The sequence below is a fragment of the Arachis hypogaea genome, chromosome 16 (genome assembly GCF_003086295.3).
Source record: "Arachis hypogaea cultivar Tifrunner chromosome 16, arahy.Tifrunner.gnm2.J5K5, whole genome shotgun sequence".
Taxonomy (NCBI): domain Eukaryota; kingdom Viridiplantae; phylum Streptophyta; class Magnoliopsida; order Fabales; family Fabaceae; genus Arachis; species Arachis hypogaea.
The window spans coordinates 120592617-120664705 of NC_092051.1; the positions used below are offsets into that span (position 1 = coordinate 120592617).

General features: G+C 35.3%; 1 protein-coding gene, 1 non-coding gene and 1 pseudogene across 2 annotated transcripts; all 3 read left to right on the top strand.

Moving 5' to 3' along the window:
* Window positions 1-17343: 17343 nt before the first annotated feature.
* LOC112757431 (uncharacterized) lies at window positions 17344-18048 on the top strand. Its single transcript, XM_025806022.1, has one exon. It carries the CDS (start codon window positions 17344-17346, stop codon window positions 18046-18048), a length of 705 nt encoding a protein of 234 aa, XP_025661807.1.
* A 16512-nt stretch (window positions 18049-34560) lies between these two features.
* Window positions 34561-34668, top strand: LOC112760677 (small nucleolar RNA R71). Its single transcript, XR_003181107.1, has one exon. It is a non-coding gene; the product is annotated as a small nucleolar RNA R71 (small nucleolar RNA).
* A 33878-nt stretch (window positions 34669-68546) lies between these two features.
* LOC112757433 (uncharacterized) lies at window positions 68547-70360 on the top strand (annotated as a pseudogene).
* Window positions 70361-72089: the final 1729 nt, after the last annotated feature.

Consider the following 72089-nt stretch of genomic DNA (forward strand, 5'->3'; position numbering starts at 1 on the left):
GAATCCATTCATTCATGATCATACATTCACTTTTCATATTCTAGATGTAGTTTTTAGAGGGAGAGGTTCTCTCATCTCTCTTAGGTTTTAGGATTAGGATTCCTCTTAAAGGATTTAGGATTTCAACTCTTTCTCAGGTTCAATATTCCTTTTACTTTATATTTCTCTTTTACTTTCAGATACTTTAATGCTTTTATTTAATTACTTATGTTGCCAAATCGGCTTATGAACCATTCATGTTAGGATTTTCTTTATTTAATATAAATTGAGGTATTTCAAATTTATGATTCTTATTTAGCTTTTTATATTCTTGGCTTTAATTGATTAACTGGATACTCTTGAGTTATCAAACTTATCATGATTGTTAATTGTTATTTTTGCTAATTGAATTGAATTCCCCTAACTCTAGTCCTTTCTTAGGAGTTGGCTAGGACTTGAGGATCTAACTAATTAGTCCACTTGATTTTCCCTTGCTTTAGTAAAGGTTACTAAGTGGGATTAAAACTCAATTCTCATCACCATCGATAAGGATAACTAGGATAGGACTTCCGAATTTTCATACCTTGCCAAGAGTTTATTTTATAGTTATTTATTTATTTTACTTGTCATTTAAATTACTTGTTCCTTACTTTCAAAACCCCCCAATTTACAAAACTCATAACCAATAATAAGAACATACCTCCCTGCAGTTTCTTGAGAAGACGACCCGAGGTTTGAATACTTCAGTTATCAATTTTAAAGGGGTTTGTTACTTGTGACACCCAAACGTTTGTACGAAAGGATTTTTTGTTGGTTTAGAAGCTATACTTGCAACGCGATTATATTTGTGAATTTCTTTACCGACATTAAATCACGATTGTCACTCTTCTCACTAAAACAGAATTTTCTTTTGCTTATTTGATGGTAAGATACATGTTTGATTCTGTTAGAAGTGAGAAAGATAAAGCTCTTCCTTATGGCATGTTCTTAACTTGCATTTTTGAACATTTTGGTGTTGATTTGTCTGATGAGTCATATGAGAATAGACACTCTTATCTAAAGGGAGGTGGTTTAGTGAAACAGCATAAGGGACCAACTCGCTTTGAAAGGGTAGTTCTAGATGATGAAGATGATGAGTTCATTCTTGAGGATTCTCCTCCTCTTTCCACCGAGGACACCTCCATCTCTACTGGACAAAAATGTGCTCTGTTTAATATTGTCAAAGATGTGGTCCAAGAGTTTTGTCTCCCAATCAAATCATATGATTGCCATGAGTAAGGAACAAAGGAAGCTGGCAAGCAAGCATGAGAACTTCCTCCAAAAATCCAGAGACAGAGTGGCTGTCTTCATGAAGTTCATTGACAATCTCCAATAGGATGAAGATGTTGCCACTGATGCTGAAGAAGAAGCTAATACTGAGGAGGATGGTTCAGATGCCTAGATTTGTCTCATGTTACTGCTGCTGTCTGCTCACTTTTGTCTCATGAAAACTGTTGTCCTTTACTTTTGAACTACTCTATGTCTTTTTTGGATGACTGTAATACTTTTAACTACTGTTGCACTTAGTTAATTACATACTGGTTTTGGACTTTGAACTAACACTTTTGTGCAGGTTTTAAGGTGCAGTTTTATCTTGGTATTGAGTGTTTTTCCTCCCTTGATGACAAAAGGGGAGTAGTAGTACTCTGATTCTGGTTATTTTGCTACTACTGTGGTCATTATGTGTGAATTAAATCTGATACTTATTGCTTTGAAAGCTTGATAATGCTGTGATCAGGCTAATTTGATTTTATCTTACAAGTTTTGTTGTTTTGTCATCTCTTGGTTAATCTTGATGCTCTGTTTTTGTTCGAATTCTTTGAGCAGCTTCTGAAATGGATACTTGTTAAAAGTGCTGACATGATATGTTTAGAATTGGGCTGGATTTATGTTGCTGGTTGTGTAAAAGCCCTTGGTCAAGTTGAATTGTGTGTAGCTCTTTATTATATTTTTTATAAGAATAATAAACAGGGAGTAAGAAAAGAGCATAAATCTAGGGAGAGCTACTCTTGAAAAGGAAAGGGGAGCAACACAAAAGCAAATGACATAAATCAAAGGGAAGTTTCTTAATTTTATCCAATGTCAATTCCTTTTGATTAAATGCTACAATTATGTTTGTATCAAGGGGGAGATTGTTGAGTTAAGAAATTAACTAAATTAATTTGATGATGACAAACATTATTTTTATTGGGCTAATTAACCAATTAATATTGATTAATTCTGATTAAGTGTTGCAGACTAAAATTCATTGTTGCAGCAGCCCAATATGGAACAAGCTAAATCTATCTTAGTGGGCAACAATTTCAAACAAAGCCCAATTGCAAATAACAAAGAAATCACATGGGCTGAATGGTAAGTGAATATGATCCAAGTCCAAGGCATTCCTCTCAAGCTGTTCTCTCCAAAGTGTTGCCTCCAAAGCAACGTTCACTTTTTCTCTTCGATCAGAACTCAGAGAAGAAAGAGAGAGAGCTTCGTTCCTAAGTATTCACCAAAGAAGAAAGAAAGAGAAGGGTTAAGCAAAAAGATTGAGGTCTAATCACCCACATCAAACCATATCAAGCTAAGTCAGAAGCCAAAGGTGATTAATTTTCTCTTGCATGCATATTGCTTTCTTCTCCTCTTCCCCAACTATCTGCCACTCCAAATTGGAATAAATGAAGAAAGTGATCTCTGTTGTAAATCTATGATCAAATTTGTGTCTTAGGGACCAAGTAGTATTTCAAGGATTCAGATCTGGGTTTTCCATTGAAAATATTTTTCTTTGCTGTCCTGAGGCTTTCGGTCAAGAAAGAAGGTTAGAACCAAAGTTCCTAATTTGAGGATTATTGGAAGAAAGTGAAAATATAATTTGGTGAAGCTCACGGCTTGAGGAGTTGACCTAGGTGAGAGCAATTCAACATCATGCAAGGAGATACAAAAAAAGATTTTCATCCTTCAGAAAAAAAAAGGAGAGATAACCAGTGTTTTTGAGGTTTATGTTCTGAGAAGAGTTCTCTGAAGAAGTTCATCAACTTGGACAGTGCTTCCTAGTCAAAGGAGCATTCTGCCAGAATGAGGAACTAAATCAGAGGCAAGCAAATCTAGTTTATCACATAGCAAAGAGGCTGTTGAAGCATTAATCTCCTTCATGTTTTATAGATTGTAATTTTCTTTTTAATGTTTATGTTTCTGTATTTTCTTTAGGTAAAAGGTAGAATGAGAGAGCTCAAGTAAAAGCCTAAGAGTAGAAAGAGGCAGAGTGATACACTTGAGTGAAAAGCCTAGAGTGATTTCAGATTTATTTAGGTTGGTGTTGTGTCTTATATCTTGTACCAGTGAGGTACCCCTTTCTTAGTTGGGTGAGAACTAAGAGTGAAGAGTTAGGTATTAGCATAGCCAAGTCAAGTTAGGTTAGAACTTGATAAGAAAAAGGATTGTGTCAATCTTGTGGAATCGGTGTATGTAATACTTTAACTATAGTAGAAATTCTACCACTGTTGTGGTGGAGACTGGATGTAGGTTGCATTGCACAAGGCAACTAAACCAAGATACATGATGGTGTCAACTTCTCTCTTCCCTTCTCTGTTCTGTTTTCTGATATTCATGAGATAAAAAGAAATTGTCTCATAAATTTTCCGCTACTGAGTTCAAACAGATTCAGACTGAAAGTGTGTTTCAAAAGGGTTATTTCATTAACATAAAAGAAGGTCATAGATTCAATCCCCCCATCTCTAAGCCTTCTACAACCTTCAGTTTCTATACCGTAGCGAGATCCGTGAATAAGAGTTAGTATTAAAAGTTTAAAACGGAAAGCGTATTAATGTATTAAAACATGGCCATAGTATAACAGATTTGTTACACATACATCTAAGTTTTTTTGACAAATAAGTTCAAACAAATTGGTTCAAATTCAACCAAAACAACTTTCAGATTAGAGTACATGTAAACACGCGCTTTTAAGACTATCGAATAGCACGAACGTCATTATAAAAAATGATTCTTCTCCCTCGATCAAAGCCGCAACACTCAAAATTCAAACAACGAACAAAACCTCTCAAAAATCTCTCAAAATCGTCACAAAAAATCAAAAAAGTTTCAAAGCTGAAGTCAAAATCTTCACCATCAAACACAGAAAAAAAAGACGAAAGATTATTGATGGTAATATTCACTAATCTTACAGTTTTCTCATTTTTCTCTTTCTCATTCTGATCACAAAACACTACGTAGTAATATTGCAGTTTATTTTATGTTATTGCATTACTGTTCTCCTTATACGCTTCATTTGGTGATAACTATATTAGGTCGGTGTAAAAATGTTACGTAGTGTTTGCTGTATAGTTTAACCTATATTTGCATGTGTTTGAAGGATTTGAATGTGTTTTTGTGCATGTTTCGAAATGAGTGTCTGTAGTGCTTCTAGTATCATTGTATCCATGTTTGTGCTTCGGCCTATTTAGTTTGTCTTTCGGTGTATTTAGTCTGCCTTTTTGTGTATTTTATCAGAATTTAGGTGCAACTGGTGGTGGTGTATTCCTTATGCTATAACTAGAAAATAGAATATTCTTGTGCTTCTGATGTTATTGTATACATATTTGAGTGATTTGCAATTGTTTTTTGTCTGTTTATCAGAAGTTTTGTTTATCAATTTCTTGTAACAAACCATCGAATTTTATTCTAATGCTTTTGGTATTATTTTATGCATGTTTGGTTCAGTTGTATGTCTTTTTAATCTCACATTATATGATGTAATCGAAAAACAATAGTGGTGTGTTTAGTTTGTATTTCGGTGTATTTGGTTTCTTTCAATATATTAACCTTTTTTTTATTCTTTACAGAAAAAATAGCACCAAAGGTAGAACCAAAATATAATGTAAGTATATATATGTTTGAACAACTCAATTTATTTTGTATAAATATAGTTTATTTACATGATTCTCGTTTATTTACAGAAAATTCATGATTTGAGATGTTCTATAAGATCAATTCATGATAAATTTTAGAACATGAGCGAGGACAAAAAAGTAATTGTTCGAGAATTGGGATTTGGTGGTTTGATGTATATCCCTCCAATAAATGTGCCACATAAGTTATTGAAACAATTGGCATATTCATTTGATCTGCCCCGTAACAGATTGGACACACGGTATAGTATAATCAATATCACCTAAGAAAATATAGCAGCTGCCCTTAGCTTAAGTATAACTGGTAAAAATTCATTTCCTAATATATTCTGTGAATCAAATTTTAGTGTATTATCAAATTAAATTTGTGTTATTGAAATATTTCTTTCCGCTTTTGCAGGGCCACGCTATCCAGCAAAAATTAACTTTCAAAAACTTAGTGAGGAGAATAAGAAAGTTGTTAGAAGCTTCCAAGGCAAGACCTTGTCACAATTATCAACCTCTATGATGGAGATGAATGTCGATGGGGAGAAAAATCGGATGAAATTCAAGAGGACATTCATCTTATACATTCAGATGTCCTTCTTGTTGTCGACAATGATAAACAAAACTTCTCTAGTTCACATGCCGCTCATTCTTCACGTGGACGCAATATTTCAATAGAATTGGACTAATCATGTGCTCAACTTCCTAATAAAGGGCATTAAAAAGCACATATTGGAAAAGAAATATGTTGTTAATGACTGCCTCTATACTCTAATGATTGTATATTTTCACAAATCGACATAAAAATATAGCCCGATAAATGAAATTCCTGGACCACCATGGGTCCAACATTGGACCAAGGAGTGCTGGTACAAAGAATAAATGCTGAGATCAAGAATAAGATGGTAACTCAACAGAATTTTTTCTTTATTTTTGGTGTATTTCTTATAAATATATTATGTAAATAAATATTTTTTCTATTTTAGGGAATTGTGAAAATGACACAGCTGAAAAAACAACTAAAAGAAGGGAAAAAGAAAGAAAAAAGAAGGAAAGAAAGAAGGAAAAGAAGAAGAAGAGTATTTCTTCAGAAAGTGAAAGTCTTGCTGAATCCGAGTCCAATTCTACAGATGACTCGGAGGAGATATCGAAAAGAAGAAAGCAATCTAAAAGGGTGGCAAAGAAGTAAGTATTCTTTTTCGGTTTATTTTTTGCCATTTTATTATGTTTTCTTGCCTGATGATTGTTTCCTTTTTCAGGATGAAGTCCAAAAAAAGAAAGCATGTTACCGAGGATTCTTCTTTCGAAAAAGAACGTGAATCTGATAATGTGTAAGGTTCAGCAATTATAATTGAAAATACTATGTTTTACTTTTTCGTCAAAAGTTTATTTATTAACAAAATTTTTGAATGTATTGTCAGAAGTGAAGAAAGTGAGGAATTAAGAAAACAAAGATTTAAGAAAAAATTCACAAGCCTGCAAAAATATAAGTATTATTTTTCGATTATTTTATCAATTTTATTATGTTTTCCTGATGATTGTTTGCTTTTCCAGGATGCAATCCAAAAAGAAAACAAATTATTGAAGATTCATCTTCTGAAAAAGAAACCAAATCTGAGAATGAGTAAGATTCTAAAACTATCATTGTAATGCTATCTTTATTGTGTTCATTTACCTGAGAATTGTTCGCTTTTGCATAACTGAACCCAAAAAAGAAACTGAATCTGATAATGAGTAAGATTCAGAAACTATCATTGTAAGATATTATACTTGTCAATTTTCAGTGTATTTTGACAATTTTACTATTTTTTTCCTGATGATTGTTTGCTTTTCCAGAATGCAACAAAAAGTCACTGATATTCCAGAAACTGGGCTTCACTCTACGGAAGCTCACTATAATCCTTCACCAACGTAAGATTCATTGTCTAAAGTTCTTTCTTTGCTAAATTTTCCTTAAATCTGATATAATTATTCTAGTTTTACTAATAATATTTATTTTGTCCTTAGAATATCACATGTAAAATTTGGCAAGTAAAAATGATACTGTGTTTCTAACACAGACAAGCAATCAGAGTAGTGTAAATCAACCAATTGACAAAATGTATTTTTTTTCTTACTATTTCTTTCATTCTTGTGCTACCATATTCTGCTTCTGATTTCATATTTATTTTAGAAAAAAATTCCTTTAAGATTTTATACAAAAAATGCAACTATGTAAGTTCTCATGTAACAGAAGTTATGCTTTTATTGAATGCTTATGGTGTAGTTTTGATGTGATTTCGGTGTATTTCAGGTACATGGAACAAGAGGAATCATTGAATGAACCAGCTCCTATTCAGAAATGAATAATAAATGATAATCCTAAAGGACAAATCATTGTTCTTTCGAAACAAACTCATTCTCAATCAGAATCGTTGGACATGTGAGTTTTCCAACTCACTTTCGATGTTCTATTTCATTGAGTTAACCATTTGTACCTGAATATTTACGCCATATTAACTTTTTCATTTTTTCTTTTTTTTAGAGTCCCACTTCAAGTATTTGCTCCTACTTTAAGCCTTTCCCAAACTCAGCAAACTGCTGCAACGTCACCCGGAGAGGAAGATATAGAAAAAAATATTAATAAGTATTATTTAAATTCCTTTTCTAATAGTTTTAGTTTATTTGGTTTGTATTTCAGTGTATTTCTTGTTATTTGAGGTGTGCTTGGTGTTGTAGTCCTCTTTTTATTATAACTAAGCAAAAGAATATTGATTTTGTCCATTTTTATGGACTTAGTTGATGCATTTGTTGTAACTAGCCCATAGAAATTTATTGTAGTGCTTCTACTGTCATTTTGTGCTTGTTTTATTAAGTTGCATATCTTTTTAAATTTTGATGTATTTGATTTATATTTCTGTGTATTTCATGTGAATTAAGGTGCACTTGGTTTGATTGTATTAATTAAATTCCTTTTCTGTAATCCTGAAGTCTCTCCCAACCTCAACATTCTGTTGCAAAATCTTCAACAAAGAAATGTACTGAAGAAGAACCTTAACAACCACAACAAGAATCTCATAAAAAAGTAGCTCCTACTAATATGTAAGTTCTACTTCTTAAAATTCTTTTTCAATATTTTCTTAGTAATCTTAAGATATTTTATGTGTCACCATATAGTCATTCACTCCCTCAAACAATACTGATGCAATAATGATGGTTGCCAATGTTGCATTGAAGAATGACTTTCCTGCACCATCATTTAGTCTTGGATTCACTCAATCAAGTGAGGAGGCTATACTTTCTCAAGAGGATAAACCACAAGCTGTCAAGAGAAAATCTCAGGACAGTCCAATATCGGAGGAAGATTTTAAAAAGTTAGTGGAAGCTATCATAGATACTGGGGTTGCAACAGCATTAAATTTTGGTAGAGAGAAAAGTCCCTCTCTGGAAAAGGTGCAGCCTATATAATGAACTTCCTCGACAAATTCAAAACTCCCATGAGGCAGAAGCAAATAATAGATAAACTTAAGGAGAAATGCTTTTATTGGGTGATAAATATCAAGACTTATGAAGATGAAAGCACTAATGAGTGGGAGACAATTTTTATACTGAAGCATGAAAAACTATTGAAAATAAGAAGAATACACTTTGAATCCTTAAAAGCTGAATCAGATGTCGAAAATCTGATAATCCTAGAATAACGTTAATGATTTTCTTATCAGTCATTGTGCCATATATGTATTAAGTTTGGGGTTTTGGTTTTCGTAGGTTGTCTCGGTAATGTGCCAAATTCTGAACACCAAAAACATTAAAAGATTTAAGAAACTCATATACTATTTTCTCCCTGATATTATTATAAGTTGTAATAGATTAAAATTTTGGTGTATTTTTAAAATACATTGTTTGCTGTATCTATTTCTTTCGATGTTATATAAATTTTGTAGGATTACGCAATGTCGAGTCATGAGGGCAACTTCCTTCATCCAAAAACTAAAGAGTCCTTTCAGGTTGAAGACTATCAAGACTACCTCCCATTTTTGGACAAGAAAAAACTTGTATCCTATCCATTTGTAAGCTTTCATTTATAAAGTTTCTTAAATAATTCTTACATTAGGTGGCAATTAAGCTAAAAAATTGTTCTCTCTAGTCAAGTTTCAGATATTTGTCTCGATTTTCTATGTGCAACATTGGTGGTTATGGATAGTGGATGTTGAAAAGAAAAAATTTCATGTCCTTGACCCAATAAACAAAAAAGTTCCTACAAAAGAGAGAACAACAATTAATAAATTTGTTGTAAGTTGTTTATTTGATACAAATTTCTGCTCCCTCTATAAATTCTATTGTTTCTATCTGTTTGAAATAAGGTGCACTTGTAATTCTATGGAAAAAGAGGAATAAATATTATTATACACCAAATTGCTTCCCGAATACACAGAAAAATATTCAAATAAACATCGAATCTGAAGGTTGAAATTATACTTGCCTTGTTTTGATTTTTAGGGATTCAACATTTCAAAAATGAGGGTGTTTGCTGGAGGAGAATCTTTTATAAACAAGGATGAGGGTGTTGAAGCACCGTACATCAACATCAGTGGGCAACGGATAAGGTATCAAATCTTTCTATTTAATAAATTTTATTGTGTTTTCTCTTACTCTATTATTTTATTGTGTTAATTTATTCTTTTTTAGCAACGATTGTGCAATATATGTTATGAAATGGCTGGTGTTAATTAATCCAAAATAGATCAAAAAGAGAAAATATTTGTGGTAGAATTAAAACTAGGTAACTATCTTTAAAAATAAATAACTCTCTATTACTAAATTAACAGACTTTAATAATAATAGGAAATTTCTTTAAACTGTAGGATTAAGTTGATAATTTCAGAGTGAAATATGCCTCAACTATTCTATTTGACGAAATGAATTAACTCAGAGATAAAACCATTGAAAAATGTGAAGCAATCAGACTATCCAAGCCATCGGCTACACTACTGAGTTCTTACTATACATTGAAATCATCAAATATTGATAGTAGATAGTTTAATACTGTAAATTGTATCTTTGTATTGATAGTACATAATTTTCTTTCCAAAATTAAATTCTGATGAACCTATCTGTACTGTATTGAAATGCTGTTAATCTGAATAAATCTAGGTTAAAAAAAATGTAGGAAAAGAAGAATAAATTCTATACTACGCCGAATTACTTTTCGAATACACCGAAAATTATTCAAATAAACACCGAATTCTCTAGGTTAAATTTCTACACTACTTAAGTATTGAATTGTCTGTGTATTGTATATTTTAAAGAAACAAATCCCATCAAATAATTGGAAAAAATAATTTCAAAACATTGTAAAAAAGAACAAAATAAGAAAACTTAAACATTAAACCTCATTTCCATAAAAAAAAAAATAACAATACGTAGATTACACCAAAATTGTATCACATAACAACAAAATAGATTCATAAAAACATCAAAAATCTATCTTATTCTCTTGAACCTCTGAAATTATAATTCGTAATATGTCCATGATAATATCTAAAATTTGATTGCACTACTGAACCACCACAAAAAAGGTTCAACTGCAAAAGGTAAATCATATATTAGCAAAATTTTTCGGACGTCCTCTTGTTCTCACCCGTAGAGGTCTTTGAATCTCGTTAATATCTTCCAATGAAACATCTTCGTGAAATAACGAACATTTCCTTTTGCTTTTGGCTTTGTATTCTTGCATCTCAACCATAGCATTGTCATATGCACTGTGCAGAATCGTAGTCAACTCAAATTTTGATGCAAATTCATAAATATTTTGTGACTGAAATATCAAATCGACAAATCTCCTACTTCTTGGCTCCAAAAGAGGCCGTCATGGCTGCTCTTGAGATGTGTGTGCTTCCTCTTTACGTTCTTACTCCACTGTTCTAATATATATCTTGGTGACACTTTATCTACTCACTCAAAACTTAACGCCCTCAGAGAATGACGGCACAATATCCCTCTTGACTCGAATAATAAGTACTGACATTTAACTTGAGATGATATCGTGTCGTACGTAACTACAAACTTGTTGAATGTTGAGTTAGAAATATGTTCTACAACTTCATATACCGTATAACTTATAGTGGATTGCATTAATCTTGTAATGAAATTCACATTTTCTCTAAATTGTGCTTGGACTTTCCTGAACATCTCGTGAGTATACACATGCTGAAGTTGAGCTTCTATTGAGAATTTGTTGCACAAGGTATGATGGTATGAAAATCTGCAATATCTGATTCTCTCTCTCTGCTCTCTACTACTTAGGCAATTATCGTACTGTTTGACGAATTGGAAAGTGAGTTGTTGCACCTAATAAACTTGTTGAAAAAAGCATGCATGCTCTCACTCTTTTGTGTGTTTCTCATCCCATTCCAAAAGTGGGGATCGAGATAAACCGAAATCTATAAATGACGAATCTTTAAAAAGCTCTGAAAAATTAGAAAAATACCAATCAGAATCAAAATACACCGAAAGACGTACAGTTTGACACCTCTACTAGAGAAGAAAAACACATAAATATCCACATATTAAAAGTAACAACATCACTTAATCCTAATAAAGACATCATTATCTGAAAGCCACTTGTTGTCTCCAACACCATACTTTATTAGAAAATCATTCCATGTTCTATCAAATGATTCTTTTGTAAAAGAGTTCCAAAAAACATGACTCTTCTCGTGTTTAATTTTTTTGTGTCGCTTGTAGCCATTTAATTTACTTAGAATCTTCTTCATGATATACCAAATACACCACCGGTGAATTGTTGTGGGTATACCAACCTCAATAGCCCTTTTCATCGATGCGCATTAATTAGTAAGAATTCCTTTCGAAGAATTTCCTCCCATGCAACGAAGCCAACATTGAAATAGCCATTTGAATGATTGAATTTCCTCGTTTTTCATCAAAGCACACCCTACAAGTGTTGACTGATCATGGTAATTCACCCCAATAAAATAACCAAAAACCATATTATACCTGAATACAACGACACATAAACAAAATCATATATACACCAAAAAACTGTCTAAGTACACCGAAAGTAATATCAAAATACACATAAACCAGAACAGCATACTACATGTTTGTATTGTAAGTGGTATCAGATGAAATAACATCTCCAAAATACTCACAGGCAGCCCTGCTTCTTGTGTCGGCTCAAAAAGCAATCTTAATTGACTGATCAACCTCAAGTTTAAGCTTGAAAAAGAAAATTATGATTCTTCTCTTTCATTCTTTATAAGTATTTCCCAAATTCTTTTGCATCTTCTAGTTCCGAAACATTCTGTACTTCTTTCATGATGTAATTTCTCACATCTTTTTCAATAAAACTTAATTCACGATGACCCGCTTGTTGCTGCGGCAAATGATTGGTAAGTTTTTTTTGGTTTGATTCTGGCTTCCTCATTATTCTCTGTTGTATGTTGTACAGACATGCTTAATTGCCTATGTTATTTGAGCATCTCTGCTTGATTTGGATAGCACGGATGTGAATGATGCAACACAACCTTCGAAATGATTCAAACAGTAATATCCTTCAATATATGTATATAAATTCCTGCAGGACAATTAAATCCAGCTAAGGGATTTATCTTCTCAGTTGGAGATATGTTCGATTTCCATTTTCCCTCTCTAATATATGTAATCAATTAGTTATTAATTTCATTTTCCTTCTTATTTGTGCTCTGAATTTTCGAAAAAAATCTGCAAGTTTAGAATAATCTTTGTAGAATTTTCTAACTTTTTCAAGCTTGTTAAAAGTCATTCCAACCTTTGGAATAAGCTTCTCGTCAACATCACACAGAAACTGAAAATAAACTGAAATTGGTGCAAAATAAACCATATTAGAAACTAAAATATATTGAAATGGGGAGGAAGCAGATTCATCAAAATAATAGAATCAAATTCAGAACTGGTACGTTACAATCAAATACAAACCATCAACCATACACAACAAATCTGACAAACAAAAATAAAATGATTCAACTTCAGAATCATAAACTACTAACAAACTACATTAACTAGATTCAAACTACACATCACTACTTGATTCGATTCAAAAGAATAATACAATTTGCTCTGGTTCAATTGAAAGTCTGAACATACAAATACAATGAAAGGTTTTCAAAATACACCAAAAGAGTTCCAAAATACACCGAAACGGGGGGGGGGGGAGGAAACATATTTATCAAAATAACAGAATTAGATTAGAAATGGTACGTTACATTCAATTCAAACTATCAACCATGAACAACAATTTTCACAAAGAAAAACATCATTATTCACCTACAGAATCATAAACTACTAACGAATAACATTAAACTAGAATTGAACCACACCTCAATCGCTTCATTCGATTCAAAACAATAATCCACTTTGCTCTGATTTAATTGACAGTCTAAACTTGAATCATTCATTATCTTCCACAATGAAATAACTATTCAAATATGATTTCACAGCTTGATTTCAAAAACTTGAATGAAGAGCATTGAACTTTAACAAAGAGAATGCAGAGAATGAAGAGCACATAGTTAAGGAGGAGAAACGCAGAGAACGCAGAGATGGAACGGAACGTAGAGACACAAATAACATTGAGAAAAGTTGAAAAAGAAAACAAAATCCCCATAAAATGGAAGTTATATATTGGCGCGTTGGGTGAAAATTTTGTTAGAGAAACTAGCACGGGAGTTGAATTAGGTCAAATCAACTTGTTTGGACTTATTTATTTAAATCACTTATATGTAGAGATTAATTGATAGTATAAATCTTACAGTGTGAACCATAAAAGATGAGACGTAGAGATGACAATTTAAATTACTCAAATTTTTATGATATAAATCTTATTGTGTGAACCATAAAGAATAAAACATGAAAATGACAATTTAAATCATTTAAATTTTTATGTAGTCAACTAGGAGTGACAATATACATTCTATCTGTAGATATTTAATCTGACCCAATTCAATCGGATAGACAGGAACCAAATCTTTACATAGACAGGAGACGTGCCTCTCCCAAATATTTTTATAAAATTATTAGTACTAATTGTTCATTTAATGTGATTAATTTATTAATTGGCTAAAATTTTTCATACAAACTCAAGTACCTGTGTTTAACTCTCACCTTTTTCATTTCTATACACTAGTAACTATTACCTATGCATATTCTTCCAATCTCATATACTTCTTGTCTATGTTACATCATTGTTTTTTTCATACACTCAATATATTTATGAGTGTACGAATCTTCTTTTTTTTTCTTTCCATTCAAAGTACACATTTATAATATATAATAATTTTTTTTCTTTCCATTCAAACTACACACTACATATTTAACTATCATTTTGACTAACCTTTCTTTAGAATGGCAATGGATGCGACGAGTAGGTATTTGCTTATCTATATCCGCCTTGAATTCTCATGTCTCATCATAGAGTCCTACTCGTTGTCTCATTATTTATATGTATCTTAATTTTATATCATATATACTAAACTTGTCTTGCTCCATTCAGGGTGGGACCGTAATGTATAGTTTTCTTTTTCAAAAATATCTATAGGGATAAAGTATACTTTTTATCTTTGAAATTCGATAAAAATTTTAAAAATACATTTAAGTTTTATTTTGTTTTAATTTTGTCTTAGAAGTTTTCGATTTGCATCAAATATACCATCGACGGCTAAATTTTCAAAAAATTTAAGACCAATCTAACAATAATATATGAAAATTATGCTTGATTTGCTTGTGTTAAGGGTTGTTCTTGTGAAATTATTGTTGAATCGTGTTGGGAATAAGTAGTATGACCACAATCCAATCAATCATGTGTCAAATAATTTGTTATTATTATTATATTAAAATGTTAATATAATAAGGTCCTTGATTAAATTTAGAGATTTATCATTGTGATAGTGATCATAATATTGAGAAATAAATCTTTTATAATTTAATCTAAATTGTTCTTGGTCATAGAATTATTAGAACCTTGTTTTTTTCTCGGGGCCAAGGAAGAAAATTCAGTCAAAAGGCGAGTCAGAAATGAGTGCGAGAGAGAGCGCAAGAGAGGGGGGTGGGGAAACACTGAGTGGGGTAGAACTAGGAATTTTCAGACAAGAGATCCAAGGATTTGGAATCGAGAAGAGTACCAACGCCTGGAAAACGTGTCTTTTTCAATTTTTGTCAATAATCTGCCGAATGATATTTCAAAGAAGGAATTATTTTAATTATTCCATTGGACAGGATGAATCAATGACATTTATTTGGCTCGAAAGGTGAAAAATGGAGTTGTGTATGTGTTTGCATTTATACGATATACAACAAAAGGAGGAGCGATGAAGGCTATAACCGAAATGCATCATACAAGAATAAGGGGGAAGCTCATCTACGTAGGTGAAGCCAAGTATAGAAGGGCTATGGGAGAGGGGAACACGGAGGCACGTAAGGGAGACCGTGTAAGAACGGCGATGGAGAGTAAGGTACTTCAGAAGGGTGAAAGTTCTTCAAGAATGGAAGAAGCTAAGAGGATAGAACCTGCCAAGGGCAGTCAAGGTAAGGGCTGGACGAAGAAGGTTGAAGTGCCGATAGCAAAAGAGAATTTCGAGTAGCTATTGAGGAGTCTAGTAGGCGGAACCACAAGCCCTTTTGACTTCAAATCGTTACGGAGAGCTATTGTTAAGAACTTTCCTCAGGTTGTTGAAGTCAGGGAGCTTGGAGCATACAAAGCCCTCCTAGTGTTTGATTCTGTGAAGAATGCAGAGGAAGCATTTACCTTCAAAATGAATAGTTTCTTACAATTCTTCTACAGTGTATGGAGATGGGAGGAATCCGAACATAGTGAGACTAGGACAGTTTGGTTAGAAAGTCACGGAGTGCCTTTACATGTTTGTTCAGTAGAGACGTTCAATACGATAGGCGGTTTATGGGGAGAAGTACTCCAATGCGATGATATGACGAAATCTGCCTTATCCTTCAGTGTTGGCCGCATGTTAATCGATACCTGTGTCTTTGATGTGATCAATGAATGGATACATATCACAGTTGGGACCAGTGGTTTTGATGTATTTGTGAAGGAAATAGGACGTGAAATATATGGAGACGAATGCTTTTTGGAAGACGCAAGCGGGAAGTCAATAAGTGTAAATAATAGCGCACTTGCCGACGAAATGGTGTCGACGGCAGCGGCTTGGGATCCGGCGGCAGACCTAATCAGGACACGAGCTAACGATGGTGGTGAAAATAAGGGTATAATGGTCATAATGGACATTTTTTTGAATGAATGCAATCAAGATAATTTAATGGCTTTGAAGACGCAACGGATGACGGATCCAATCAAAATTAATGAGTGTAATGAAAAGGCTGATTTTGAGGAATCTGATGATTGCTTAGAAGGTGAATCAGAGAGAACTGTTACTCAGATATGCTTGGAAAAAAAAAGTAGGGCCAAACAAGAGGGGACAAGTTGTCACGGTGGAAATATGTTGCTTGTGTGTTCACAAATGAGGGAGGCCCACAAGGTTTCAAACAAACCAAGTCACCAAGTGGGGCAACTAATAACTGGGCTGGTAGAACGGATTGGGCTTGGGAGGCAGCTAGGTGGAGTCCAGAAGAAACACATCTGCGGGCTTCAGGGCAAGTTGGGCCGGGGGGGGGGGAGGGACCTGCAACGCGGAAGAGAATGCGGGCCGGGTCGGCTGCTTGGACGTGGGTCTGGGTCTGGGAAGGAGATCTGTGGTCCATTGTTGGAGGCGGACCGCGAGGAGTGCTGCGCGACATCTCCTTCAGCGAATGGCGTGGGCAATTGTGAAGCGCAGGAGGAAGGACACCTGCATCCCTGTGCGTGGAGGGAAGGCACCATTGGTGGGACTGGCGGGGAAGCGAAGGAACGGAGCCACGGGCCGGTGCAGTGCAACCGCGAAGGATTGAGCAAGGTGGAACGGAAAAAAAGGGGTGACTATGAGGATGAACCGGAAGTGGTGGGGCTTGGTGACGAACCAGGCGGCCAAGCTGAAGTTGGAGTTCCAAGCATGCTGGTTTTAGGAACTGATGGGAAGGTGAGCGGTCTGGAAGCGATAGAAGGGGAAGATGGAGGTGTGGGTCCACACAATGTGAATGGCTAAGTTACAGAGGATGCTGGATCTGAAGCAGAAATTGGAGGCGCAATAACAGATTCTGATCATAGGGATAAGCAGGCAGAACAGTTATTAGAAAATAAGGAAACATCGAAGCTAGCAGTGGAGTCAGGAGCGATCTATGACGATGAAGAAGATATTATGGCGATTCTACAGAGTCAAAATGAAGCCATTGCAGCAAAAAGGAAGATGGAAAAATAAAAGGAGAAAGCTAGGAGGAGCAGGCCTAAACATCACAACAAGGTGTGCAGCAATTCTTTTAAATGATTTACAGTTGTTGGAATATTAGAGGCTTAGGAGGGTATGGAAAGTTGAGTATGGTAAAAGAGTTGAAGAAAAAATGTAGGTTGAATATGCTAGGTCTAATTGAAACTAAGAGGGAGGTGGTGACCAAGTTTGATGTAGCACGCTTGTGGGGGAGTGATACGGTGGGTTGGGACTATGTGGAATCAGTTGGTGCCTCTGGCGGCTTGTTGTTAATATGGGACACTTTTTTATTTAAGCGGTTGAACTGCTACAAAGGGGATGGCTGGCTGTGTGTTGAAGGTGTGCTGACAAAAAATAATTTTAATTGTGCTTTCTGCTTGGTATATGGTGCACATGTTCGGAGTGAGAAACTGGTGATGTGGGAGGAGTTAAGCTACATTGTGGGTCTATGTCAGGTTCTGTTTTGCTTCATGGGAGACTTTAACGAGATACTACGGTTGGAAGAAAGAAAAAGCGTTGTTAGTTTACCTGCATCTGCGGAGGATTTCAAGGAATGGGTACAGGACTTACAGTTAGTAGATTTACCGCTGCCTGATCGGAAGTTCACATGGTTCCGAGGTCAATATTGTAGCCGCATTGATAGGGTCCTTGTTAGTGTGGAGTGGCTTGAGGACTTCCCAGATACTTGTTTGAAAGGAGGGCCGAGAGGCCTCTCAGATCATTGCCCATTGATTTTAGAAGATTCTAGACTTTGTGCGGGACCGAGACCTTTTCGCAGCTTGGATTCTTGGTTTACGCATGAAGGGTTCTTGTAGTTGGTAAAGGACGAGTGGAGGAACTTGGGAAATGATATATTCACCAACAAGCTTAAGGCGTTAACAGTACCGCTGAGAAGATGGCATAAGGAAAAGTTTGGGGACATGGACAACAGAATAAAGAAGTTTGAGGAAGAGATTAAGAAAATTGATGATATGGTTAGTGCTGGTAGTTATGACGGAATAATGGAGGCTAGACGGAAGGCTTTGGTGTCTTGCTGTGCGAAGTGGTATGTCAGAAAGGAGATTCATTGGAAGCAAATGTCCCAATCCCAACATGCTCGAGATATGGACAAGAACATTAGGTACTTCCATAACCTGGCATCGGCAAGAAGGAGGCACAACAGAATTGAATCTCTAGTGATTAATGGAAGACTAGTACGGAATCAGGCTAGAATAAAGACTGCGATCTTGGGGTTTTATAAAGAGTTGTATAGGCAGGAGTATGCTCCTCTAATTGGGATCCGTGATGGGCTAGTCAAGAAGATTACTGATAAGGAGGGAGAAGCACTAGAGGTGATGCCATCAACTGAGGAAGTACGAGAGGCAGTTTGGGATTGTGAGTCCAGTAAAGCACCAGGTAGTGACGGTTATAACATGAAATTCATAAAGAATTGTTGGGAGGAGCTGGGTCAGGAGTTTACTGCAGCTGTGTTGGGCTTTTTCCAGAATGCGAAGCTACCAACAGATGCTAATATTACTTGGGTGGCGTTAGCTCCAAAATTTGTGGGAGCTAAGGAAATTAAGGACTTAAGACTGATTAGTATGGTTGGCTGTGTGTACAAGGTGATATCCAAAGTGCTGGTACGAAGAATGCGATTAGTGATGCCAAATTTAGTAGGGGAGACTCAGTCTGCGTTTGTAAAGGGCCGGAAAATACATGATGGTGCCCTCATTGCTTGTGAGACGGTCCAATGGCTAAAGCTGCGGAAGAAGCAGGCAGCAGTTGTCAAGCTAGACTTTCAGAAAGCCTACGACAGAGTGAGATGGAGCTTTGTGGATATAGTACTGCAGAAGATGGGCTTTGGACTTAGATGGAGGACTTGGGTGAAGGAATGTGTGACTATAGCGTCTATGTCGGTGTTGATTAATGGGTCACCGTCTAAGCCGTTCAAGATGGAGAGAGGTCTCAGACAAGGAGACCCTCTCTCTCCTTTTCTGTTTGTGCTTATTGTTGACGTGCTGCACAGGATGGTAGGGGAGGTGATAAGAAATGGCCGAATTTCTCCACTGCTGGTGGGAAGGGACATATAGAATTGTCGCATCTACAATTTGCAGATGACACAATTTTATTTTGTCCACAGGAAACAGAGACACTGGCGAATTATAAGAGGCTCCTGCGCTACTTTGAGTTGATGTCTGGCCTGAGCATCAACTTTGAGAAGTTGAGCCTAATCCCAATTAACTGTGAGAAGGAATGGGTGATGAATATGTGTGGTTTGTTGGGGTGTGCTGAAGCGGCGTTGCCTGTCAGGTACTTAGGCATTTCTCTTGGCGCTAACCCTCGGTTGGTGAAGACATGGAAACCAATCATAGACATGGTGGAAGACAAGCTGAGCCTATGGAAAGCTAGAACTCTCAACAAAGTAGGTAAATTAAATTGGTCCTCATAAAATCTGTTCTCAATAGCTTGCCGATTTATTACTTAAGCTTGTATAAGATGCCAAAGGCAGTTGTAGAAAAGATAATCGGACTGTAGAGACGGTTCTTATGGAGTAAAGAAGATGGGAATAGTAGGATGCCAATGGTGAGATGGAAGGTAGTTCAAGCCCTGAAAAAGCTAGGTGGTTTAGGGGTGGGAGATGCTTTAATTAGAAATGCATCGCTCCTATTCAAGTGGTGGTAGCGCTTCTCAAAGGAGGACTGCCCGCTTTGGAAGAAGGTGGTATGCTCCTGTAATCAGCTGGACCCAACTACAATGCTGTCAACCCAACCGTTGCCATTAGGAAGGGGCCCGTGGAGAGATATCTGCCAGCTCAATATTAAGAAGCAGCATATAAGAAATATGATGATCAGTGGCTTGTCCATGGAGGTGGGAAACGGCCAAAGCATCCATTTTTGGGAGGATGCTTGGTTACAAGGTGGATCTTTGAAAGATTATTTTCTGAGGCTCTTCTCTGTTTCAAATAAACAAGGATCAGTAATAGGGGACTGTGGGTTTTGGGATGGGCTAGAGTGGGTGTGGAACTTCCAGTGGAGGAGAGAACTCTTCCAATGGGAGCTAGAGTTGCTCAATCAACTCCACGACCGGTTACGAGTTGTAAGTTTGTCGGTTGATAGAGAGGATTCAGTGGTCTGGAAATTCGACAAAAAATGTGTTTTTTCTACTAAATTGTTTGTGCAGGTGTTGCAGAAGGAGACCCTCTTAGAGGACATCACGAGTTACAGCTTCACTAGTTCCATCTGGAGAGGCTTGGTTCCTCCAAGGGTTGAACTATTTGCATGGTTTGTTTTAGTAGGTAGGGTTAACACGAAGGAGAGACTGACTAGACTCGGCATTATTAATCATAATGACAATGTGTGTGTGTTGTGCAAAAAGGACATAGAATCAGTACATCATTTGTTTTTTGCTTGTGAGTTAACATGGAAGGTATGGTGTGCTTGGTCAACGGTTGCTAATAGAGCTTGGGCCATCCTAGGAACCGGAAAAGAGTTCTTTGAGAGTTGGACTAGAGTACCAGGAGGCAAGTCTGAGCAAAGGAAATGGCTGACAGGATTTTGTGCGGTTGTTTGGAACATTTGGTTGGAGCGCAATAGCAGAGTGTTCCAGAGCATACAGACAAGTATTGAAGGAGTAAAGCATAGATCATTCTTGAGCTACAGGGAATGGTGTGGAGTTGATCCGTTTGGTTGTTGATGGCATTACCGGAGATGACAACGGATGCGACTATTTTATTTTTGATTATGTATTGTGCTTTGTTGTACTATTTTTCTTTTTGCTCCACTTTATTGTATTGAGCTCCTTTGTTAAAAAAAAAGAATTATTAGAAAGGACATTAATAATCCGAAAAGATCAATATATATAATGGTCTTCATTGGATGAAGATTAATAGATCTCATTTATTAAATTATATATATATATAGATGGTGCATATAGAGATATAACCATTGAATTGACTCACTTTGAGAATTCCTAATGGTTATAATTACCGTATATTTGTCAATAGGATATTCTCAAGATGAACATAGTAATAAAGTTTTCTTTGACCTGCGACTGTCATAATAATTAACAATGTATTTATTATACTTTGATTCCGGACACCTAATATCCTAGGGTGCTAGTTGAATGGATATTAGGTATAATTTAAATACTTATAGAATTAATGATTAGTCAATAAGGAATCCGTCAACTCTCGGTAAAGTGTTTGAGCTCTATGATTATATGACTGAGATGAATAAAACCTTGGCCAAGGAGATTGAATGAATGAAGAAATGAGTTTCTTAAGTCATTCACAGTTCATTATAATAATGGTAACAAGTTAGAGTTTGACAATTAAACCATACTCTAAGGGTTAACCAAGAGTTGGAAAGATGGAAGGAATTATACTTTGTTCTTCTAAGGTTCTTAGTAAAAATATATTACTTTATACTATCGGGTCATTGAGGAGTGTTGCTAGACGCCAACCTTGATTAGTAAATTTAGTATGACTAATTTACTACCTGCTTAGTATTAAACATATGGGGTCATACACTAACGAGTGTTCTAATCTTTGCTATAGAATTATTTAATTATTAATTTGATTTGATCAAATAAATAATTATATTAATTCAAATGGAATATTATTATATTTTTTGCTAGCACCAATATAATAATAATATGATAATTGAGAATATTAAATGAGATTTGAGAATAATTAGTTATTCTATTTCTGAATTTGAATTATAAATTTGGATGAGATCCAAATCGATTATGTTTTAAATTGTTATGATATGATTCAGATTTAGAATTTTAAGATATGATTTAAATTTGAATTGAGAATCAAATTTAAAATCAGGAACAAATCTCATACTATATATATGTATGCTAAGAGTAGAGGAAAGGTGAGAGAATAACAAGGGTTTTTATTCCTTTACCTCTACACACATAAATGTATGTGAGCCTAATTCTTGGAGAAGAATTTTATAGTGTGCAAAAAGTTGCAAAGAGGTTTTCAATTTAGATCAGATATCCATTGGTCAAAAAGTTGACAGCAAAGGTTGGTCTCGGTGTGGATACGCATAGCGCCTTCATACAATCAAAGAATAAAATTTTTACTAAAGTGTCCAAAGGTATTTAGATCTTATCTACATAATATTATTGGAATAAAGTTTAAGCACAAAATAGATCTTTAAGGATTGCTTTCTTTTCTTCTGCTGTGTGTTATGAACACATGGTAATCCTTCAGTGGTATCAGAGCTTTGATTTTTTGTGTTTAAATTTCATTCTTATTTTCTAAAAGTTTGTGAATTAATAAGATTAATTCAAATATTTTTTTATGCATATGATGTAGTTATTTTCATTGAGATGGATTTTTAATAAATTAACAGTTAATTTATTTTAGTTTTGATTATTTATTGTGATTAAATTATCATCCTTTTGAAAAATAATAGTTATGATTTTAATCAAATATCTGATTTGATTTTATTTCATCGTGACTTTGGTCACATAAAAGGAATAAGATACAAAAATAAATTTTTATTTGTTTCTTATATATATAAGTGTATATATATTGAGAATGTCAAATTTGATTTGGTAGTTTTATAAGGCTAAATTGTTAGTCTATTAAAATCAAAATTTGATTTGATTAATGTGTTTTGAACACTATAATTTTAGAAATTAGTTTTTTTTTTTAATTTTCTTGATTATAAAGAGCGACTTGACAACCAAGAGTTTTATTTTCAAGATAATAATCAGTATATACATTTGATGTATTAGGGATTTAATTTTATATTTTACCTAGATAACCTGGGAGTATAAAATTTAATCCATGAATACTGATAGAAATTCTCTAACAATAGAGATAAATCCTAAAAATTAGGAGATTGCCTAAAAAAATAAATTTATCTCTTGTTTACAAGGAGCAACCTGACAACTAGGAGACTTGTACTCAAAGATAAAATTTATTTATGCATATGATGATGTATAAGGAGAATTAATTTAATACTTGAACCTAGACAACCTAGGGGTAAAAAATATAATTCAGTTAAATAATTATCTGACAACCAGATAATTATTTGGGATTATAACTGTATGTGATACAATTTAATCATATTTATTTAGAATAGGTATGAGTAACAACTTGACAACCAAGATACCCATTCGCGATTCTAAATAATTTTTCCTGAAATATAGATTTCTTAATTTACTTTCAGATTTTAAATTTTTAAATATGTCCACCTTTTGTGTGGCATACTTGAAAGTAATGTATTGGCTACAATTTAGAATTATTTTTTCAAAGGGTACGGTTATTATTGAGATGATAATCCTACTCAAATGATATCCTCTAATAAGATTGGTGACGGAATAGTTAGTACTTGTGAAGTATTTGGATTATTGTTTTATTACAATATAGGTTGTTTTGACAACGATGGGTTCCAATTTCAAAGACATCTACCCACTATTTATTACTAAACATCTTAAGAAGATGTTGGTGTCCAAAACAAGATAGTACAACTATAAAAAAATTTTGTTTAAACTAATGGGAGTATTGGAAAATATTTTTTGAATTAAACAACTTTAGAAGTTGGAATGCCATTAGGCAAATGACTTTTGCAAGAATTGTTATTGCAAGCATTTTTGGAGATTTATTATGTCACAAACAATTTATAATTGGTCTTAATATGATTAAGGTTTGTGATCTTGGTGCGTGGCAAAAGTTAACCAATTAAGAGATTTCAAATAAGAGAATAGCGTTGCACGTATAGCTCTTAACCAGCTAAGATCCGCCTCACCAATTTAAAAAAAGGGGTTGTCACAAATTTTAGAAATAAAAATACTAGGAGTATGAGTCCCAGGTCGTCTCCCAACGAGTTGCAGGAAAGAATGCTAATTTATTAATCAGAAAATTTCCAGAAAGTTTGAGTTTTGATAATGAGTAATTAAAATAATTGTGAATTAAAGTAATAAAAATAAACTAAGAATAATTATTGATATTCCAAATAAAAGTCCTTGACTGGGGGAATAATTAAGTGGAAATTCTATCCTTGTTGGAATCTTCTCAAGTGTAGTGTAAAGAGGTTGTTGTTCTCACTTGGTTAACCCTTACCGAATAAAGAAAAGTATAGTGATTAAACTAACTCTTACCCGCAAATCCTAGTCCTCTCCCTTGGGAAGGTCCAGCGTTAGCAGATACAGAATTAGCTAACAACATCCAATTTAACTAGGTACTTGAGCATTCCAACTCAAGTGTCTCCTCTCAATCAACCCCCATGTCAAGTAGAGGATCTACTCCATTGACATGAAATTAATAATCATAAAAATATAAGAAGACATAATTAAAATTAAATAGAGAATTAAAATTAATTAAAAATAAAAATAACTCTATATATTAATAAACTCAAAATGTAACATACTTATTTGAATAGAGTCAATAATCAACTGAAAAGAGTAAAGAATAACGAAACAAACTAAAGTAGTATCTTCACAGAGGTAAGGGCTCTTCAACATCCACATTCCAAAGCAAAAGCATAAACTATCAATGTAACACTAATCTAGATTTAGATCTAAAACTAAAGTAATCCTAATGTGATGAATCTTAATGTGTGTGGATGCGTGTGGGTTCGTTCCTTGAGTTTCTGTATGATCCCTAGCTTTAGTCTGTGTTTCTGGGCCGAAAACTAGGTCAAAATGCGGCCTAAAATCACCCCAACGTATTCTGTTATTTTTTCAGATCGCGTAGGTCACGCGTACGCGTCATCCACGCGTTCGCATCATTCAGCGATTTTCGTTGTCACGCGTTCGCGTCATCAACGCGGCCGTGTCATTCGTGCAGACTTCAATCCACGCGTTTGCGTCAGGCACGCGTTCGCGTCGCTGCGATTTCTTCATTTCACGCATTCGCGTGGGCCATGCGCTTGCGTCGTTGTTCGCTGATCATCTCCTTGGTTTCTTGTGTTTCTTCCATTTTTGTAAGCTTCCTTTCCATTCTCTAAGCCATTCCTGCCCTATGAAGCCTGAAACACTTAACGCACAGATCACGGCATCGAATGGTATAAAGGAGAATTAAAATACATAATTAAAAGGTCTCTAGGAAGCAAGTTTTCAACCATGGAACAATTTTTGGGAAGGAATTGTAAATACATGCTAATTATATGAATAAGTGGGTGAAGACTTGATAAAACCACACAATTAAACACAATATAAATCATAAAATAATGGTTTATCAACATCCCCACACTTAAACATTAGCATGTCCTCATGCTTAGTTGAAGGAGATAAAATAAATGAGTAGGAAAATGCAAAACTCATGAAATACAATGCAACCTATATATATGTGAATGCAACTATATGGTTCTTGTCTACTTGGTTAAAATAAATAAGCTCTTCAAGACAAACACAAATTGGATTTCACTAATTCAAATTATATAGTAAAAACAGATAACATTGTAAGAAGACAGCTCATGAAAGCAGGGAACATAGAATTAAGCACTGAACCCTCACTGATGGTGTATATGCACTCTAGTCTCCCAAGTGTATAGGGTAATCACTCTACCATTCTCTAATCATGCTTTCGAAATTTTGTTCTTCACCTAACCAATCAACAATATTCAATCTATTAATGCAAACATCATGAAGTCTTTTAAAGGTTGTACTGGGGCCAAGGTAAGGGTAAGGGTATACATATGGCTAAGTGAGCTATAAATTGAATCTTTGACTAACCTAAGCTCCTATCTAGCATACATACACTCTATATAACTCTAGAATCATGCATAGCTACCCATAAATTTCCACTTTCACATTACATACTCATGCATTAATTTTCCTTTAATTTTCATCACATGTGCATTGGAGCTTTACTTAACTTAGAATTGGGGTAATTTTGTCCCCTTATTTAATTAAATATTTATTGAATATTTTTTTTGGATTTTTATTATTTTTTTTATTTATTTTTTTCAGCATAAACATAAATATCATCAATGCACATAGATTTTTAATTTCTCTAGTTTTACATGAGTAGGTACCCAAATTCCCATTATTTTATCCTGACATATTCCCTTATTAACCCATGTTCCCACGATTTTCCCATACTTAATTAACACACAATTTCTATCTTAAGCTAACCAAAGATTCAATTGGGATATTTAATTATTTTTCTGCTGCTAGTAATGTGGTAAAATATAGAACAGATGGGATAAAAAGGCTCAAAATAGCTAACAAAGGTAATTTAAAGGGTAGGCTTATTTGGGATAAGTGAGCTAAAATCAAATAATGGCCTCAATCATATGCATGCATATAACACATTAAACATTGGACATATAGGATGGAACAAAATAAAGATTACAATCATAAAGAAGTAAACACACAAGAATAAAATATTTATGGTTAAATAATGTAACCATGTAAATAAGCTCGAATCTCATAGGTTGTGTGTTCTTAGCTTTTTAAACTATGTTCCAAATACAACTTCTAACAATTTTAACACAAAAGATTTATTTTAGATTAGTGAAATTTTTCAAAAATAGGGTCTTAAAAAGAAACTTATTATTTTTCAATCAAGTAGAACATGCATGCGATTAATCTATTACTATGCAATTTATCCTATTCTACAAAAGAAAAATTAACTAAATATCCTATTTTATTGGTGTTTAAGGAAAAGAAATTACCTTCGGAAGTCAGGTACTGACCGACCTCCCCACACTTAAGGCTTTGCACCGTCCTCGGTGCCATCTGTCAGGAACAGAGGGGGGCTGGTAGCAGCATCTCCATAATCGGGACCGTCATGGCTCCCTGTGCTGGTAAATGAAGTGGAGTCCAGGGTGTCTGGGTCTTTGTCAGGTCTGTAGTTTCCCATAAATAGCTCCTTAAGGTATGTGAATCGGCGCTGGTTACGGCGCTCTCTTAGCTTTGCTTTGTGTTCCTACCGATCCAACCTTTCAAGTATTTGATGGAGTAGTTGGTTTGTTGTAGGTGCTTGTGGTGTGGAAGAAGAAGGAATATCTCCTGCTGGTTCTGTGCTCCGGTTGATAGTTGCTGCTGGAGGTCTGATATACTTCCCGTTAGGGACGTATTGATTATCTCGTGGAATCATGGCTTTGGTATCCCCAGCTCTGTAGGAGACTCCGGCTGCTGAGATGAGATCTGAAACCAAGGCGGGGAAAGGTAAGTTGCCCGCAATTTGTACGTGTCCCATAGCACTCTGAATGTATCTTGGTAAGTTTAGAGGCTGGTCTGTAAGGATACACCAGAGTAAAATAGCCATGTCCGCAGTGAAGGAGGACTCATGAGTGCTCGAAAAGACGTAGTGGGACATAATCTATGCCCATACTCAAGTCTCCAAGGTAAGTGCTGAAGCCGATATCCCTTTAGGTCGGGATCGATGGTACCCGTAGATCCATCTGCTGCCAGGTTGTGCGATAATTTTGAGAACGGCGTCCCAGTCAAATTGGTATGTCTGGCGCTTGAGTTAGGCTTCTTAGAATGTGTCCAATCCTTCTGGAACAGGGGGAATATCTAAAGCTTGTTGAATGGCCTCTTCAGTTATGGGGACTTGCTTCTGACGGATATAGACATACTGCATGGTTGGCATGTGAAAGTTGGAGTAGAATTCTACTACCCACGATAGATTAACCTGCTGTGGCTGTCTCTGTAGGAACTTCCATTGTCGTCGCTCAATGTGGGGCTCAACAAAGTCAGCAATGTAGGTTGGGAGGATAAGAAGGTGCTCATTGTTATAGTTCCTTGCTGCCAGGATGGGGAACATCTGCTCACAGTAGCGGTTAGGAAACCGCGCAGTGTCCTTTGCTGGAAAAGCTTTTTCTTTTTCATCGACCTTGATGATCCTCTTGATTCGTTTTGTTGAGGGTTTCACCGCTGTTGAAGATGGCTCTGTCACTAATGCTCTTTTTGTTCCTCTCCTTGCTGGTGGTTTGGGAGTAGCTTTCTCTTTACCTTTCTTGGTGGCCATCCTGAAAAAGGAAAAAGAAAGTGATATGTAAAGCTAAGGGTTCGAGCAAGGGAGCGAACATTATGGTTAATAATCAATGCACGGTAAAAAGGGATGTCATTAACACATGGTCTAGACTACATGTGAAAAGTTCATCAAAGGAGATAAAGCAAGTGCATCTGATGGCAATTAAATGCAAGATGTTTATTGGCATGCCGGCAAAGGCATGAGTAGCATAGATCAAGCATTAATTACTTAAATGTATTATCACTCGTAACAAACTAGCCATCACGTTTGTATTGACAATTATATTCAATTAATAAAATATAAAAGGGGTTTTGTGAAAAACATGCATTAAAGTAGTAGAATAGAATAATTCAAAATAATGCACAATGCCATACGGGCTTTTTCACAAATACTTGGCATGCATGGTGAATATCGTATTGGAAGTAGTAAATTGAGTCATGCAAGCAACCCTTATGAAAAGTAATATATAATTGTCAAACAATTTATAATAACTCACAATCAAAATTTAAAAGAAGATAGTGACCCAAATAAATTGCTAACACCAATTAAAGGAATAAAAAGAAAAGAAAAGAAAATATAGACAATGAAGGTGAAAAGAAAAATAAAACATAAATAAAAAAAATAAAGGAAAAGTAAAAAGTAAAGAAAGAAATAAAAGAACCTTGATAATGGATGTGAAAAGTAAGGAAGAAGAAAGTAAAAAGTGAGAAGGAGTAGAGAGGAAAGAAGGGGGAAGAAAGAAATAAGAAGGGAGAAGAAAAAATTAGGATTAGGGAAGAAAAGATATGATATTTTAGCTGATATGGATATTCTGTGCATCGCATGCGACGCGGACGCGTGGTTCACGCGGTCGCGTGGTGTGTGAATTTTGTCAGGTGACGCGGACGCGTGGGTCATGCGGTCGCGTGACTTGATTTGTGCGAATGGCGCGAGGGCAGCTGCACGTTCGCGCAACTCGCTGTCTCAAACTCATTTTGCCAAAATTTGTGGGTGACGCGATCGCGTGATTGACGTGATCGCGTGGATGGCGATATTTTAAAAACGACGCGGCCGCATGGTAGGGCTTGTGCTTTCAACATCATTCTAGCCGCACTCCATTATAACTCTTTGCCATATACCTCTTTTACGTCGATTTTTAGGGGCACGCGTTCGCGTGGGTGACGCGGACGCGTGGGAGGCTATTTCGCAAACGACGTGGCCGCGTCATTGACGTGGTCGCGTGGGCATGGTTATGCCTAAGGCGCGCCTCCAGCCACGCTTTTGCGTGACTTTCTGTTCAACTTTCTTTTCTTCATAACGCACATGTGACGTAGACGCGTCAACGACGCTTACGCGTCGCGTGCGTTTTTTTTATGTAGAATGCTAATGCAAACTATATGCAGGGATGATGAGAAGAGTCATTAAAATCATAAAAATAAAATAAAGTAAAAATAAAGCTAAGACTGAAACGGAACGATCATACCATGGTGGGTTGTCTTCCACCTAGCACTTTGCTTTTACGTCCTTAAGTTGGACACTCTTCAGGCTCATTCTGCTACTATTGGTGGGTCTTTCAAGAGGAAAACCTCTAGTTCTTTGTGATCCTTCATCTTCTCACCATGATAAAGCTTCAGGCAATGTCCATTGACCTTCAGAAATTTGGAGCTAGTAGGATGACGCAGGTGAAAAACTCCGTATGGCTCTGCCTTTTCTACTTTGTAGGGACCTTCCCATCTTGATCTCAGTTTACCTGGCATAAGCCTCAGTCTGAAGTTATAAAGAAGAACTAACTCCCCTTATATGAATTCTCTTCTTTTTATATGCTTGTCATGGACAGCCTTCATTTTTTCTTTGTATCTCCTGGAGTTGTCATAAACTTCTAGGCGAAGATTCTCCAGTTCTGCTAGTTGTAGTTTTCTTTCAGCACCAGCTTTTTCAAGATTCATGTTGCACTCCTTCACAGCCCAGAAAGCCTTGTGTTCCACCTCTACTGGAAGGTGGCAAGCCTTTCCGTATACTAAGCGGAAGGGGCTCATCCCAATGGGTGTCTTGTACGCTGTTCTATATGCCCAGAGTGCTTCTTGTAGCCTGGAACTCCAGTTCTTCCTAGGAGGTTTTATTATCTTTTCCAGAATACGCTTAATTTCTTTTTTAGAGACTTCTGCTTGCCCATTGGTCTGGGGATGATAAGCTGTTTCTACTTTGTGAATTATCCCATGCTTCTTCAATAATCCTGTTAGTCTCCTATTACAAAAATGGGTGCCTTGATCGCTCACGATTGCTCGCGGTGATCCAAAGTGACAGATAATATGGTTTCTAACAAAGGAAACAACAGTGTTAGCATCATCATTGCCGGTAGGAATTGCTTCCACCCATTTAGAAACATAATCTACAGCTAACAGTATATAAAGGTAACCATTAGAATTTGGAAATGGACCCATGAAGTCAATGCCCTAAACATAAAAAATTTCACCGAAAAGCATAATCTATTGAGGCATCTCATCCCTCTTGGATATATTACCAAACCTTTGGCATGGGGAACAAGATTTACAAAATTCAGCAGCGTCTTTAAAAAGAGTAGGCCACCAGAATCCACAGTCTAGAATTTTTTTAGCTGTTCTCTGAGGGTCAAAATGTCCTCCACTCTCAGATGAGTGGCAAGCCTCTAAAATGGACTGGAATTCTGATTAAGGCACACACCGTCTAATTACCTGGTCAGCACCATACCTCCATAAATATGGATCATCCCATATAAAATATTTTGACTCGCTTTTTAGCTTGTCTCTTTGATGCTTAGTAAAATTTGGAGGAAAAGTGTGGCTAACTAGATAATTAGCTACAGGTGCATACCAAGGAACTACTGCAGATACTGCATGTAAGCTATCAAATGGGAAATTATCATTTATAGGAATGGAGTTATCCTTAATGTGCTCAAGGCGACTCAGGTGGTCTGCCACTAAATTCTGGTTACCACTCCTATCTTTAATTTCTAAATCAAATTCTTGCACCAGCAGTATCCAATGTATTAGCCTTGGTTTGGATTCCTTTTTAGCTAATAAATATTTTAGAGCTACATGGTCTGAGTACACAACTACCTTAGTACCAAGTAAATAGGCTCGGAATTTATCCAGAGCAAAAATAATAGCTAGAAGCTCTTTTTCAGTAGTAGTGTAATTTGATTGAGCAGCATCTAAAGTTTTAGATGCATAAGCGATTACAAAAGGATCCTTACCTTCGCGCTGAGCTAGCACCGCTCCTACTGAATGGTTGGAAGCATCACACATAATTTCGAATGGCTGGCTCTAGTCTGGTCCTCTCACAATTGGAGCTTGAGTTAGAGCAATCTTCAGCTTATCGAATGCCTGCATACAATCCTTACTGAACTCGAACTCAATATCTTTCTGTAGCAATCTGGATAAAGGCAATGCTACCTTACTGAAATCCTTAATGAATCTCCTGTAAAAACCTGTGTGGCCAAAGAATGAACGGACTTCCCTCACGGAGGAGGGGTAAGGTAAACTAGAAATGACATCCACCTTTACTGGGTCTACAGAAATACCAGAATTAGACACAACATGTCCTAGTACAATTCCTTGTTTTACCATAAAGTGACATTTTTCAAAATTTAATACAAGGTTTGTACTAACACATCTGTGTAACACTCTAGATAAACTATCCAAGCAAAGGCTAAAAGAATCACCATATACGCTAAAATCGTCTATAAAAACCTCCATACAGTTCTCAATAAGATCTGAAAAGATACTCATCATGCATCTTTGGAAAGTAGCAGGTGCATTACACAAGCCAAAAGGCATTCTTTTATAAGCATACGTTCCAAAGGGACATGTAAAAGTGGTCTTCTCCTGATCTTCAGGAGCTATATGAATTTGAAAGTATCCTGTATAACCATCTAAAAAATAATAATGAGATTTACCTGACAGGCGATCAAGTATTTGGTCAATGAATGGCAAGGGGTAATGATCCTTGCAAGTGGCTTGGTTGAGACGCCTATAGTCAATGCAAACTCTTCATGAATTCTGCACTCTAGTTGTCAGGAGCTCTCCATGCTCATTTCTTACTGTTGTGACTCCAGATTTCTTTGGCACTACTTGTACTGGGCTGACCCATTCATTGTCTGAGATGGGGTAAATGATATCTGCTTCAAGTAGTCTGGTCATTTCCTTCTTGACAACTTCTAAGATGGTTGGATTCAATCTTCTTTGAGGCTGACAAACAGGCTTTACTCCCTCTTCTAAGAATATTCTATGCTCACAAATTTGGAGACTGATGCCTACTATATCCGCCAAGCTCTATCCAATTGCTTTCTTATGTTTTCTTAGCACACTGAGTAGATGCTCTTCTTGTTGAGAAGTGAGTTCTTTCTCTGTGCAATGATAACTGGAAACTTCTACTTGTCCTCAAGGTAAGCATACTTGAGGTGTGGAGGGAGGGGCTTTAACTCTAATTTCTGCTCATGGCTAGGCTCTGGATCATCCGGGGCTGGTGATAATGGTAAAGTGCTCTCATTGTTTTCAGAAAGTGTCCCCACACTTGGACCTTGCTCCATGTACTTTTCTTCTAATTCTTCCTGGTGAACTTTAGCTACAGTTTCATCAATAATATCGCACTGGAAGATAGAATGATCTTCCGGAGGATGCTTCATAGCTTCATTTAAACTGAAACTCATTGTTCTGCCATCTATCTCAAAGGAGTAAGTTCCTGAGAATGCATCCAGCTTGAACTTTGAAGTCTTCAGGAATGGTCTTCCAAGCAGGATTGATGATGGTCTTCCTGAGTCATTAGGGGGCATTTCCAGGATATAGAAATCAATGGGAAATATGAGCCCTTTAATGCTCACTAAAATATCTTCAGCAATTCCAACTACTGTAATAATGCTTTTATCTGCTAACACAAAACGAGCTGCCGACCTTTTTAAGGGAGGGAGCCTCAAAGTATCATATATAGACAATGGCATTATACTAACACATGCTCCTAAATCACACATACAGTAAGAAAATATCACACCTCCAATGGTACAGTTAACCATACATGGACCTGGATCACTACATTTTTCAGGTATACCTCCCATTAAAGCAGATATAGAACTACCTAAAGGAATAGTCTCTAATTCATTAATCTTATCTTTATGTATGCACAAATCCTTTAGAAACTTTGCGTATTTAGGTACCTGTTGAATAACATCAAAAAGGGGAACAGTTACCTCGACCTTTTTTAATATTTCTACCATTTTGGGATCAAGTTCCATCTGCTTTCTGAGCTTCCTTGCAAGTTGTGGAAAGGGGATAGGATGGGCGCGATTCATAACTTTTTCATCCCTTGGTGCTTCATTCTGTAGTTGAGCTTCCTCTTCTTCAAATTTGTCTTGTACGTCCTCTTCCTCTTCAGCATCTTCCACTTCCACCACATCCTCTGCTGGCACATATTCTGGTGGGCTTGGCTCCTCATGGTTCCTCTCCTGTAATGTGGTTCCGGACCTCAAAGTGATAACATTAATGCCACCCTTGGGATTAGGTAATGGTTGAGAAGGAATTCCACTGGAGCTTGAAGGTTGATGTGTGGAATTAAGTGATGAATCCATTCAGGAGATGAGAGCTTGTAAAGTGGCAGTCAAGCCATTCAGACTAGAGTTCAGCTGCGCCTGCATGTCCTATTATCCTTGCGCAAGAGAACGGAGCATCTCGTCATTTGATGAGGAATTAGAATAAGTAATCTGAGGATCTTGTTGTTAGTTGTGCTGGGTTCCTTGTGATTGTCTTAGGTGAAGTGCTCTATAAGGTTGGTTCTGATTCTGCTGTCTGTTGTTGTTATTGTTATTCCACCTTTGGTTTCCATTATTGTCTCTGCCTCCTCTGTTATAGTTGTCCTTCCAGCCATGGTTAGAATTATCTCTCCAACCTTGGTTGGAGTTATCTTGCCATCCATGGTTGTAGTTGCCACCTTGTTGATTGTATCCTTGATTCGAGCGGTCATAGAAGTTATGAGTGGCTGCCACAGTGTTGTCTTCCTGTTGGAGCTGCGGACATTCATTAGTATAATGACTATAATCAGCACAGATTCTGCATACTCTTTGTGGAATTAACTGTTGGCTTTGCTGTGGTGGGGAAGGCTGAGCTTTATGTGTTTGTTGTTGGTTTAACTGCATTTGCTTCAGTAGGTTGGTCATTTCACATATACTCTGTGTGAGAGCAGTAGTTTCAATGCTAGAAGAAACTTCGGCAACAGCTTTTGAGTTGCTACGCCTCGGCCTGTGATTCCTAGTGGACTCAGCTAAGTCGCTGATCAATTGCCATGCTTCATCTGTGGTTCTGTACTTTTTCATGGAAACATTACTAGCACCATCTAGTGTGGTCTTATCCTGGGGGTTCATGCCTTAAGTGAAGTAGCAAATCAATACTAGTCTATCAATCATGTGATGGGGGCATGCGTCTAGAAGGTTCTTAAAACGCTCCCAGTATTCATAGAGAGTCTCTGAGTCACCTTGAACAATGCAGGAGATCTCTTTTCTCAGTCTATCTGTGACTTCAGCTGGAAAGTATTTTTCCAAAAATTCTCTCCTGAGTGTATCCCAGTTGGTAACAGTCACTTCAGGTTGGGAGTAGTACCACTCCCTTACCTTTCCCTCAAGAGAAAATGGGAAGGCAGTTAACAGAATAGAAGTTTTATCTGCACCATTACGCCTAACAGTAGAACAGGCTGTCTGGAAATCCCGAAGGTGCTTAATAGGCTCTTGAGCAGGTAAGCCATGAAACTTGGGCATCAAGTTGATTAGTGCAGTCTTCAATTCAAAATCTGCAGCCAGATTTGGATGATGCACTTGATAAGGTTGCAATGTAAAATATGGGACTCCTGCTTCCTGGAGAGTAATCCTCCTAGGTGCTGCCATGTTACCTGCACGTGAATCAGCTAAATCAGTAGTAAATGAGCTTGTCTCGCTCTCAGATGGCGGTTTAGATTCGCCCTCAGATGAGACTGGTGAATCGATAACAATCACTTCACCACCCTCAGAGGCTAACCGACGTTGAGCTCGCCTAATACGTGAAAGAGTTCTTTCAATTTCAGGATCAAAAGTGGCTAAGCTCAGATCAGGCAATGAACGCGTCATTCAATGAGAAAGACATATAGCTCATGGTAACAAAATAAAAATAAAATATGCGAATAAAATAAAATATGTACACTAATTAATAATCTAGCACACTATTGCAACTCCCCGGCAATGGCGCCAAAAATTGGTGCGTGGCAAAAGTTAACCAATTAAGAGATTTCAAATAAGAGAATAGCGTTGCACGTATAGCTCTTAACCAGCTAAGATCTGCCTCACCAATTAAAAAAAAGGGGTTGTCACAAATTTTAGAAATAAAAATACTAGGAGTATGAATCCCAGGTCGTCTCCCAACGAGTTGCAAGAAAGAGTGCTAATTTATTAATCAGAAAATTCCCAGAAAGTTTGAGTTTTGATAATGAGTAATTAAAATAATTGTGAATTAAAGTAATAAAAATAAACTAAGAATAATTATTGATATTCCAAATAAAAGGCCTTGACTGGGGGAATAATTAAGTGGAAGTTCTATCCTTGTTGGAATCTTCTCAAGTGTAGTGTAAAGAGGTTGTTGTTCTCACTTGGTTAACCCTTATCGAATAAAGGAAAGTATAGTGATTAAACTAACTCTTACCCGCAAATCCTAGTCCTCTCCCTTGGGAAGGTCCAGCGTTAGCAGATACAGAATTAGCCAACAACGTCCAATTTAACTAGGCACTTGAGCATTCCAACTCAAGTGTCTCCTCTCAATCAACCCCCATGTCAAGTAGAGGATCTGCTCTAATGACATGAAATTAATAATCATAAAAATATAAGAAGACATAATTAAATAAAATTAAATAGAGAATTAAAATTAATTAAAAATAAAAATAACTCTATATATTAATAAACTCAAAATGTAACATACTTATTTGAATAGAGTCAATAATCAACTGAAAAGAGTAAAGAATAAGGAAACAAACTAAAATAGTATCTTCATAGAGGTAATGGCTCTTCAACATCCACATTCCAAAGCAAAAGCATAAACTATCAATGTAACACTAATCTAGATTCAGATCTAAAACTAAAGTAATCCTAATGTGATGAATCTTAATGTGTGTGGATGCATGTGGGTTCGTCTCTTGAGTTTCTGTATGTTCCCTAGCTTTAGTCTGTGTTTCTGGGCCGAAAACTAGGTCAAAATGCGGCCCGAAATCGCCCCCATCGTATTCTATTATTTTTGCAGATCCCGCAGGTCACGCGTACACGTCATCCACGCGTTCGCGTCATTCAATGATTTTCCTTGTCACGCGTTCGCGTCATCAACGCGGCCGCGTCATTCGTGCAGACTTCAATCCACGCGTTTGCGTTAGGCACGCGTTCGCGTTGTTGCGATTTCTTCATTTCGCACATTCGCGTGGGCCATGCGCTCGCGTCATTGTTCGCTGCTCATCTCATTGGTTTCTTATGTTCCTTCCATTTTTGTAAGCTTCCTTTCCATTCTCTAAGTCATTCTTGCCCTATGAAGCCTGAAACACTTAACGCACAGATCACGGCATTGAATGGTATAAAGGAGAATTAAAATACATAATTAAAAGGTCTCTAGGAAGCAAGTTTTCAACCATGGAACAATTTTTGGGAAGGAATTGTAAATACATGCTAATCATATGAATAAGTGGGTGAAGACTTGATAAAACCACACAATTAAACACAATATAAATCATAAAATAATGGTTTATCAGATCTTTTTGAAAAAAGTTCAATATGAGTATTGAGGGCACTTAAGAGTTGGTTTGACCAATAATAAAAGGGCAATGCTAGGTAGACAAAAAAAACCGCCAGAACTTGCCTTATTTAGCATTAATTAATTGTCACAACAATTAATGAATGCTAAATAAAGCAAGTTATGGCTGTTTTTGGCTGATTTTCTTTGGTTACAAGACATTTCCGTAATGAAAATATTGAGTATTTTTATTATAAGACATTTAAAATCTCCAAAAAATATCTAATTCATATTCTTATTGAGTAGAGAATGAGATTCTCATAATAGACAAATACTAGTACTTTATGTACTCTATCGTGTTTAAGAAAGAAGAAATCAAATTTTATTAGATATGATTTGATTCAAGATGACTAATTTTTCTTTAAACTTTTAGTCTACGTTTTAGAAACGTTGCTAAATTAACAAAGTTTTCACTAAGTCAATTTTGAACTCATGAGATGTGGGAAAGGACATAAACCAAATCTAAAGAATATTAGAGTTTGGAGATGTCTTACATGTGTTAAAAGATTACACAATAATAAATTAATGTTAGATCCAATAAATGAGATTTATTGGTTGCCCTAGAGAAATAATGAGTATTATTTCTATCACCCTTCTTATGACAAAGTGTTTGTGATAAGAGGTTGAACTCTTTTTTAGAAAAGGGATTCCCTCCCAAAGAAAGATAAGATGAACAAATAGAACTCCATGAAGTTCAAGACAATCTAAAGTTTGATTTGTGCAATGTCAAGGAAAACTTTGTATCTACAAAGAAAAAGTGAGAGTACACTTACTTTTATAATAATTGTTTACTACTCAATAGAGGATATACTTTCTCCTGAAAGTATAAAAGGTTTGATCGTCAAACAAATTTTTTGAAAAGTAACCTATTTGATACAATTCTATAAAGATAGATCTAATGGTTACTTAAATTTTTTATAATCATGTTCAATAAGGATTGTCCTTAAAATAAAATTACGCCCTATTGTAGTGGGAGGTTTTATGTTTTGAGAAAATGTGATATTTATTATACATTAGGCATATTTTGGAAAAAAAAAGTCAAGCACATATGCTCAAGAGCTAAGGTGTTTAAGGTGTTTAAGGTCAAGAGAGTTTTGATAAACACAAATGTGCATTGAAAGTTATACACATGATTGATTGGCTCTAGTGCAAGTGGGAGATTATTGAGATAATAGTATGCCCAAGATCCAATCTATTATGATTAGCTCTCGTGCAAGTGAGAGATTGTTGGGAATAAGTAGTATGACCACAATCCAATCAATCATGTGTCAAATAATTTGTTATTGTTATTATATTAAAATGTTAATATAATAAGGTCCTTGATTAAATTTAGAGATTTATCATTGTGATAGTGATCATAATATTTAGAGATAAATCTTTTATAATTTAATCTAAATTATTCTTGGTCATAGAGGTATTAAAAAGGACGTTAATAATTCGGAAAGATCAATATATATATATATATAATGATCTTTATTGGATGAAGATTAATAGATCTCATTTATTAAATTATATATATATATGGTACATATAGAGATATAACCATTGAACTGACTCACTTTGAGAATTCTTAATGATTATAATTACCGTATATTTGTCAATAGGATATTCTCAAGATGAACATAGTAATAGAGTTTCCTTTGACCTGCAACTGTCATAATAATTAACAATGTATTTATTATACTTTGATTTCGGACACCTAATACCCTAGGGTGCTAGTTGAATGGATATTGGGTATAATTTAAATACTTGTAGAATTAATGATTAGTCAATAAGGAATCCGTCAACTCTCGGTAAAGAGTTTGAGCTCTATGATTATAATGACTGAGATAAATAAAACCTTGGCCAAGGAGATTGAATGAATGAATAAATGAGTTTCTTAAGTCATTCACAGTTCATTATAATAATGGTAACAAGTTAGAGTTTGATAATTAAACCATACTCTAAGGGTTAACCAAGAGCTGGAAAGATGGAAGGAATTACACTTTGTTCTTCTAAGGTTCTTAGTAAAAATATATTACTTCATACTATCGGATCGTTGAGGAGTGTTGCTAGACGCCAACCTTGATTAGTAAATTTAGTATGACTAATTTACTACCTGCTTAGTATTAAACCTATGGGGTCACACACTAAAGAGTGTTCTATTTCTGAATTTGAATTATAAATTTGGATGAGATCTAAATCGATTATGTTTTAAATTGTTATGATATGATTCAGATTTGGAATTTTAAGATATGATTTAAATTTGAATTAAGAATCAAATTTAAAATCAGTAACAAATCTCATACTATATATATGTATGCCAAGAGTAGAGGAAAGGTGAGAGAATAACAAGGATTTTTATTCCTTTATCTCTACACACATAAATGTATGTGAGCCTAATTCTTGGAAAAGAATTTTATGGTGTGCAAAAGTTGCAAAAAGGTTCTCAATTTAGATCAGATATCCATTGGCCAAAGAGTTGACAGCAAAGGTTGGTCTCGGTGTGGATACACATAGCTCCTTCGTACAATCGAAGAATAAAATTTTTACTAAAGCGTCGAAAGGTTTTTAGATTTGATCCATATAATACTATTGGAATAAATTTTAAGCACAAAATAGATCTCTAAGCATTACTTTCTTTTCTTTTGAGGGTTGTTCTTGTGAAATTGTTATTGAATCGGTCTTAAATTTTTTTAAAAAAATGGCCGTCAGGAGTATATTTGATGCAAATCGAAAGCTTTTAGAACACAATTGAAACAAAATAAAACTTAAAGGTGTTTTTGAAATTTTTGTCAAACTTTAGGGACAAAAAAGTATATTTTACCCTATCTATAATAAAGTAAATAAATTGAATTGAATTAACCAACAAGCTTTCTAACATAATTAAGCACAAAATAATATCAAATTGTTCACCACAAAATACAGCATAAAAATAGTTTACAGCACATTAAAGTAGCTTTAAAACATTAAAATAATCTTAAAATTAAAAGAAATTTAAATTTTGACATAATATAAAAGGGAGAGGGAGTAAAAGTGCAGGGAGAAGAGCCACCGCTGATAGGATAGGCGGCTGAGGTGTAGAGAAGAGGCTCAGGGAGAGGGAGTAAGATCATTTTGAGTAGAAAATTCATCTTAATTTTTGTATTATAATTATTAAATAGAAATTCAAAACATCTTTCTCTTTTCTTTTAGGAGAAACTAAGTTTAGTCTCTCTATTATAGTCTTATTTAATTAATTAATTAAAATAATTAAAATTAATGTAATTATTTTTTTTACAATAATATTTGTTCTTGTGGAGTTTACCGATGTATAACTCGTCCACTGATGAATGCTTGTAACTTCCTCGTCAGGGTGAGGTATACGTCGATGATGAGAGAACAAAGGGGGTGGGTACCTGTAAAGGACATTCCGACACTTAAGTAAGTAAACGAGTAAGAAGATTTGCCAAAATTTAACGTAATGGAAATAATCTCCCTACCATTCCTTTATATCCGAGAAATGAAGATTATCGTTGTGTCTCTGAGTAATGGTGTTTGAAACGGAAAACAATTGTATATCCGACGTTTTGATATCTGGTTGGACGTCAGTTATGGTCAGCTGATCTTTAAGGTTTTTACGCCGAGTTATAACTCATAACCAATGTATAACAGTCACATCATAGCTCCCAAGTTTGGCCTGGTAGTTTTTTTATGAAACAGGTTGAGCTTTTTGAGAACGCATTATAGCTCGGCGTATGGAGCCCCCAGTTTAACGTGGTTCATTTAAAGCATTCAGTACAATTAAATTCAATTTTGTGTTTTTAGTTGGTAAAGAAAAAAGGAAAATGAAAGGGTCTTGTCATTAAAAATTGTTTTCAATTTCCAATGATGCTTAATTACCGTTGGCGGTTTTGGAAGCAACGGTTGTGATCTACTTAAAATTGAATGGGTTTATTAAATGTGTGGTTAAAGTATTTTGGAATCCTGGAAATTTTATTAGAGCTATTTCACTTTTATTGGAACGGTTTTGAAGATCAAGAGATGAGTAAAAGAGGTTAGTGTATTTGCATTTGCTTGTTCTGGTTTTTCCTACCTCCCTTTCTTTCTGTTCTTGCAAAAAATGAGAGAGAAAAAGGGGAAAATTTTGCCAAAGGTTGATGACGATGGGTCGTATGACTGGGTGAATGAAGACATTAAGATTCGTGACTATTTATTTACTGATAGGAGTAGTGTAAAACCCTACCACACAGAGTCTTATGCTTAAGTCATAAAACAGAGGTGGCGAGGTATTACGACCTCTAAAAATAAAATCTAGTATGTGTAGTATTGCAAAAATGTTTATAACTAGGAGCCTTTGAAGGAAAGTGGGTAAATCAAAACCGTTAAATTAAAAAGCGCAACACTCCAATTGATAACGTAAACGAACAGACAAGGAGTAAGTTAAAGCGAAGGAATATACAAAGAGTGCCAAAATACATATATCAAGGCCCGAGGACTCGGTTTGCAAAGATAACCGGTCCGAGCATAACAGTATACATACATATATAATAAGGAAGCCCCAAAAGAACCCAACATACAAAATATAAAACCTATTTCCCCAAAATAACCTCTAAGATGAGTTAATACAAGGTACATGTATAGTGGAGAATAAAGTATCTAGACAAGTATATAATAACCAAATAAAATCCCAAAAGCTAAGGATCTCCGCCAAAAGGAAGTCTACAGCATGCCTCAGCGAGGAGCCTCACGTCCTGCATCTCAAAACTACAAAATCCGCATGGGTGAGAACCGGAGGTTCTCAGCATGGTAACAGTGCCCAAATATCTAACATGTAATGTCCTGGGAAAGCCGAAGGCAATCCTAGAACTTCCAGATTATAATTAAAGCATATAAATACTACTAAACCATGAGAAATGTAAAAGTAGGCAACTAACTTAAGGATCTTCAATTCTAACTAAATGTCCAGCAAACATCTGGTGCACGAATTGTAAATTACACTTTTCACAACTCGTACCACTAACCAGCAAGTGCACTGGGTTGTCCAAGTAATACCTTACGTGAGTAAGGGTCGATCCCACGGAGATTGTCGGCTTGAAGCAAGCTATGGTTATTTTGTAATTCTTAGTCAGAAAATCAATGATAAGAGTGATTATATTTATGAAGAGTAAATAGCATAAAATAAATGATACTTGTTATGCAGTGATGGAGAACAGATTGAGGTTTTGGAGATGCTCTGTCTTCTGAATCTATGCTTTCCTACTGTCTTCTTCTTTACGCACGCAGGTCTCCTTCCATGGCAAGCTGTATGTTGGTGGATCACCGTTGTCAATGGCTACCATCCATCCTCTCAGTGAAAATGGTCCAACTGCGCTGTCACCGCACGGCTAATCATCTGTCGGTTCTCACTCATGTTGGAATAGAATCCATTGATTCTTTTGCGTCTATCACTACGCCCAACACTCGCGAATTTGAAGCACGTCACAGTCATCCATTCCCAGATCCTACTCGGAATACCACAGACAAGGTCTAGACTTTCCGGATCTTAGGAATGGCCGCCAATAATTCTAGCCTATACCACGAAGACTCTGATCATGAACCAGGAGGCTAAGAGATACACACTCAAGCTAGTGCAGATAGAACGGAGGTGGTTGTCAGGCACACGTTCATAGGTGAGAATGATGATGAGTGTCACAGATCATCACATTCATCAGGGTGAAGTGCGAGTGAATATCTTAGAACAGAAACAAGCGTGATTGAATAGAAAACAGTAGTAATTGCATTAATTCATCGAAACACAGCAGAGCTCCTCACCCCCAATCATGGAGTTTAGAGACTCATGCCGTAGAGATACAATGTAAAACGTGAAAATGTCATGAGGTACATAGTAAGTCTCTAAAAGTTGTTTTTATACTAAACTAGTTGCTAGGGTTACAGAAAATAAGTAACTAAGTGCAGATAGTGCAGAAATCCACTTCCAGGGCCAACTTGGTGTGTGCTTGGGCTGAGCATTGAGCTTTACACATGTAGAGGCTTCTCTTGGAGTTAAACGCCAGCTTGCAGCCTGTTTCTGGCGTTTAACTATGGTTTGTAACCTGTTTCTGGCGTTTAACTTCAGAATAGGGCAGGAAGTTGGCGTTTAAATGCCAGTTTGCGTCATCAAAACTCGGGCAAAGTATGAACTATTATATATTGCTGGAAAGCCCTGGATGTCTACTTTCCAACGCAATTAAGAGCGCGCCATTTGAGTTTCTGTAGCTCCAGAAAATCCATTTCGAGTGCAGGGAGGTAAGAATCCAACAGCATCTGCAGTCCTTTTTCAGCCTCTGAATCAGACTTTTGCTCAGGTCCCTCAATTTCAGTCAGAAAATATCTGAAATCACAGAAAAACACACAAACTCATAGTAAAGTCCAGAAATGTGAATTTTGCATAAAAACTAATAAAAACATAGTTAAAACTAACTAAATCATACTAAAAACTACCTAAAAACAATGCCAAAAAGCGTATAAATTATCCGCTCATCATAACACCAAACTTAAATTTTTGCTTGTCCCAAACAACTGAAAATTAAATAGGATAAAAAGAAGAGAGTATACTATAAATTCCAAAATATCAATGAAACTTAGCTCCAATTAGATGAGCGGGACTAGTAGCTTTTTGCCTTTAAACAGTTTTGGCATCTCACTTTATCCTTTGAAGTTCAGAATTATTGGCATCTATAGGAACTCAGAATTCAGATAGTGTTATTGATTCTCCTAGTTCAGTATGTTGATTCTTGAACACAGCTACTTTATGAGTTTTGGCCGTGGCGCTAAGCACTTTGTTTTCCAGTATTACCACCGGATACATAAATGCCACAGACACATAACTGGGTGAACCTTTTCAGATTGTGACTCAGCTTTGCTAAAGTCCCTAATTAGAGGTGTCCAGGGTTCTTAAGCACACTCTTCTTTTTTTTTTTTTTTTGCTTTGGACCTCGACTTTAACCGCTCAGTATCAAGCTTTTCACTTGACACCTTCATGCCACAAGCACATGGTTAGGGACAGCTTGGTTTAGTTGGCCAGGATTTTATTCCTTTGGGCCCTCCTATCCACTGATGCTCAAAGCCTTGGATCCTTTTTATTTTATCCTTGCCTTTTGGTTTAAAGGGTTATTGGCTTTTTGCTCTTGCCTTTTGGTTTAAAGAGCTCTTGACTTTTTCTGCTTGCTCTTTTTTTTTTTGAATAATTTTTTTGCAAGCCTTTGCTTTTCACTGCTTTTTCTTGCTTCAAGAATCAATTTTATGATTTTTCAGATTATCAAATAACATTTCTCCTTTTTCATCATTCTTTCAAGAGCCAACAATTTTAACATTCATAAACAACAAATTCAAAAGACATATGCACTGTTCAAGCATTCATTCAGAGAAACAAAAAGTATTGTCACCACATCAAAATAATTAAACTAATTTCAAGAATGAATTCAAAATCATGTACTTCTTGTTCTTTTGTGATTAAAAACATTTTTCATTTAAGAAAGGTGATGGATTCATAGGACATTCATAGCTTTAAGGCATAGACACTAGACACTAATGATCATGTAAGAAGGATGCAAACATAAATAAACATAAAGCATAGAGAACGAAAACAGCAAAAATAAATAGACAAGGAGATTAAGGAACGGGTCCACCTTAGTAAGGGTGGTGTCTTATTCCTCTTGAAGAACCAATGGTGCTCTTGAGCTCCTCTATGTCTCTTCCTTGCCTTTGTTGCTCCTCCCTCATAGATCTTTGATCTTCTCTAATCTCATGGAAGGTGCCATATGGTTATGGAAAATTAAAAAGCGGGGCTTTTTTCACACCAAACTTAAAATGTTTGCTCGTCCTCGAGAAAAAGAAGAAAGAAAGGAGGAGAAGGAGATGTGTGGTGGGTTCGGCCAAGGGAGGGTGATAGTGTGTATGAGGGGTTTATGATGGATGCATGTGATTGGTGAAGAGAGTATGGAAAAGAGGGTGGGGTAGGTGGGGATCCTGTGGGGTCCACATATCCTGAGGGGTCAAGGACTTAGCATCCCTGCTCCATTGAGGTGTGCAAAACGCCCTTAAAATGCAATCCTAGCGTTTAACGCCAGACTGCTGCTTGTTTCTGGCGTTAAACGCCAGCTTTTCCCCCTTTCTTGGCGTTGAACGCCAACTTGGTGCTTGTTTCTGGTATTAAACGCCAAGCTGTAGCCTGTTTCTGGCATTTAACGCCAGCTTGATGCTTCTTTCTGGCGTTAAACGCCAATCTGATGCTTCTTACTAGTGTTTAAACGCCAGTAAGTCTGTCCTCCAGGGTGTGCTATTTTTGATGCTGTTTTTTATTCTACTTTAATTCTGCAGCTGTTTTTATGACTCCACATGATCATCAACCTAAAGAAAACATAAAATAACAATGGAAAATGAAATGAAAAAGTAATTAACATAGATAAATAAGATTGGGTTGCCTCCCAATAAGCGCTTCTTTACTGTCAATAGCTTGACATTACTGAGCCTTTAATCTAGCCTTAGCTTTGAGCATTCTTGCTCAACATTGCCTTCAAGATAATGCTTGATTCGCTGTCCATTAACAATGAACTTCTTATTAGAATCAATGTCTTGAAGCTCCACATAGCCATATGGTGACACACTTGTAATCACATATGGTCCCCTCCACCGGGATTTCAGTTTCCCGGGGAATAATTTGAGCCTAGAGTTAAACAGTAGAACTTTCTGTCCTGGTTCAAAGACTCTAGATGACAGCTTTCTGTCATGCCACCTTTTTGCTTTCTCTTTGTAGAGCTTAGCATTTTTGAAAGCAGTGAGTCTGAATTTCTCTAGCTCATTCAGCTGGAGCAATCTTTTTTTTCCAGCTAATTTGACATCAAAGTTTAGGAATCTAGTTGCCCAGTAGGCCTTATGCTCCAGTTTCACGGGCAGATGACAAGCCTTACCATACACAAGCTGGTATGGAGAGGTCCCTATAGGAGTCTTGAATGCTGTTCTGTATGCCCACAGGGCATCACCCAAGCTTCTTGCCCAATCCTTTCTACGGGTACTTACAGTCCATTCCAGGATTCTTTTTAGTTATCTATTAGAGACTTCAGCTTGCCCATTTGTCTGCGGATGATATGGAGTTGCCACCTTGTGGCTAATTCCATATCGGACCATAGTAGAGTAAAGCTGTTTGTTGTAGAAGTGAGTGCCCCCATCACTGATTAGTGCTCTAGGGACACCAAACCTGCTGAAGATATGTTTCTGGAGGAACTTCAGCACTGTCTTAGTATCATTGGTGGGTGTTGTAATGGCCTATACCCATTTGGATACATAGTCGACTGCCACCAGAATATAAGTGTTTGAGTATGATGGTGGGAAAGGCCCCATGAAGTCAATACACCATACGTCAAACAACTCAATCTCTAAGATCCCTTGCTGAGGCATGGCGTAACTATGAGGCAGATTACCAGCTCTCTGGCAGCTGTCACAGTTACGCACAAACTCTCGGGAGTCTTTATAAAGAGTGGGCCAGTAGAAGCCACATTGGAGGACTTTTGTGACTGTTCGCTCACCTCTAAAATGTCCTCCATATTGTGATCCATGACAATGCCATAGGATCTTCTGTGCTTCTTCTCTAGGCACACACCTACGGATTATTCCGTCTACACATCTCTTAAAGAGATATGGTTCATCCCACAAGTAGTACTGTGCATCAGTAATTAATTTTTTTGTTTGTTACCTGCTGTACTCCTTGGGTATGAATCTTACAGCTTTATAGTTTGCAATGTCTGCAAACCATGGTGTTTCCTGAATGGCAAACAGTTGCTCATTCGGAAAGGTTTCAGAGATCTCAATAGAGGGAAAGGACGTCCCTTCTACTGGCTCTATCCGGGACAGATGATCAACCACTTGGTTTTCTGTCCCTTTTCTGTCTCTTATTTCTATATCAAACTCTTGCAGAAGCAACACCCATCTTATGAGCCTGGGTTTTGAATCCTGCTTTGTGAGTAGATATTTAAGCGCAGCATGGTCAGTGTACATAATCACTTTTGATCCTACTAAGTATGATCTAAACTTGTCAATGGCATAAATCACTGCAAGCAATTCTTTTTCTGTGGTTGTGTAATTTTTCTGGGCATCATTTAAAACACGGCTAGCATAATAAATGACATGCAGAAGCTTGTTATGCCTCTATCCCAGTACTGCACCAATGGCATGGTCACTGACATCACACATTAGTTCAAATTGTAATGTCCAGTCTGGTGTAGAAATAACTGGTGCTGTGACCAGCTTAGCTATCAGAGTTTCAAACGCCTGCAGACACTCTGTGTCAAACACAAATGGCATATCAGCAGCTAGCAGATTGCTCAGAGGTTTTGCAATTTTTGAAAAATCTTTTATAAACCTCCTATAGAATCCTGCATGCCCCAGAAAGCTTCTGATTGCCTTAACATTAGCAGGTGGTGATAATTTTTCAATTACTTCAACTTTAACTTGATCCACCTCTATTCCCTTGTTTGAAATTTTATGCCCAAGGACAATTCCTTCAGTCACCATAAAGTGACATTTTCCCAGTTTAAAACTAGGTTAGTCTCTTGGCATCTTTTCAGAACAAGTGTTGAATGATCAAGGCAGGAGCTGAATGAATCTCCAAATACTGAAAAGTCATCCATGAAGACTTCCAGAAATTTCTCTATCATATCAGAGAAGATAGAAAGCATGCATCTCTGAAAGGTTGCAGGTGCATTGCACAGAACAAAAGGCATCCTTCTGTAGGCAAACACTCCAGAAGGACATGTGAATGTTGTTTTCTCTTGGTTCTGAGGATCTACTGCAATTTGGTTATAATCTGAATAGCCATCTAAAAAGCAGTAGTATTCATGACTTGCTAGTCTTTCTAGTATCTGGTCTATGAATGGTAAAGGAAAGTGATCCTTCCTGGTGGCTGTATTGAGCCTTCTGTAATCAATACACATACGCCACCCTGTAACTGTTCTTGTAGGAATCAGTTCATTTTTTTCATTATGAACCACTGTCATGCCTCCCTTTTTGGGGACAACTTGGACAGGGCTCACCCAGGGACTATCAGAAATGGGATAAATGATCCCAGCCTCCAGTAACTTGGTGACCTCTTTCTGCACCACCTCCTTCATGGCTGGATTTAGCCGCCTCTGTGGTTGAACCACTGGCTTAGCATCGTCCTCCAATAGGATCTTGTGCATGCATCTTGCTGGGCTGATGCCCTTAAGATCACTTATGGACCACCCAAGAGATGCCTTGTGTGTCCTTAGCACTTGAAGTAGTGCTTTCTCTTCCTGTGGATTTAAAGCAGAGCTTATGATCACTGGAAAAGTGTCACCTTCTCCCAGAAATGTGTATTTCAGGGATGATGGTAGTGGTCTGAGCTCGAGTTTATGAGGTTTCTCCTCTTCTTGAGGAAATTTCAGAGGCTCTTTTATTTCCTCTTATTCCTCCAGATCAGGCTGGACATCTTTAAAGATATCTTCTAGCTCTGATTCGAGACTCTTAGCCATGTTGATCTCCTCTACCAGGGAGTCAATAATATCAACACGCATGCAGTCTTTTGATGTGTCTGGATGCTTCATTGCCTCAACAGCATTCAGCTTGAACTCGTCCTCATTGACTCTTAAGGTCACCTCCCCTTTTTGGACATCAATGAGGGTTCGTCCAGTTGCTAGGAAGGGTCTTCCTAGAATGAGAGTTGCACTTTTGTGCTCTTCCATCTCCAGCACTACAAAGTCAGTAGGAAAGGCAAATGGCCCAACCTTGACAATCATGTCCTCAATTATGCCTGATGGATATTTAATGGTGCCATCAGCAAGTTGAAGAGATATCCGGGTTGGTTTGACCTCTTCAGCCAAGCCAAGCTTTCTGATAGTAGATGCAGGGATTAGATTGATACTTGCCCCAAGGTTGCATAGAGCTGTCTTGGTACAAGTACCCTCTAGTATGCATGGTATCATAAAGCTTCCGGGATCCTTAAGCTTCTCTGGTAAGCTTGTTAGGATGACTGCACTGCACTCTTCAGTGAGAAAAACTTTTTTCTATTTCTCTCCAATCCTTCTTATGACTTAAGATCTCTTTCATGAACTTAGCATAAGAGGGTATTTGCTCAAGTGCCTCTGCAAATGAAATCTTTATTTCAAGAGTCCTGAGATAGTCTGCAAAACGAGCAAATTGTTTATCCTGTTCCGCTTGGCAGAATTTCTGAGGATAAGGTATTTTGGCTTTATATTCTTCAACCTTAGTTGCTGCAGGTTTGTTTCCAACAGAGGCAGGTTGAGAAGCCTTCTTAAGGGAGTTAGTATCAGCACTTGCAGGTGTCTGATCCCTCACTGGCATTTGAACGCCAAAACTGGACATGGATTGGGCGTTTAACGCCAAATTCCTACCCTTTTTTGGCATTTGAATGCCAGAACTGGACGTGGAATTGGAGTTTAACGCCAGTTTTTCACCTGTTTCTGGCGTTTGATCGCCAGACATATTCCTCTCTGGGCTCTTACTGTCCTCAGAAGGATTTTGGGTAACAGGTTGCTCATCCTCTGTCAGCTGTTCTTTTCTTGGTTTTTTGCTGCTTTGAGTTGGAGTATTTAACATTTTTCCACTTCTTAATTGAACTGCTTGGCACTCCTCTGTTATCTGTTTTGATAACTGCTATTTTGTCTGATTTAATTGTGATTTCATATCCTTGTTAGCAATTTTGGTTTCTTGTAGCATCTCCTTAAATTCTGCTAACTGCCTTGTTATAGAAGATAATTGCTGATTGAGTTCAGCAACTTGTTCCTGAGGACTAAAGTCAGTTGATACTGCCTTAGCTTCTTCTTTCATGAAGGACTCATTACTTATGTACAGATGATGATTTCTAACAACTATATCAATAAGCTCTTGAGCCTCTTCAATAGTCTTTCTCATGTGTATAGATCCACCAGCTGAGTGGTCTAGAGATGTCTGACCTTTTTCTGTAAGCCCATAGTAGAAGATGTCTAATTGTACCCACTCTAAAAATATTTCAGAGGGGCATTTCCTTAGCATCCCTCTGTACCTCTCCCAAGCGTTATAAAGGGATTCTTCATCCTCTTGTTTAAAGCCTTGGATGTCCAGCCTTAGCTGTGTCATCCTTTTTGAAGAGAAATATTGATTCAGGAATTTGTCTGATAACTGTTTCCATGTTCTTATGCTTGCTGTGGGTTGGTTATTTAACCACCTCTTAGCTTCATCTTTTACAACAAATGGAAACAGTAATAGCCTGTATACATCCTGATCTACCTCTTTGTCACGCATTGTATCAGTAATTTGCAAGAACTGCGCCAGAAACTCAGTAGGTTTTTCCTGTGGAAGACTAGAATACTGGCAATTTTGCTGCACCATGACAATGAGCTGAGGATTTAGCTCAAAACTGCTTACTTTGATGGGAGGTATACCGATGCTACTCCTATATGCAGCAGTAATGGGGTTAGCATATGACCCCAGAGTCCTTCTGGACTGTTCATTTCCATTCAGGTCCATGATGGATAAAATGGAATTGATATGAATTGCAAACAAAATATATTTTTGTTTTTATTTTATTAAAAAAATGGATAAATGATAAAAAATGATATAAAATAATATAAAGTAAAGTAATTAGAAATTAAAATATAGATTTCGAAAAGTAAAAGAAAAAGGAAAAATAAATTTGAAAACCAAATTAATTGCTTAATTAAGAAGATTTGAAAAACTTTAGATATGATTTTTGAAAAAGATTTTGAATTTTGAAATTTTAAAACTAAAATAGGAAAAAAAATAAAAATTTTAAAATAGAAATTTGAATTTTTGAATGAGATTTTTGAAAAAATGAAGAAAGAGAAAGTGGTTAGAAAGTTTTGAAAAAAAAAGGTATGATTGAAAAGATATGATTGAAAAACAATTTAAAAAGATTTGATTTTTTTAAAATTGATGACTAATTTAATGCAAAATTTTCGAAAATTATGAGTGGAATGAGGAAAAAATATTTTTTTTTAATCTTAATGAAGAAAGAGAAAAACAATAAAAAGACACAAAACTTAAAATTTTTAGATCTAATGCTCCTTATTTTCGAAAATTTGGAGGAAAAACACCAAGAAACACCAAACATAAAAATTTTAAGATCAAAACACAAGAAAGACTCAAGAACACCTTGAAGATTCACAAGAACACGAAGAACAAAAATTCAAAGACTCAAAGGACTCAAGAACATAAAAAAAGAACACCAAACTTAAAATTTTTAGAAAACCAAAAATAAATTTTCGAAAATTAAATAAAAACTAACAAGAAAACACCAAACTTAAAACTTGACACAAGATTTAATCAAAGAAAAATTATTTTTGAAAAGATTTTAGAAAGAAAGACTCAAAGGAGCAACTATTCACAAGAACATAGACACATTCAACAAATGCAAGGATTAAACAGAGAAAAACTATTTTATTTTATTTATTTATTTTTTTTATGACAAAAACACAAAGGACACCAAACTTAAAACATGCAAGTAGACTCAAACAGAAAACTCTAAAGATTAATAAAGAAAAATAATAAATTTTTGGAAAATTTTTGAAAAGAAAATAAAAGACTCTGACCCAAAAGACAAAATGTTCCTAATCTAAGCAACAAGATGAACCGTCAGTTGTTCAAACTCGAACAATCCCCGGCAACGGCGCCAAAAACTTGGTGCACGAATTGTAAATTACACTTTTCACAACTCGTACCACTAACCAGCAAGTGCACTGGGTCGTCCAAGTAATACCTTACGTGAGTAAGGGTCGATCCCACGGAGATTGTCGGCTTGAAGCAAGCTATGGTTATTTTGTAATTCTTAGTCAGGAAATCAATGATAAGAGTGATTATATTTATGAAGAGTAAATAGCATAAAATAAATGATACTTGTTATGCAATGATGGAGAACAGATTGAGGTTTTGGAGATGCTTTGTCTTCTGAATCTCTGCTTTCCTACTGTCTTCTTCTTCACACACGTAGGTCTCCTTCCATGGCAAGTTGTATGTTGGTGGATCACCGTTGTCAATGGCTACCATCCATCCTCTCAGTGAAAATGGTCCAAATGCGCTGTCACCGCACGGCTAATCATCTGTCGGTTCCCACTCATGTTGGAATAGAATCCATTGATTCTTTTGCGTCTGTCACTATGCCCAACACTCGCGAGTTTGAAGCACGTCACAGTCATCCCTTCCCAGATCCTACTCAAAATACCACAGACAAGGTTTAGACTTTCCGGATCTTAGGAATGGCCGCCAATAATTCTAGCCTATACCACGAAGACTCTGATCATGAACCAGGAGGCTAAGAGATACATACTCAAGCTAGTGCAGATAGAACGGAGGTGGTTGTCAGGCACACGTTCATAGGTGAAAATGATGATGAGTGTCACAGATCATCACATTCATCAGGGTGAAGTGCGAGTGAATATCTTAGAACAGAAACAAGCGTGATTGAATAGAAAACAGTAGTAATTGCATTAATTCATCGAAACACAGCAGAGCTCCTCACCCCCAATCATGGAGTTTAGAGACTCATGCCGTAGAGATACAATGTAAAACGTGAAAATGTCATGAGGTACATAGTAAGTCTCTAAAAGTTGTTTTTATACTAAACTAGTAGCTAGGGTTATAGAAAATAAGTAACTAAGTGCAGATAGTGCAGAAATCCACTTCTGGGGCCCACTTGGTGTGTGCTTAGGCTGAGCATTGAGCTTTACACGTGTAGAGACTTCTCTTGGAGTTAAACGCCAGGTTGCAGCCTGTTTCTAGCGTTTAACTCTGGTTTGTAACCTATTTCTCGCGTTTAACTTCAGAATAGGGCAGGAAGTTGGCGTTTGAACGCCAGTTTGCATCATCAAAACTCGGGCAAAGTATAAACTATTATATATTTCTGGAAAGCCCTGAATGTCTACTTTCCAACGCAATTGAGAGCGCGCCATTTGGGTTTCTGTAGCTCCAGAAAATCCATTTCGAGTGCAGGGAGGTCAGAATCCAACAGCATCTGCAGTCCTTTTTCAGCCTCTGAATCAAATTTTTGCTCAGGTCCCTCAATTTCAGCCAGAAAATACCTGAAATCACAGAAAAATACACAAACTCATAGTAAAGTCCAGAAATATGAATTTTGCATAAAAACATAGTAAAAACTAACTAAATCATACTAAAAACTACCTAAAAACAATGCCAAAAAGCGTATAAATTATCCGCTCATCAACCTCCCAACCGCCAACAGTAACATAAATGCAAGCTCAAGTATATCAAGCAAAAAAATTCACAAGTAGGAAGCAAATAAGTCAATTAGGCAATTAGCAATTAATAATGCAATCAATTAGGAAATCCAGACAATTCACATATAATGCATATGATGCATGCCTGTCCTAGTGGCTGATGAGTCTCATCTGTCGGTTATAAAGCCAGCCTGACAAGTCCTGGTAGCTAACCATTGGACTGTCCCTCTGTCGCGTATCTCCAACTCGAGTTATCCACAAACATAATCATAATTTATATCCAACACCCTCACTAGTGTATATTCACGGGGGCGAGCTCATCCGGAACTTTCACAGTGTCCGGCCACACTTGTGACATAGGGTCAGCAGAGTATCGAGTATCCACCTAGAGCACGTGGTGGCTAGCCACTACTTTCACCTAGGAAAACTCGTATCTCATATAGGTGGAGTGCAAACAATCATAATAGTCAACAATTCAGTTCAGCATATAGGCATTTAATCATAGCCATACATTAATATTTATCTCAGCCAATCATAATTCCATACTTAGCCCTTTCAGCTCAAATCATATTCAACACTCCACTATCCTTCCCAACTGCTCACATCATCATTATACATCATACTCATCATTATGTCATTTTTCTTCCTCCACAAGTTACCCCTTTCCTAGCCTTCTCTCAATCACTAGGCATTTAACATCAAATTAAGACTTAAGGGATGAAATTGGGGGTTTATAAGTGTGAAATAACATTCCTGAAGGTTACGAGCTTGTTGGGAATGTGAAGAACTTGAAAACAAAATTTTAGAAAAGAACTGGGACGCGTGCGTACGCACAGGGGTGTGCGTGCGCACGCCCAGAAATATTTTTAGACGTGTGCGTACGCACAGGTCTGTGCGTATGCACAGAAAGCAAAACCTTTAGGGTGGGGGCACGTGCACAACATGTGCTAGCGCCGCCACCAGTGTGCCATTCCCAACGTGTGCGTGCGCACAGGCCTGTGTGTACGCACAGCTCGAAATCCTTTGTTGGATGCGCGTGCGCACAGGGCATGCTAGCGCTGCCATCAGCAGCCCTGTCTCCGCGTGTGCGTACGCACAAGTCTGTGCGTGTGCACAGGACCAAATTCTTGCCGAGTGTGCGTGTGCACACAAACCAGAGGTTGCAAATTCTACAGAAGTTGCAGAATTCAGATTTTTGGCCCGAACTTCCAACGATCATATCTCCTTCCAAAAAATTCAGATTTCAACCAAATTTAAACCATTTTAAAGCTTACGAAATTATCTTTTCATTGATTTAAAAATCATCAAATTTCGAAAACAAAATCTGAAGATATGATCCATTGAAGTTCATCAAAATCCCAATTTTACCAAAACTTATAAACTCCCCATTTTTAAACATACATTTGCCAATTCCATAAAAATCAACCCAAGACTCATCCATTCTGACAGCAATCATTTCCAAACCTTTTTCCAATCAACAATCCACCAATTTCACCATATTTAACCAAACTTCAAATTAGCAAGTTTCACATCATAATCAACATTTCACATCTCAACCTCCAAACAATTATCCATAATTCATCAATCACCACATATATACATGTATACTCACATATCAATATCATAGATCAATTCATGCTCATCAACCAGAGTCTCAATTCTATCAACAATCTAACATTTTAATCCATGTTGCATACATTATTACATGTTTCAACAACCAAAGCAACCAATCACCATCAATTCAACCATCATTCATACATATTTTACTCAATTCAAATTATCCAACAACTACATCAACATTCCAAACCCCTATCCTAGGGTCACTAGCCTACGTTATCACACCACATTACATCTTAGATACAGGAAACCGAAACCATACCTTGGCCGATTCCTGTTCCACCCGGAACACACTTAAATTCAACTTTCAAGGTTTCCAACTCCACCAATCAGATTTCCAAGCTTGGTGCTCCACCCCAAAGCTTTTCAAAATCACCAATCAATCTCTAACATACATATATACAAAGCCTAAGCCATAATATCACAACAAAACACCATAATTCAACCCCAAAACCATAAAACTCAGAATTTTCCACTAGGGTTTGAGGTACTTACCAGCCCAAGGATCAAGGGAACAAGAACAAGCTTTCCCCTCAAGCTAATTTGATCCTATAACACAAGGAGCTCACAAATTTCAACATTTTTGCCCAATAAACTCGAAATTTAAGGGCTGGGATTCGAAGAAGATATTGTGAATTACCTCAAGAATAGTTGTGTGGGTTTTTTAGAGCTCGACGCCGCGGTCGCGTGGCCACAAATGGTGCGTCAATCGGAGCTCCGGATCAAAAGATATGATCAATTGAAGTTGGAGCAGGGTCTGTGTTTTTCTCCCCCTTTCCCCTCTCAATTTCAGCGTGAATGTGTTTGTTGAGGGAGGGAGAGAGCTGAGCTTCATTTAATTAATGAAGCTTGGCTGGGCCATGGGCCCAACTTGGGTCCGGTTGGCCCGGTTTGGCCTGTTTGGCCCAATCGTGGGCTGATTTCTTTAAAATTGGTGTCGAAATTCTTGTTTTGAATTTTTCCACCACATAAAACCATAAAAACCTCATTTCTCACTTTCTAGAATATATTTTAACTTATGGGTTAATTAACCATTAATTAACCGGGTTTTACAAGTAGTGTGGATGAGATAAATGTATCCAAGACAGTGAGATCTGGGGTTCGGGTAGAATTGTTACCATGCACAAGAATTGAGCAGATTTTTCATAGAAAAAAGGATTTTAAAATTTTTTATATGTATAGTTGTGTTCTTGAAGAACTACGTGTGAAATTACCCGTTACATTGTTTGAATGTGACGTTTTGAAACAATTTAACTGTGCCCCCATCTTAGCTTCATTCTAATGGGTGGGCTTTTGCGAGATGCTTTGAGGTTCTGATGAACTTTTTGGATATAAAACCAAGTCTATAACTTTTTTTCTCGTTATTCCAAGCTAAAAGAGTTTGGAAGGGAGTCTGGGTGAATTTGAATAGCACCCCAGGCTTTTCTATTTTCAAATTATATAAGTCGACTTTTAAGGATTTCAAAGAAATGTTTTTGAAAGTAAAAGCGGTGGATGAGGATTTTCCGTTTTACTTAGATGAGAACTTAGGAGAAAAATTTCTGATGTATTGGTGCTACCAACCACAACGTATACTTGGTTCCGAGCTTATAACTCCCTGGAACTAGTGTATAATAAGATATCTGATTGAGATGGTTGATAAGGGTGGTCTGATTTCTATTTTTGACTTGCTTCTATGGGAGGAAGATAGATCTTCAGTGGTGAATTATCTTGGTAAGAGTGTGTTGAACTATATGTTCGGCCAGTTTGTCTATTTTGCGGTTTAATTGACATTAGTTTTGTTTTGGTTTTGTAGCTGGAAAATATCCGGGAGTGTCGGCTTCGAGTTTAAGAGCTCAGCTGAAGATAAAAAATTTTGAAGGGTCATCTTTGAACCCTGAGAAGATGGATGAAGGTAGTGAGGTTAACCAACCACCTCATAAGGAAAAAAAAACTGTTTTTAAGAAGAGGAAGGCTGACATTATTAATCTGGGTGACGATGAGAAGAAAAAGGATATCCCTCTCAAGGAGTTGGCAAGCTTTATGAATAACCAAGAAAAGCTGCATGTCTTCGCTGAGAAGGGGGATGGTTCCTCGGTGTGGGATAAAAGGTTTTCTTTCAATGCTTTGGACGATGAGGTGGGTCAGGCATCTTCTAACGTTACCTTGGTTGATGAGGTTGGTGATATTGGTGTTGACCAATATCTTCAGGTAAGAGAGATTATTTTTTTTGTTTCAGAAACTGTTTAACTGATTATATGTATACATTTTTTATTCTTTTTGTTTGTTATAGGTTTTGGATTTCCGCTTGGCAAGTATAGATTGGATTCAAGAAAAAAGGCACAAAAAAGTGTTATTAAAGGACAATGAGACTGTAGGTTCGAAGGAGCAGTTGGATTTAAAAGAGATTGTTATTTTGGATTTAAAAAAGTTGTCTGATATAGAAGAAGAGCTAAGGTTGGAGAAAAATAATCATGAAAAACATGTGGAATTGTTGAAGAAAAGGGAGAATGACATGACTAATTTGAATAATCAGGTGATTGAGGTGATGGTGAAGTTGAAGAATATGGAGAGTGGTCATGAGACAGAGATCTTAGATGCATTCGCCGAGGGATTTGAACATGTTGTGACTCAAGCCAAGTTATTAGCTCCTGAGGGTGATTTCTCGTTAATGGGTCTGAACAAAGTAGTTCGTGACGGACTATTGGTTGATGATGAAGAAGCTGCAGAGGATGGAGATGACAACCTGGCAGACTGATTTATTTTTAAGAAACTATTTATGTTTTGGCTTGAAACATTTGACTGTTGCCAATTTGTATTGGCTTTTATTTTGAAGTTGTAATTGTTATCCTTTAAACTGCTCCTAATGATAATATTTAGTCTCCTTTTGAGGATAATTTTTATGACTTGGTATTTGGCGTTAGCCAAGTTAGTATAGCTTGTTTGAAACAAGTGATGTGTTCAGACTAGGAATGCCTGGAGTTTTGACTTTTTTTGATAGATAGGTATTTGATCGGAATGAGTTAAGCCATGATTGTGCCTACTGACGTATTTGGTCCCCTTACTGATAGGGGTTGGGTTGTTAGAACGAGAATGTCTCGTTAGTTCACCTTTGTTTTGGTGAATTGTTTGATTGTTTATTGCGCATGTGGAAAAATGCAACTTTGATTTGAATAGTTATCTCGATTGGATAAGTGTTTTGCTGATCTGCTGACTATAAACAGTCATAGTTTGGATTGATTTTGATCATCTTGTTAACAATTAATATAAGTTGAATGATGAGCCTTGTGATCGTGACGGGCATAGTTTGAAAAAGTAGATATAAGTCGGAAAAAGTATTTTGTAGAGAGATAAAAAAATAATTGTTGAACATAGTTTGCCAGTTTCATGTCATAATGATTGACTACATTACCTTTGTCTACAAAAGTGCAGGTAGGCTTGCCTCGTTAAAACCTCTCCAAGCAAAACCCTTTTGGAAAAAATCTTGTGAATAGAAAAAAGAGTGCAAGCATGTCCCTGTTTTTTAGCTATAATATTGCTTTAACGATGAAATATTCCAAGAGTTAGGTAACATAGTACCATCTAATATTTTGAGCTTATAAGCTCCTTTTCCAAAGATCTCAAGTATTTTGAACAGGCCCTCTCATTTTGTGGTGAGTTTTCCATGAGAGGGGGGTCGCCTGGCCGGCTTGGTCCTTCTGAGTACTAAGTCGCTGATTTGGAATGAGTGAGCATGGACCTTCTGATTGTACCTCCGGGCTATGTTTTGTTGCAATGCTCGGTAGTGTACATAAGCTATGTCCTGGGCTTCTTTAATTAAATCAAGTTTGGTTTGTCGAGCTTCGTCATGGTTGGTTTCTTGTGTCCTTAATGAGGATTGAGAGATCTCTAATGGGATCATTGCTTCAGACCCGTAAACCAAACGGAATGGGGTCTCTTTAGTAGAAAAGTGTATGGTCATGTTATAACCCCACAGTATTTCTGGAATGAGCTCGGCCCAAATCCCTTTTGCATCATCCAATTTCTTTCTCAAGGTGTGTAGGACGACCTTGTTGGCTGCTTCAGCTAATCTGTTTGTTTGTGGGTGTTCAACTGAGGAGAAATGTATGATTTTTAGATTTTGCAAAAAAGATGTGAAATGATGGTCGGCAAACTGACGACCATTGTTAGTAATAACATGAAAAGGTATACTAATTCTGCATATTATATATTTCTAAACAAAGGAAATCATTTTCTTTGATGTGATTTTTGCTAGTGGTTGCGCCTCAATCCATTTAGAAAAATAATCAATTGCCACAACCAAAAATTTTATCTGTCCCGATGCAATAGGAAAAGGGTTGAGAATGTCGATTCCTCATTGGTAGAACGGCCAGCTTACCTCTGAGTGATGTAGTTGCTCGGCTGGTAGATGTATTACTGGAGCATGTTTCTGACAATTTGTGCAGGCTTTAACCTTTTGAAGGCAGTCCTTCTGTAAGTTGGGCCGGAAGAACCCGGCTCGGAGAATTTTGGTGGATAGGCTCCGTGCTTCTGTATGTATGCCGTATATTCCTTCATGAACCTCGACCAGGGCAAGGTTGGATTCCGACCTGTTTAGAAAATTTAAAAGAGGTCGAGTATAACCTCGCCTGTACAAGTTATCATTCAACAATGTAAAGAATGAAGCTTGTCTTTTGAATTTTTTTGGATTGGTGATTTCAGATGGAATGTTTCCGATTTTTGGGTAATGGATGTAAAGCCATCGCTAGTCATCTTTATCAGTAATGTGACAAATGTTAATTGAATTGATGCTTGGTGTAATCAAATTGAATTGTAAAAGAGTAGCAGTATGTAATTGTGTACTAGCTAGTTTTGACAAGATGTCAGCTTGGTGATTTTGTTCCCTAGGGATATGATGAATTTCAAAATTTGAAAAACAATTTATAAGTTGTTTGACAATATCTAAGTATTTTGTTAAAAGAGGATCTTTTACTTAAAAAGATTGATTAACTTGTTGAACGACTAATAGATACTCATAGTGTACCTTTATTATAGAAATATTTAATTCAATGGCTAACCTTAAGCCGACAATAAGTGCTTCATATTCGGCTTGATTGTTGCTAGCCTTAAAAGAGAAACGGAGGGAGTGCTCCAAATTTATTCCAGTTGGGTCTTCTAGGAGAATTCCTACCCCTGACCCTTAAGGATTAGAAGCGCCATCAACGTATAATTTCCATTCTGTGTTTACATCATCGGAATTAGCATAATAAAATCGGCAATGAAGTCCGCCAGGTATTGTGATTTTACTGATCCTCGGGATTGGTATTTGATATCAAACTCGGATAATTCAATTGACCACTTTATTAATCACCCAGCTAGTTCGTTCTGGCTTTGTGAGTACTTGTCTTAGCGGCTGATTAGTTCGGACATTGATAGTATGGCTCTGAAAATAAGGTCAGAAACATCTGGCTGAGAAGACCAAAGCAAGTGCGAGCTTTTCTATCTTTGGATAGCGAAGTTCGGCATTTTGCAATGATTTGCTCATGAAATAAATAGGTTTTTGGACTTTGTCTCTTTCTATAATAAGAACCGAACTAACTGCCCAGTTAGTTATAGAAAAGTAAAGATAAAGCTGTTCCCCGACTTTAGGTTTTTGCAAAATAGGGGGTTTTAAAAGAATATTTTTCAAATATGAAAAAGTAGTTTCACAATCATCGTCCCATTTAAATTTGTTTTTCTTTCTTGGTGATTGAAAGAAATGAAAAGATTTGGAAGCTAAGCAAGGTAATAATCTAGATAAAGCAGCGAGTCTCCTTGTTAGTTGTTGGATTTCTTTGACTGTTTGCGGGCTTTGCATCTCCAGGACAGCTCAGCACTTTTCTGGATTAGCCTCTATACCTCGGCTGGTGAGCATAAAGCTAAGGAACTTACCTCCCTAGACACCGAAGGAACATTTTTCAGGATTTAACCGCAGGTTGTACTTTCGGAGTTGTTCGAAGATCTTCTTAAGGTCATCCACATGAGACTTGCCGACTTTTGTTTTTGCGATCATGTCATCAACATATACTTCAACATTCCGATTGATTTGTTTAGCGAATATTTTGTCCATAAGTCTTTGTTATGTAGCCCCTGCAATCTTAAGGCCAAAAGTTATAACCTTATAACAATAATTACTATATTCTATTATAAAAGCAGTTTTGTCTTGGTCTTATGGGTGCATGAAGATCTGCTTGTAACCAGAGTATGCATCCATGAAACTTAAAGTTCCAAAACCGGAAGAGTTATCAACTAAAGCATCAATAGAAAGTAAAGGGTATGCATCTTTAAGGCATGCTTTATTTAAATCGGTGAAGTCGACGCACATGCGCCAATTACCGTTATGTTTATTTACCATGACAACATTGGCTAACCATGTTATGAATATGAGTTCTCGGATGAAGTTTGCATGAATGAGCTTCTTGGTTTCTTCCATGGATGCTTGCTTATTTTCCATTCCAAGGTTGCGTTTTTTTTTTTTTAGCTATAGGTTGGACTACCGGGTTTATTGCCAGTTTATGGGATATTATTGATAGATCGATTCCTGACATGTCTGCTGATGTCCAAGCGAAAAGGTCGCCATGTTGTTGAAGGAATTCGAAGAGCTTTTCCCTTTCGGAGCCATGTATTGTTGATCCTACAAAAGTGAACTTTTTTGGATCATTAATTAAGTTAACCTTTTCTAGTTCTTCATTCGGTATAGATCGGTCTTGAAACTCGACGCGGGTGTCCAATTCAGCTAGTGCAAGCAGGTCGATGGATTTATTGATTGCATTTACTTGTGTGCCTATAGTTCTGTTTGGCAGTTTGAGACTGATGTTATAACAATGCCGAGCTTCATGATGGTCACTATGAAATATGGCAACAAGATTATCCTGCACATGAAACTTCACACAGAGATGAATTGTAGATACAATAATTGCACCAAACTTATTCATGAAAGGTTGGCCAAGTATTAAATTATATGGATTGAAACAATCAACCACAAGGTATTGAACATCTAAAGTTTTAGATAGAGGATTCTCACCGAGTGTGGTTTATAACCACACTGAGCCTAACACGGGTACCCGTTCACCTAAGAATCTGACGAGGTCTCTAGTTAATGGTTAGAGTATGTTGTCACTCATCTTCATCTTCTGAAAAGTGCAATAGAACAGGACATTGGCACTGCTCCCTAGGTCTAGCAGCACCTTCCGAACTATTAGAGCTCCTAGTTGATTGGAGATAACAACTAGGTCTTCTAAATTTATCTCGGTGGAATTAAGATCGGATGGCTGGAAAGTCATTTCAGGTATGGTTGGCACTGTTTGTTGAGTACTGGTTGTGCTTTCTACCGCGAGCATAGCTCGGTATGTGCGCTTGCGAGCAGAGCTTGATGCTCCTCTACCAGCGAAACCTCCGGATATGCAATTGATCACTCCACGGGGTTGGTTTGGTTGAGTTGTTTGTGTCTTTGTCCCGAGAAGATTGACCTGCAGAAGATAAGTCAGTCGGATGGGAGTTGTGCTTCTGAATGTAGCCTCTGATATATTTGTCCAAATGCCCCTGCCGAGCTAAGTGCTCGAGCAAGTCTTTGTCTATGACACACTCATGGTGGTGTGTCTGTGTTTCTGGTGGAAAGCACAATACTTGGTTTTATCTACATTCTTTGTATCTTAGTAGGTTCCAGCCTTCCGATGAGGTTTAATTAATTTTGAGTTAAGTATTTCCTTGACGATGTCTTCCCATTTAGTATTGAATTGGGTATAAGAATTGTAATGTGGTAATAATCGGGAAGGCCTCTTGTCTCGACCTTTGTCATCTTCCTTATTGTTTAGATTTTTCTCAGATTTCCGAGCTTGTCTCAATTCCTCGATTTCCATTTGACCTTTAGCTTTTTCTCAGAACTCGGCCAAGGTTTTTGGTTTGGCAACTATGATGGTTTCTTGGAATTTTCTAGGACGGATTCCACTTTTTATGTGTGCAGGTGCACCTCAGGGTGGAGGTCTGGAATGGTCATTGCGACTTTGGTGAAGCGAGTAATGTAGTCCTTTAAACTTTTGTGATGCCCTTGCTTAATAATGTTTAAATAGTCAGAGTCATGGAGATAGATTGAAGATGCAGCGAACTAATCCTTGAATTATTTAGCGAGCTCTTGAAAGCGTGAAATGGAATCTCTAGGCAAAGAAAAAATCAATCAAGTGCAGGATCATCTAAAAAAGTAGGAAAATAACGACATAAAATAGGATCAGAGACACCGTTAACGATCATCATAGATTGAATTTTTTGATGTTCTTTTTTGGGTCTCCCATACCATCATAAGGAGTTAGTGTGAATGGTCAAGTGAAGTTTCTAGGTAATTTAAAATTCCATAACATCGGCCGTGAAGGGGCCTACAGCGTTGTCTAATTCATCCCTGTCATCGTTGTACACGTCTCCTTCTGGTCCTTGAGTTTCAGAAACATGAGTTGGATCAGAATTTTCCTCCTCATCCTCTGGTCGCTCGTTGTGACCATCGTTATGTTCAATCTGAGCATTGGTTAGCTCGGCTATTTGGTTTGCCATTCGGTGATTCTTTTCCGCCATGCGCTGATTGGCCTGTTGTAGCTCGGTTACCATTCGAAGTAGCTCGGATGGTGAGGGAAGAGGTTGATCCGCCATCTCTTAGGGGGAAGGTTGACTTAGCCTCTCCCATCATGACTTTCATTTATTAAGGACAAAAAAAGCAATGATGATCAGAAGATCAGGGAAGGGAATTTTGGGGCCTATAGAAAGAAGGGCTTTTATTTCGAGGTCCACGGTGGGTGCCAATTGTTCTTGCAGAGTTTACCAATGTATAACTCGTCTACTGATGAATGCTTGTAACTTCCTCGTCAGGGTGAGGTATACGTCGGTGATTAGCGAACAAAGGGGGTGGATACCTGCAAAAGGCACTCCAACGCTTAAGTAAGTAAACGAGTAAGAAGATTTGCCAAAATGTAATGTGAAAAAAATAATCTCCCAACCATTCCTTTATATCCGAGAAATGAAGATTATCGTTGTGTCTCTGAGTAATGGTATTTGAAATGGAGAATAATTGTATATCCGACATTTTAATATCTGGTTGGACATCAGTTATGGTCAGCCGATCTTTAAAGCTTTTACGCCGAGTTATAACTATAACGGTCATATCAAAATTATTAAAATTTATGAATACAAAATAATTCACTATTAAAAAAATATCAATATTAAAAAAAATTAATAACTTCATAAATGATAGTAACACACAATATATCATTTGACATTAAACTAATTTGTAAAGTTACTTAATATGAAGAAAAAATAGTTAAACTTTATAGTTGACAAGTATTGTGAAATTGCGATATGTGTTCAATTAAGTCCTCTTTCAATTGTCGATGCTGCTGCCTATGTTGAAGTTGGGCATTTTTTTGGAGAAATTGATGATATGATGCAAAATCTTCCTTTCCTAGCTAAGATTATGATAAGCCATTTTCGACATAGTCATACTCTAGGCTAGCTTTGAGCAAAAATTTTTGTGTTTTGTCTCTTTCATCTTCAACAATCATATTATGTAATATAATACAAGCTCTCATTGTATTTGCAAGCTTCTTTTTCCAAAAGTGCACTGGACCATATATAATTACAAAGCGTGTTTACAACACTCCGAATATTCATTCCACGTCTTTTCTTTATTTTTTTTGTATTGTGCAAATAACTCACGTTTTTCCTTATAATTTTGATATTGATTTGACAAATATGGTCTATTTAAAATAAATACCATATGCTAAATAGTATCCCATATTATAATTATTATTATTATTATTATTATTGATAGTGTAATTTACTTCCGGAGCACTGTCATTTAGAATTGTGTGAATTTTACCTCCGATAGAAGGGTTAAAAATGGATGATGTTGTGGTTGAAACACAGGAAATTAATCATTGTAAGAAATTTAAAAATTTGAATTAGGAAAATTTTGTGGATTTAAACTTTGAAATGTATTTGGTAGTATGAAGTTTTGATTTGAAATTTAAGTGTTTGACGGTTGAGATTGTTGGGTATTTGGATTTTAAAAAAATTGTATAAGTAATTGAAAAGAATTGAATTAGTTTAGATCATTTTTTGGACAAAAAAAAAATCAGCAGAACTTTAGTTTTAAAACTTTGAGAGAAAATTAAAAAAAATTGAAAAAATTATGAGAATATAAATATATGTAAGTAGTATATATATAGTAATATAATATTAAATTATTAACAATAATAGTTATATGACCGTTAATTGTGACGTATTTAAGGGATAAACATAGACTTTGACAGTAATGGATCAAAAAATTTTAAGTAGTAAAGACAAATATGTAATATATAAAAATAACAAAAGAATTTTATAAATATATTAAAGCATATAAAATAAATAATATGAGATTATTAAATATTAAATAATTTTTTATTTATTCATTATAAATATTGATATATTGATAAGTAATAATGTGATTATTAATTCACCTTTTTATAAATTAAATAAATAATAATAATAATAATAATAATAATAATAATAATAATAATAATGAGATTAATCAAGATGATAATAGGTTATCTTTTAATAAATAATAAAAATAAAACATATTTTTTATGAATTATGTACAATAAATGCCATTTTTAAAAAAAATTATGCGCCAAATCTCTCATATTCTCATTATATATTGCATATTGCATAAATTATTTAATAAGTATTCAATTATTTAATAAAAAAATTAAAAATTAATTTCAAATAATAAAAATAATAAAGTTTGTTACCTAGATAGATAAAAGTACAAGTGTTATTGTTTTAATTAATTTTTAAATAATTTTTAATTCAATTTATATTTAAAAATTAATTATCAAAATACATATCTAGTTCAAAGTTTTTTAATCTACTAGTAAATATTAAAATCGAATAAGAAAAAAAATTTAAGGATATAAACTTTAACTAAATAAATTCATAAATTAAATAATTCTACAATAATATTTTATTTTTTATTAAATTAATTTAATATATATTTTTATATTATACTCTTAGATACAAATTAGAATTTAATTTTAATGTACTGATAGTGTAAAATATTTTACATAATTATCTAATTATATCTATTCTTTTAGATGATCATTTACACGAATGAAATCAATATAAAAAATAGTTATTTTTTATGATATGATGTTACGTAATTAAATACATATGTAAAACTATTTTACACTAAAAATGTATCAAAATTTAATTTTAAAAATTAAAAAATATATAAAATAAATATTTTAATACAAAATTTAATAATTTTTTTTAATGTGAAGGCAAATATAATTTCTTAATAGAAACACATATATATATTTATACATATACTTACTTATATTTTTTCAAAATGCTAATGGAACACTTGCCCCACAAGCTGCCACATAAATCCATCCCTCAGTCTTGGATCCTCCTAATTTTAATAAAAGTTAATAATTTTAAGTATACAAAGTTATTGTATAATATATAATTTTATTTTTATTTAAAAAATAGAATAAATAATTATCCTATGTAAATAATTGTCTTACTCCTTATATTAAAAAAATATTATTTTCAATCACTTTTTAATTAAATAAATTTCTAAATCTTTAAATATTTAAACTTTTTTATTTTTAAATATTTTTTTATTTTTCTACATATTATCATATAAAAATACTTTAATATTTATAATAACTAAAAAAATCTTTATATATTATAATACATACATGAAAGTAAATTATTTTAAATTTATTTTTTTTTGTAATATTAAAATTATAACATATTAAGTAAATTAATTAGAATGATTATATTTTATGTATTTTATTTGTGAATATATTTTAAATACATATAAAAAAATTATTAGAACAACTTATTTATATTATTCTATAATATATTTTTTATGATATAAAGCATAAAAATATAACTTACTATCACAATAATACTCAACAAAGTAAATTAATTTAAAAAATAGATAACTTTTATATTTTATCGAATCCAAAATAAAAAATTTATAAGAACTAAGATTGTTTTTTTATATAACAAACACTTATTAATATTTTTAATTAAAAAATATTAATCATGATTATATATTACTAAATATATAATATTATATTAATTATACAATATTTTAATTTTCGAATCCACTTTTACCAAATTTTTGGATCTCTCTCTCTCATGTGTTTTAATTTTATTAACTTTAAATTTTATTTTATTTTATTAGTCACACGTATTTAAGTTTAGTCGGCTTCTTTTAAAGAAGTTTAAATTTAATTTAAATAAACAACTTAATTAAATTTTTTTTAAAATAGAGGTTAAATAATAAATATTTATATTTAAAGTAGTTTATAAATAAATTTTTATATTTAATTTTTTTAATTCTAAAAATATTTATTTAAAAAAATAATAAAAAAAATTTTATTATAAAAAAATTATATTTTAGCTTATTTATAAGTATTTAAATAACTTTTTAAAAAATTATAATTTAATTTTAAAAATTTTATCAAATACTAATATTATAACTTTTTATAAATTAAATATTAAAAAAAATTTATAAAATCATCTAAACTGACTTTAATTCCTCTGAACTGAACTTTGAAGTTAATTTTATTTTCTTCCAATACTGGTCTCCACTTGAGCAATAATGATGGGGGCTTTCATTTTATGACCGTGGTACATGCTCTAAGAGTATTTATGTGTGATTATGATTTGAGTAATTATCCAAATCACTCTCTAAGGATTTTAAAAGTTGATATTTTAGTTTTTTAAAAAAATTAATATATAGATTAATTTTTAAGATTTTATTCCAATAGACAAATTAGTTTTTAATTTATTTTTTAGTAGAGTAATGACACAAATCAGTCTCTAAAAATTTTAAAAACAGATATTTTAGTCTCAAAAAATTAATATACAGATTAATCCCAATATTTTTTTTCGTTAGACATAATAGTCATCTATAAAAAAAATAAAATTATTATTATTATTAATTATACAATAATATCATACTATAATTTTTTGTATTTTTTAAATAAAAATAATAATATATTTATTTATTAGATTCTTATGTATGTATTTCTAATATATATATATATATATATATATATATATATATAGTCACTCAACAACAACAACAACAACAACAACAACAACAACAACAATAATAATAATAATAATAATAATAATCAATAAAATTATTAGAGATTATTCTACAAAAAATTTAAGGTTGAAACTATTTGATATTTTTGTATTTAATATAAGGTTTAATTACTCTGTTGGTCCCTATAGTTTCGCGAAATTTTCAATTAGGTCCCTATACTTTTTTTCCTTTTAATTGGGTCCCTACACTAATTTTTTTTTTCAATTAAGTCCCTACCGTGACCAAACAGTTAGATTTAATGGAATATTCCGTTCCTAAATTAAAGATTCTCTAACTTTTTCCTAAATCTCTAATTCTCTTTCACACTTATTTTCTAAAATACCAAAATAACCCTCCCACACTTAGAATAAAAAACCTAGCTTGCCCTCAGTTGCTCTGTAGAGATCGCATTCACTATCATCTCCTGTGTCGGTCCATCGTCTTCATCCATCTGTGGCGTCGTCTGCAGCAAACGCTTGGTGGTCGTCCGTCCGTCACCTCCTTCTCTCTACGTTGGTTTGTTCTGCGTTATTCTATTCGGAGGTCTTCTGCGCTATTTTTCCATCTAAGCCGTCACCGTCCCTCCCGATGCTTTGCCTCGCCTAACGTCGCTGCACCACACCGCATCGAGCCTCGCCGTGCCTGACTTCCCGTCTGGCCTCTCGTCCCTGCACCGCACCTCTCCTCGATCTCCCTGTACTCGATCTATCACAAAACAGGTAACATATAACATTTAATTTTTTTTTCAGCTTTTAAAACTTGATGTACATGTTCATGCTAATTTTAATTTTCAAAAAATATGACATTGGTTGAGTACCTAATTTTTGAATTGATTTCTGAATTGTTTTGATATAGTAATTTAGGATTTACAATATGAATATTTATGTACAGAAATTTTGTTAATTGGTGAATTGACATATAAATTAATTTTTTGCTAATGATGAATTTTGTTTATTGTTGATTGTTGATTGTTGTTTGTTATTGCTGGGATGATGCTGCTTTATTAGGACTCTGTAATTTTTATCTGTAATTAATTGATTATGTTAGAAATAAGGAAAGAGGTGAGATTGGAGATAAGGTGTTTGATTAAATGCCTTTGAGAGAGTTGAATTGATTATGAGTTCTGATTATGTATTTTATCTATAATTAATTGATTATGAGTTTAATTGATCATTGTCATAGAGGCATACAGGACTCTCAGAGATCGTGGTTCCTATCCTGCTGCTCAAGTCGTGAGAGATTTCCAAGACAAATTTGCGTTTATTCCGTTTGACAGTGGTTCTAAAACCGCGTTTATTGCTGCAGTGAGTAATCCTTGGTCTATTTATTTTGCTCTCATATTTATTTGCCGGTAATTTGCTTCTATATGACTATACCCTGGGGTACAATGCATCTTCCTGCTCTTTCTCAGGATGCTGATGGGTGTGTTCCCTTCTTTTGGGGAGCTGATGCTGATGGAAATCTTGTTCTTGCAAATGAGAAAGAGGTTGTAAGTTGTAACTAAGAGCTGTGAGACATCTTTTGCACCATTTTTTAAAGGTAATATTAAAATGATTTTATGTGAAAAATTGGTGACTGTTTTTTGCCTGCTGTGCTGAGTATTTTCTGTGAGAATTCACGTTTTAAAGATATGCTCGCGAAAAGTGAATTAAGGGGAAGAAGAGAAATTATTTATCCTCCTAATGGTTCCTTTTAAGCATCTTAACTAAATGATAGAAGAACGTATTGGCTTTTAAAGTTTTTAGAACATTGAAATTATATACTTCTTATTTCATTTAGCATTTAGAAGGATGTTTAGGAATTCTAGAATGTTATATCAATATCTTTACTCAGGAAAGAAAGGAATTAAGAGTTGGTAACCCAGGAATGGAAAATGTAGGTACATAGATATTTTCTTTTTCCTCACCCACCTTTGTTTTTGTTGGTTTACTTTGCAATATCTTTCCCATTTCAAGGTTCTCTTATTATTCCAAATTATACATTATGCGGCAAAAAATAACTTGTATTGCTGCTTGTTTAGGATTCTTCTTTACAACATCCGGAGGTTTGAGCAATTTTGAGCATCCACTTAATGAGTTGAAGTCTATCCCAAGAGTTGACAGTTCTGGTCAGGTGTGTGGTGCAACTTTCAAAGTGGATGAGGCTAAGAAGGAATCAACTAGCATGTCAAGGGTTGGAAGTGCTGCTAACTGGTCGAATAATATCTAAATATGAATTCTGTTTGAACTAAGGCTTTTATTATATGCTAGACTCGGTTGAATTTTCATGTTCTAGTACTAAAAAATATGTTGATGTCAGAGCTAGATCATATAATTGTCAAGCCTATACCGTACTTGGCTAGAGATGGCCTTGGAGGCTGGAGCTGCATTCCCTTTCTTTTATATTGAGCCAAATGTAATATTACATTATCATAATGAATAATTAAAGGATGGAACTAAATTTTATATATATTTATTATTATTATTTCTATTTTATTTTATCCATTCTTTTTTTTTATGTTCTTAAGATAAGGTATTTTAAAAATAAAAAAGATATTTTTGATACAATTTATATATAAATAAACAAAAGAATGATAGTGACAAAATAAAAGAAATTATAGGAATACCTTTCATGTTGTAGAATCAATGAATAAGGATTATAGAAATATCTTTCATTGAATATTTATAGTTTTACCGGATTTTTAATTAGGTCCTTTTTTTTTCTTTTCAATTTGGTCCCTAAGGGTATACAAGTAATTTCACAATTTACTAACATTTTTTTAACGTTTAACGTTAAGAGGGACTAAATTGAAAAAAAAAATGTATAGGGACCCAATTAAAAGGAAAAAAAGTATAGGGACCTAATTGAAAATTTCGCGAAACTATAGGGACCAACAGAGTAATTAAACCTTAATATAATCAAAAGATGTCCTACTTTAAAAAACATGTTTGTATTAAAAGAAAATATTTTAATTTAGATTTCAAAGCATCATTATTAACTTAGTTTTGCGCATGTGAACGACGACACCTCACCAGCATATTAATACACTCTTATCGTTAGAAACAAGTAAGGTGAATAATGACGCTAAATATTAATTTAAATATTAGTTTAAATTAATAAAAATAAATATTTATAATAATAATTTACATAAATATAACATATTGTTATTCCTAATCATAAATAAAAAAATATTTTTTTATTTAAATATTATAAATAAATACATTTAATATTTATATTCGAAATAAATAAATCTCAATAATATTTATTTTCGAAAATAAATAAATAAATATAAATAATATCTATTTTCAAAAATATATAAAATATTTAATAATATTTATATTCAAAAATTAAAAAATCTAAATAATATTTATTTTGAAAATAAATAAATATCAATAATATTTATTTTTTAAAATAAATAAATAAATATAAATAATATTTTTTTGAAAATATATAAAATACTCAATAATATTTATATTCAAAAATAAAAAAATATCTAAATAATATTAATTTTTGAAAATAAATAAATATAAATAATATTTATTTTCAACAATAAATAAATATCATTATTATTTATTTTCAAAAATAACTATGTAAATATAAATATTTGTTTTCGAAAATATATAAAATATTTAACAATATTTATATTCAAAAATAAAAAAATCTAAATAATATTAATTATGGAAAATAAATAAATATAAATAAAATTTTTAATTAAATACATAAAATAACAAAATTATCAACTTACATAAATTGGATGATCCAAATAATTGATGATATGTTCTTCGGATGTCGTATAATTACGTACTATTTTTTTAATCACTACAAACTAATAATTTTTTTTTAAACACACCTAAATAAAATCCTAACTCTCAGTATATAACACACACTTCACAACACGGTCAGCTTCTTATTTTACGCCTCTCAACCTATTATCTTCTTCTTTCTCAATATCACACACAACACATACTTTAGATGCTCCACCAAGAATCAGGAAGCTCAATTTATAGAGCTTGAAAATGGGATTCGCTTGTTACCTGAGGGGCTATCCCCTGCATTTAGAACACCTGTAACACGCCCCTGTGTTGCTGCTGCATCTTTGGAATCAAGCAAAAGCCTGCACCGCTGCCAGGATTCAGAGGCAACACGCCCCTGCGTGTTGCCACCCGTTCCTGCCTGCCACCTCACCACGCCCCTGCGTGTTGCTCGGAAATTG

Bases quoted from the DNA above. Each gene is read 5' to 3' on its own strand.
- LOC112757431 (XM_025806022.1), top strand. From the start codon at position 17,344: ATGGTAAAAGAGTTGAAGAAAAAATGTAGGTTGAATATGCTAGGTCTA.